The sequence below is a fragment of the Lactuca sativa genome, chromosome 5, assembly GCF_002870075.4.
Source record: "Lactuca sativa cultivar Salinas chromosome 5, Lsat_Salinas_v11, whole genome shotgun sequence".
NCBI classification, from domain to species: Eukaryota; Viridiplantae; Streptophyta; class Magnoliopsida; order Asterales; family Asteraceae; genus Lactuca; species Lactuca sativa.
In genome coordinates, this window is record NC_056627.2 from 351728985 (window position 1) to 351801073 (window position 72089).

The window sequence follows — 72089 nt, forward strand, 5'->3', positions numbered from 1 at the left end:
GACTGGTCGATATTTATTCTCTTGGAATGACTGGTCGATATTGGGACTCTTGGAACGACTGGTCGATATTTGTTCTTGAAATGATTGGTCGATATTGGGACTCTTGGAACGACTGGTCGATATTTGTTCAAAGATCAATCTGGTACTTGATAAGTAGTAAAAAGTTAATTTTCATGTAAAATGGGTTGTTTACAAAACAATGCAAAGTACACGAGTCATGTATTTGTATACGGGTATAGGGTGTTTTGAGGAGATTTGATGAGGTTGGAGTGGGTATTTGGAGGGTGTTAGGAGGTGGAATAAGGTTGTAATTTTGGTGGTGTAAGGCAGAAAAGATGGTGAAGTTGAAGGAGCTTTGGGTGGTGATGGATGTAGATTTTCGGAGTAAATCTCTCTGGATAGCCAATTCTCTCTCGCGTCTCTTTGGGGTTTCCCGTGGTCAAAATCGTCCACGAAAATTTCTATATGTAGGTAAGGTTCTGAAAAATTGATGGTGAAAATCTCCCTAGTAGTATTTTGTCTGTGTTGTGCTCGGCTTTTTGTTTTCTAACATGAAGATTCTGAACTCGAAAACAGAAATCTCTCTAGATAGCCAATTCTCTCGCGCGTCTCTTTGGGGTTTACCGTGGTCAAAATCGTCCACGAAAATTTCTAGATGTAGGTAATGTCCTGAAAAATTGATGGTGAAAATCTCCCTAGTCTTTTTGTGCTTGTAACGAGCCCAGTTTTCTTCGTTTTTGACTTGAAGATTCTGATGTTGAAAAACAGCAAGGTGGTGATGGTTGTGGTGATTTGAAAGGGTTTTTGGAGGAGGTTTAAGGAGGGTATTTGGGGGGTGTTTGGAGATTATTTTGAGGTTGGAAGGAGGTTAATATAAAAGAGGTTTTTGGTGGTAAATGGTGTGATGAACAAAGATAGTGAAGATGAAAAACCTTTAGTTTCAATGAAGAAGATGAAGATGGTTGATGGTGTTCTTCATTTCATTGTTGATGATCTTGGTGTTCTTCACTTAGCTTCTTGTTTGATCTTGGTGTTCTTCATTTAGCTCCAGGGATTTGTCTTTGTTCTTGAAGAAGATGAAGATTGGTGATGTTCTTGGGAGTGTTTGTAGTTTGTAGGAAGTGTTACAATATTACAAATGAACACACACCCTTACACACACAAACTCATGTATACATATATGCATGAAACAAATATCTTTTAGTGCACTTGAGTATATGGAGAGTTGGATGCAAGTTGATGTAGAGTAGGAGGAAAAAACGTGGGGTATTCATTTGCAACTTCATTTCCTTGACTTATTGACTCTTCTTTGTTGACTTTTCCAATTGTTTGACTTTTCCATATACAACATATATATAATACATATATACATATATAATACATAAATATACATATAATACATATATATATATATATATATATATATATATATATATATATATATATATATATATATTGTTGAAACTGTTTAGTCACACAACTAATTTTCTCGTCTATGCGTTTTCGGTCATTCGCGTGTTTTCGTATTTTCCGTTTGATCACGCATTCATGCAACCTGAAATAACTAATAATATTTGTTAGATTGTATAAAAATAGTTCATCTTATTTCAGTGATGGTCACATACAAGGTTACATAAGAACATTTTTCAACACCTACGATGTGTGCTGGTTGGAGGAGAACGAAACGGATGCTCGAGTGGGTCCGAATTGGTTATTTGATTACACATCGCTTTTCAAGTCCATAAATGTGTCTTCGGATAGCTCATCTGGTTCTTTCTCTGGTTCGAAGAATGTTTCTAAAGATGAAGACATAGAAGTTGTCTATAGACCCCTAACGGTATCCACTTCACCATCTGAGGGGGAGTCCTCTGCTTCGCCTAAGGGGGAGTCATATATACCACCTGATAGTCCAAAATCTCTAGTTCAGAATGATACTCCTGATGCTGGGGCTACACCACTCACTCCTGTTGAGAGAGATTTCATGTCTAGAGATGCTTCCGCTGTCACTTCAACTTTTATGGAACTACTCTTTCCTGAAGACATTTCTAATGAGTTTGTAGCAGATTCATCTGGTGTGGAACAATTAGCAAATGAAGGAGGTGTCAATATTCATAATCTTCCTGTCTCGCTTAATGATATCAGCCAGGAGATACCCTCTAGAATTCGACGTGATCATCTGATAGAGAACATCATTGGTCTGCTGGACGATGGAGTTAAAACCAGAAGTCAGAGTGGAGATGTCAATACATGTCTCTACTCTTGCTTTATCTCTCAAATAGAGCCCAAGAATGTTGAAATGGTTCTGAATGAGCCCAGCTGGGTAGATGCTTTGCATGAAGAGTTGAATCAGTTTGAAAAACTCGGGGTTTGGAAATTGGTTAAGTTACCAAAGGGCAAAAAGTCTCTTGACACACGTTGGGTCTATCAAAACAAGCAGGATGACTCAGGGTTTATAGTGCGAAATAAAGCTAGATTTGTGGTTCGCGGGTTTCGACAAGTCGAGGGTCTTGATTATACTGAGGTTTATGCTCCAGTAGCTCACTTGGAGGCTATTCGCATCTTCCTTGCATATGCCTCTTACATGAACTTCACGGTTTATCAAATGGACGTCAAGACAACCTTCCTGTATGGCAAGGTGAGGGAAGAAATCTATGTTGATCAGCCCCCTGGGTTTGTTAACTCGAAGTTTCCTAATCATGTCTACAAGTTGGATAAGGCATTGTATGGGTTACATCAAGCTCCTTGAGCGTGGTATGCGACTCTTACAAAGCACTTGCTCGAGCATGGATACTCTCGTGGCACTATCGATCAAATTTTGTTTATCAAGCATGTTGGTAATGATCAGATTTTGGTACAAATCTATCTTGACGAAATTATCTTCGGGTCTACCAGTCCGCAGCTATGTAAGGGGTTTGAAGGCGTTATGAAAAAGCGCTTCGAGATGAGTTCGTTGGGATAAATGATCATGTTTTTGGGGCTTCAGGTCAAACAAAATTCAACCGGAATCCTGCTACATCAAGCCAAGTATGTGGAGGATATTCTTGAGAAGTTCGGGTTTCAAGACGCTAAACCTACATCGACGCCGTTGGCTGAAAGACCTCTTCTGACTCCAGATACTGATAGCGAATCCGTAGATCAGACACACTACAGATCGATGATCGGATCGTTGATGTATCTTACTACAAGCCGACCAGACATCATGTTTGCAGTTTGTCAATGCCCACGTTATCAGGCTAATCCTAAATTTTCACATCTTATTGTTGTCAAAAGAATTTTTAGGTATATTAAAGGCAGCCCAAAATTGGGTCTTTGGTATCCGAAAAATTCTGAATTTGATTTATATGTTTTTGCTGACAGTAATTATGGAGGCTGTGAGCTTGACATGTAATCTACTTCAGGAGGGTGTCAATATCTTGGAGATCGGCTGGTGTCATGGCTGTGCAAGAAGCAACACACTGTCTCAACTTCAACAGCTGAAGCGGAATACGTTGCTGCATCTGCCTGTTGCTCTCAAGTTATATGGATCCAACATTAACTGTTGGATTACGGTTTGAATTATCTAGAAACCCCTATCTACTATGATAATGAGGCTGCTATTCAAATTGCTAAAATTCCCGTCCAACACTCAAAAACCAAGCACATTGATATTAAAATTTATTTATTAGAGACTGTTTTGAACGTTCACTCATCCGGCTGGAACAGGTTCCCACTACTAATAATGTGGCGGGTCTATTCACCAAGCCTTTTAACAAAGCTCGATTTGATGTGCTTGTGGAATTTTTGAAAATGATTCGTTTTGAGGATTAATTTTATTTTTCTATTTTTTTTCTTATTTTAAGTTATTTTTTAATTTTATTTTTCTTAATTCTCATTTTCAATTTTATCTTTGGTTAGCTTAGTTTAAATTTGCGCATTTTTGTGATTTCATTCTCACCCATGCACAAATTTAGGTGGAGAAATAAAAAGAAACTAAATAAAAATTTAAAAATTCAAAAATCCAAAAACAATAAAAATCAAAAAATCAAAAAATCAAAAAAATGTTGCTGATTATCTTGCTTGTAGGTGATGTGTTGGGAAGTGATATTATCAAGTGATAACGAGCAATTTGAATCTGCGTAATGTACCAAAATTAAATTGTCTACACTCTGTGCTGGATGCGCTGGTAGGCACGAAAGATTATAAATGGACTTGACTAGGAAGATTTGAACTTAAGGAATTCAAGGATTTGACAAATATTGAACTAGTTAGATCCGTTTAGCCTGACAATACGACGCTCAGATAGGTTGAACAGGGAGATATACATGAGAATCTACTGGTCACATTAAAAGAACCCATATCCAGAACTGTGGATTAACTTTTCCTCGATGTGTGGATTTTGTCCTTAATTCTGGTATTGACGTGGTGACTGGGGAATTCCAATAAATTAGGTATGTAGAAGGTTATTTTCTTTCTTTCTGTCTGTTAGTCATATGTTGCCTCCTCTGCGTGATCGAGATATCCAACCTGGACTGTAACATATGCAATTCTATCTCTCTGCATCTTTTTTCTGTGCAATTCATTCTATCTGTTAGCCATATATTGTCTCCTCTGCGTGACTCACAATCCGACTTGGTACACAGTATGTGCATCATTCTTTTTCTCAATCCCTCTAAAACTTCAGTTAGTCATATGTTTCATCATCTGCGTAATTGGAAGAGATCTGACATGGGTGTATAGCATATGCATTCTGAATCTATCTTCTTAATAATTGTCTGATCACCCGATGTAAGGAGTATTCTGGAAATTCTTCATTACTGGAGCATATCAGGAAGCGGGAAACATGTTCTAGTACAATTAAAATTAAACACTTACAAATTGTCTGTAGATCTCGTTGCTTAATTTAGGTGGACAACAATATCCCTGGTCGTCGCCAGATAGATGGTCTCTAGGAAATTTATTTAAGAATATAGAATAAAAAGGATCTTGTCCTTATTAGTTTGTCCAAATTTCATCACAATATTTCGTGTTTAAGTGGACCACAATACCGGCGATCGATCAGACATAGACATGAAGGTAAAGTTACCGATAAGTAGACCAAGGTTGTCTAACAACTTTGATCCCTAAGTCACAAAAATTATGTTCACTGTTTGTTTAGATAAAGTTTAGTCTATTTTATTTTAAAATTTTATTTTATTTTATTTTGTAATTATCAAAATTTAAAATTTTAAATTTTTGGAAATTATTTTGTTTTGTTTTATTTTATTTTTATTTTTATCGTTAATTCTATTTTTGTGTAAGCGAATTTTAATTTCTATTACATTGTCAAAAATTATCAAAGTTTTTTTTATTGTTAAAATTTTAGAAATGTTTAATTTTTATTTTTATTTTTATTTTTGTTTTTATTTTTATTTGTTATTTAATTTTTATTTTTATTCTTTTTATTTTATTTTATTTTTAGTCTTATTTTAATTTTTTAAATCCTCAAAAGTTTTGTTTTTGAGAATTTTTGAAAATATTGGACTGTGCCTTACACAGTGTGGACAGCAGGTAAAAGTTCAAGGGTATATAAAGGGTTTACAGCCAAAAACCCTCTCACTTTTCTGATTCCGACCGCAAACTCCCTTTGATTCTCTCTCTTCTTCGGAAAAAAAAATTCTTTTTTCTTGAAATTGCTCCGATCACTTCAAAGGTATTGTGTTTTCGTCCACAGATATGTATTCACTTCTTGAAATCGACGAGTTTTGAGCCTGAAATCGACGAAAAAGGATTCGTCGGAGCTTACGGCCCAAGCTTACGGTCCAAGCTTACGACCAGGAGTTACGGCCGTAAACTCCGTTTGCGGCCCTAGGCTTACGGTCACGAGTTTACGGCCGTAAACTCCAAATTAACCGTAAACTCCTGGTTGACTTTGAACTTAATTGTTGGGCAAAATAATTCATTTTTTGGGCTCAATTTAAATCATTTAAAATATTATTTGCTCAAATATCTTTCTTCTCTTACTCGGTATGTTTTAGTGCAGATCAAATGGCAGGCTTAAAGTTCGCAGACATGCACAATCTGGAAATTGTACTGGCAGATCCTCCGGTGGCATATGGAGAATTCAAGTCAATGATTTATGGACTGAAAGAATTTTGTTTGGCCTCCGCCATCACCATGAACACTGTTGTTTATCAGAAAATTATAAGAGAGTTTTGACAGACTGCCAAAATGAGAAGAGACGATGATGGAGCAGTGACTATAGATGCAATCGTTAAAGGATGCAAAATTGTGATCGATGAGCAGTTCATTAGAGAGACATTGCTGATCAATGACCTACCGAGTTTTCCCATTGAAATTGGAATTGAAGATGCTCAGAAAATTTTGAAGAAGATGGGGTATGAAGGCGATTCTCCTCCTACAGTGAAAAAGCTTCTACCACCCTATTGGAGATTCCTAGCCCATGTGTTTGTGAGCTGCATCTCCGGCAGGAGGTTTGGTGCGGATGAAATATCCCTGAGAAACACTGGAGCTATTGTTTCCCTTGCTGCAGGGATTGGCTTCAACTTTTCAAGGTTTATCCTGGACGACTTTGTGGTCAACATCAATGCCATCACACGGGATACCTTCTTGATGTATCCTAGATTCATTCAGCTCTTCATCAACAAACAATTTCCTGCCATGGTAAAGGAGGGAGAAACACTTGATATGAAGTCCTTGGGCCCTCACACTATTGGTCTCATTAAACAAAATCACAAGGGAAAAGTTATCTTTCAAGGACTATATCCATTGGTTAAATTCGGACGATTTGCAGAGCCGAATGAGGCGTCCGAGTCCCACGGATCTTCTGATAAGATATCTTCGGAGCCTACTTCATCAGAAAGGGTGATCTCAGAAGGATATGTGATCACGGTATCAGATCAGGAAGGGGAAGAGACAGTTACTCCTAATGTGTCTGTGGCTGAGGAGCATGACCTGCGATCAGTCCAAGTCGAAAGTGACTACAATGAAGGGTCTTCCAAGAATGCAACTGAGACTGATCAGTATGAAGACCTTGACCTTACAGGTTTTGATAGAGATGAGATTCCAACCAACTTTGGAAGCAATGATGATTTTTTATCGAATGTCAACCTCAACACATTGCTTGATAATATCAGTGATGTTGCTCACCCAGCAACGGAGATAAGGGACTCTGAAGATTTTCTCGAGTCAACACCCGTTACTACAGATCAAGTGGTTGATTCTACAGCTCCAATGGTGACAGTGTCGGGGATTCCTCCCCTTGACATTGCCTCACCTACAATTGAACCACTTCAGGGTGATGATACAACAGACCAGACCTTACAGCCTCCATCTAAGAGAAGAAGATGTGATCTTAGATTTGGGCCTCTGGATTTTGACTTGTGTCATGGCATGCCGATTACACCAACAACTACTCCTGCCATCGTATCAACAGAACCTTTTTGTGGAGGTCCTGGCACCACCTTTGAGGTTGGTGGCTCCTCTGCTCCACCAGGATTCTCTCCTCCTAGGGCAAATCTTGATGATGCCTCTGTGCGGTTAGCTATGCATCTTGCCAAGGAACAAACAGTTGTACCTTCTTCTAAAACTAAAGGAGTTGCTCTTAGAGAAGGTAATTCAGGAGAAGATGACTATCTGGTTGATGAGCTTCAAAAGAGAGTCAATGTGCTTAACCAGAAGAATATAGACCTCAACATTCAAGTCGAAGATCTTTTGAGCGAGAATGCAAATCTAAAAATTCAAGTTTCTAATCTTCAAGAAGATAAAGATTTGACTAAGCATATCTCTAACTTACAGAATCATTTTAATCTTCTTAATTCAAGTTAATTTGAATTGAAGAAGAAGTTAGAGGAGCAACTTGGTGACAAGTTCAAAACATCTGCTGCTGAGTCGAGGATTAATCTTCACATCCAGGCTCATCCCATTGTGACATCCGCTCTGACATCTCGCGTTGATAATAGGTTTGAAGAGGAGCCAGCTCAAGCTCCAAATGTTGTAGCCCTAAAACGTGCCCAACTGGCCAAATCTGTTGAAAAGGGCCAATACTTGTTCAAGAGGAACTCAGACCAGAATGCTCCTGCAGATCAGCCTACTATCACCTTCATAGAGCTTGAAGAAAATCATTTTACAGATATATATGGTGATAGGTCAGGGATCGTTTCTTGGGGATTTCACGATACTTTGAATATGTGGATCGTGAAACGGAAAAGTGGTAAAATTGAGCTGTATAAAGATGCTCATGATTTCAATTCCTGGACTAGGGTTGATCTCTCAGAGCTATCAAAGGCCCCTTTTTCAAATGTCTCTAAAAATGCCTAGGCTATGCAGTTCAAGCTTTTCCTGGAAGATCAAGTGCATAAGGGTTTTCCCTCCATGAAGACTGCAGAGTCAATCATTAAGATATACCTGAGTGTAATTGATCCGAAGACCAACCAACCTTTTAGAGTTGTGATGTGGCCAACTACTAAGCAAGTAAAGCAAATTCCTATTCTTTAAGATCATCCAGACGGATCTCTGTGAACCATGGAGTACTGGGTGTTTGATGAAACCACAACATCCGCTGTCATCAAGCTTGAGAAGGGATGTATCCGCCTGTATGACAAACGAGACTTGCTTCAGTTTGGCAGGTGGGATATACATCAGTTGAGCCATCATCAGATTAAGGTTGCAGAAGATATCTTTTAGCCAGCTGCCAAAGAGTTTACAGCTATGGTTGTGGAGATTATCGACAAGCGAATGTGGAACGGAGCGATGGGAATGTCGGATGTGTTGGTGGTCAACAAAGATTGAGCTCAAGCTAGCACCAAACCAATGGGGAGATTGAAGGGTCTAATTAATGGTTTGGTCTAGGCTTTCACTGTGATAGGTTCTTTTGAGTATGTATGTGTTTTTGTTAGTTTGGTGTGTGTTTACGACCATGATGTGAGTACGTAAACCCAGAGTCGTACCAAGTCCACTATATATAGAGGTTATGTAGGTCATTTAATGGTCGTTGATGCCATAGAGTTCACGGTTGTTGTAAACAAGTTGTACTAGATGTTTTTTGTTAATAGAAGTGTGTGCAAGCTTGTTCTTAATTCTATTTCTACTTCATTCTTATTATAATCGATTGTTTTGTTTGCTTGATCACTGGTAAGATCTGTTTCAGGACCTTACAATTGATGACTCCTGGTGTTCGAAAATAAAGTTTTCAGGAAAAACCCTGAGGCCGCGGCGCGGGTGGGAAGATACTCTGGCGCGGACACGTCACTTAAGTTATGGCACAATAACCGCCACAGCCCAAAATTCTAGGTCTCATGCCTTGATCCCTATTTTATGGTGCTAACTTCTAGTGTTTCATCTCATTCTCTAGCCTCAACCTGTAAAAACCTCAAACAATGAAACCCTAGACTCCTTTGCCTCTTTCCTTGTGTTTTGGTGCATTGAAGTGAGATTTGAAGAAGTTGGTTGCTATTTTGTGTAGGAGAAGCAAGCTCCAAAGATTTTCTAACTTCTTGCGGCCTCCTCAAGCTTTGTAAGTGATTAAGTTTCAAGCTTTATGTATGTTTGTTGTTAGATCTAGCATTTTAGTGGTTATTGTTGGATTAGTGTCTAAGTCCATAACTATTTTGGTATGTACTTGACCCGATGGTGCATGGTCCTTTTGGGTTGCCTTCACCAAAGCAACTTGATAGGATGAATTATGGAGAAAAAGGATTAAATATGATTTATTAATGTATTATGAGAATAATATATTAAAGGAAAAATCATACTGTTTAATTAATATTAGTCAAGAATTAATTAGTAATTAGTTTTGTGACTAAAAGAAATTAATTGAACTTAAGGGACTAGAACTGTCAATTGTATGATAGTTGAATATTGAGCTAATGGACTCCATATTAAAAGAGTGGACAAATTCTATGGAAAACCCATTAGAAATCGTCCAAGGCCTTTAAGGAAGGAGCACATGGGTTGCTTAAGGCTTAAGCATCCAAATTAGGGTTTCCTTGTTAGATAACCCTAATAGCCTCACTATTTAAGGAACCCTTATGCCCCAAAAACGTGGACAAGACTTCTTCTAGGGTTTCCACACGTTTTGGGCAACCTCCTTCTCTTCTCCTCTTCATCCTCTTGCTCTTGGTGTTTGTGAGCAATTAGAGGAGTGACATTTGTGACTCTAAGCTTTCTAAAGTCAATACAAGAAGGAATTGAGATTGTTATTACTATATAAAAATCAAGGTATGATCTAAACCCTTATTCATATGTTATATTGATTAAATTTGGTGTTTATAGTCTTGGATAACTTGCATGTACAATAGAGAAACCTAGATCCAAGCTTTAGGGTTTGCATGAGCACATAGGATGTCTTTTGGCTAAAACCCATCAGTGGTATTAGAGACTTGATTGGTTTCTATTGTATTGATGCATATTTGATCGAAATCAGCACTGAAAATCGATTTTTTGAGCTTCTGAGTGTTTGACTCGCCGAGTCACTTGGTGAACTCGCCGAGTCAGTTGTACTCGACGAGTCCAGGTCCAGACTCGACGAGTCAAGGGGTCTGACAGCTCAGATTCGCGATTTTCTTCCTGTTTTGGCTTTGGATAATTACCATAAACATGTTTTTGTTATAAAATCCGAATTTTATCAATATTTGGTGATTATCCTTACCTAAATACAAGATAATTGTCAAAATTTAGATAATCACTTGTTTTATTAGATAAAGTTTGATTATTTGTAATTTAGATTTGAATTATCTTGTATGAAAAGTTTCAATTTTCCCCTTCAGATTTTATAGTTTAAATTTGAACTTAAAAGTTTTGTTTTGAAATTTAAATAGTTGAAACCCTAATGTTTTGAAAAGGTTTCAAAACCTGCCCTCAAGTTTTGGAATTTAAATTTTGATTAAAAGTTTAATTTTGATGTATATTAAAATTCTAAACCCTAATGTTTTGAAATGTTTCAAAACTTGCCCTCAAGTTTTGGAATTTAAAACTTGATTAAAAGTTTAATTTAGGAATGTTAAATTCTAAAACCCTAGTGATGTTTTTTGAAAAGTTCATATCACACCCTTATGGTTTTATTAATTAATTAAGGTGTATAATTAAAAGAGGTTTAATAAATCCATAAAGTTTTGGTTTACAATTTAATTAAATTAAAATTATAATTGTTAAATTTGACCACATAATATTTTAAAAGTGTAAAATACACCCTATACTATATATAACATTGAAAGTATAACATTATATATATGTATGAGTAAAAGTCAGTCTTACCATTAGTAGGCCTCATTCACGAAGCTGGTCTATAAGGGGTGTTTAAGGAAATTGCCTATAAAATGGCGATTGAATGGGTATCCAATCTTACCCACCGCACTCTTGACTAGTGGGGGGTCGTTAGCCGAACGAGTAGGATAGGACAGAAACCTTCCATTATAAGTATAATGAAGTACAAAAGTAACTAAATGTTTTACAAATTCCCAATCTTAGTTACTTAGGCAAAAGTGAATTGATGCAATTCCATGAAATTACACTTTGTGCCCTTGCGAAGACGTTAGTGGAGCGTGTGTGGTTAACCGACACACAAAATGTTTCTAAGAAAAGGTAGCAAAGGGTGACTCAATGTTTGTCATAGTTCGGTGGAACGTGTGTGGTTTACCGGCACATCGAATAGGTGACTGTAACATGTGGGGGAACCATGTAAGTTTGCATGGTTATTCACACCCGCTTTGTGATCCTCGGCATCCCAGTCACAAACTAGAGGGGCATATCGAGATTTAAACATGTCGTTGAAATGTTCAATGAATCTCAAAGTATCTAGGAGTTTTCATAGATTTAAAACTTAAATTTCTTTTTCGTTTTTCGTTGGTGGAAATTATTGAATCGTCATTTACTTACCTTCAAATGTTCTGCAATTTGGGTTACGGCATCCCTCTCCCGAGTTGTGGAATATTGTTTTGGGTCCTAGCCTTAATATCTAATTTGGGTGATTTATTAAGGACTCAATCAATCAACTAACTTGAATTTATTTTTCTCCCGTTTTGTAGATGTCAAAGTTCGACAACTATGGTCTTCCTAAATCCCGTGGAACAAACATTCCACACGAAGATGATATTCCACGATTCGATCGAGGAACAAGAGATCATGCTTCACTTCCTCCTCCTCCTCCGATTATTCTCTCTAACCCACAAGATCGAAGAATTGAAAGGTTCAATGTCACTAAAGCCCTATTGTAAATGAGACATGAAGATGGTAAACCCGTGCGTGCCCACGTTCTAGGAATGAAATCACACATCGATAGGTTGATAATGTTGGGTGCATCATTCCCTGATAAGTTGGCTGTGAACTGGGTTCTGCAGTCACTTCCTGAATCATATAATGAGTTCAAAAGAAAGTATTATATGATGGATCATTACTAAAACCTCATTGACCTAACTTACATGCTCATTGCTACTGAATCAGAAATGATTTGGCAAAGCAATGGAGCATATTTGTTGGGAAAGTCAACCAACCATGCTTCCGAGGACGTTCTAGGAGAATCGACCTGCGTTTGCTACCAAGAGAAAGGGCGTTGGATATGAGTCTGCCCTAAGAGCCTGAAGAGTCCAGAAGATGGGAGAGTCAAAGAGTATGGTTGTGCTTCAGGTAAAATCCACTATCTAACTCCATTAAGTTCCTATTCGTTGATTCTTAATACATGATGTAATAATATTACATTTGAATGTTTTGTAGGATCAATGAAAAGAGAGGAAGCTTGATGGAAGAGCAAGATGAATCTAATCACAAGAAATGGATCTCGATCGCATGGACTTGAAGATTAGATTTTGAGCTTGGAAAGTTATGATAGAATTGTTAGGAATATTTGACTACATAGTTTTTTCAGTTGATTTTCCATTGTAAGGACAAATGTTTTCTGCTGCTTTTATGACTAAAATAAAATTTTGATTTGACTTATTTATTTATTTATTTCCTTGCAAAAGAAATCGTTATAAAAAAATTGATGTTTGTATATTTCTACAGCGAGTGGATGTGATTCTTAATTATGATAATTGTGGAAATGTCGAGAATTTATCAAATAAGGAAAGTTTCTCATCACCCAAGTTTCAATTGGCCAGAAACTTGGAATCATGCAACTTGGTTGCACGATGAATGAGAAATTTCATATTTGAAAATTAGACTAATTCGTTGACAAAGTGTCAAGTGAAGGACTAGGAGATCGATTACACAAAGTTGTGTGTTGATCAAGTCCACCACAAGGTTAACAAAGATATTCATCATGATTTACTAAAGGAACAGTAAATATGATTAAGTGTAATTCTGAATTGATTGTAAAGGCTTAAATCAATGGCAGAACGAATAAGAAGAATCAAGTAGGCAGAAAGATAAAAGTTTCTCTATTCTAAGAAGAAGGGAGAGTACCTTTTATGCTTTATGATATGTCTTAATGATTAAGAACCATATCTCAATTGATCCTCTAAGTATATCTTAGTACAATTGTATGTCTAAGAAAAGGAATTAAGAATTGAAGAAATGGTTAAACCAAGAAGACAATCATACTTCATTCCAAAACAAGTCTTAGAGTTAAGATTGTAATATTAAGTGACAAGTCTTAAGAAGGTTTATAACATTCATGTAGAATTTTGAAAAAGGTTTTCCTATTCTCGCACATTTGAAATTTGAAAGTTGTGATGTCTTGGATAAGACAAAGACCAACTAGGACCAATTTTATGAAATGTTTTGTCTTGATAAAGGCTACACTAACTCTTGAATATTTGTTTGTCAAGAAATGTTTATTGACAAGAGAATATTATATGTTAAGGAGTCAGTGGGAGTCTTAATGGTCTTGAAAGGTTTCAAGAACAAATCAAGAATAAACCTTATCGATCATTACTAGCACACGAGTAGAGGTTTACAACCTATCGTGTTGACATTATCTTGTTTCCGTGCCGTTCCAATTGAATTAATTATGCATGTGAGTACTATGAGTTCTCATTTAAATGCATAAATGGCAAGGACCTTGATCAATGAAAAGTACATTGATAGGAAAGGGTGTACTACTTAACTATTTGGAAGACGTGGTGGGCAGCTGTGCTACCATAAGGCAAGAAATCAAGAACAAGAAAGTTCGGTCCATATGAGTTTGAATTTGTCGTAAACTTTGGTTTTGACAAATTCACATGGATAGGAACACATACACCATTAAAATCTAAGTGTCATAAGATTCCCTCCTTCATGGAAATGACTGTGAGGAAATGCTTTCACTAATAGAGATTTTAAGAAGATAGTGATTGTGAAATTGTATTCTCGAATTCGATTATGGTTACGGTATCCCTTTCCATGATTCGAATTGTGAGATTTGGAAATTAGTCTGTATTGTTTAGACACACATATAATCTATCTATGGCAAAGGTGTATAAGTTTAAGAAGCCTTGATAAAAGATTATCAAAGCATTGGGTATTAGAAACATGAACTTAAGAAATTCAATAATTATTGTTTTTCTGGAAGTTAAGCTGGTTTCTGAATACATGTCGAAGCTAGTGGGAGCATAAGTGTTATGTTTATAATAATCATCTTGATAGTGGGAGCATAAATGTTATGATCGCATGATTATTAAGGCAAGTATTGCAAGTTAGCAATATTAATTAGAGAAAACAAGAGTTATACTTTGCAAAGTTGTAAGGGTTGAATAGTTGTTTTGCTATAATTAAGGGAGAGAATATTATGCTTCATTTCAAATCTAAAGGCTTAGGTTGTGGAATGTTAATAAATTAGTCAATGATACATAGTGCGTTCTAAAATTTCGATTATGATTACGACATTCCTCTTCATAGTTCGAATTGCGAGAGCGTAGCACATAAAATATTATGACAGAAGATTGATAAAGTATCAAATCTTCATGTAAGACATTATGCATCGTGTCCCATATGCTTCGGGTATAGGATCGATTGCAAATTCTATAATATTTGACCATTCTAAAATTTTCCAAATATCTAGTGCATTTAGAGGGAAAAGGACAAGAATCGGTTTTGACTAAAATAATTAGACAACTATCAAAGGACAATCCAAAGTTCGCCGAGGATTGGTCGCTTGTGAGTAGTTGAAAGTATAGTATTGGATGGACCATATCAACATTATTATGAATAGGTAAGATTCTATTAAGAATGAGTTATCATATGGAAAATATGGAAATGTTTCCATATTGGGAGTTGGAAATTGAGAATCAATGTCTAGATTAGAAACTTTTATGCAAAAGGATGTTCAAAGGAATGTACCTTGAGTGAGAGACATCACATCTATGGAATTGTCTTGTAACAATCTCCGATAGAGGACTTTGTAATTTCATTAGAAATAATCATTGTGATTTTGTGCTATCACATTACGAAAGGATCATTGCATAAAATGTTAGAATCTAGCATATTCTATAAGTGGCAAGAATTTGATATTCTTTCACTTGTGGAGAGGATTAGGAGTTGTGAAATGAGTATGATTGGAAATGTGTTCATTTGATCTATTTCACAAAGAAAGAACCATAGGTAAACATTGTGTGCATGCTAAGAGCATGGGACAAGTGTTGTAATTCAAGTAAGAAGTTGATTACCCGAAACAAGAAATAATGAGTAATCAATATGGTGATAAATAAAAGGTGTTTTATTTATACTCAGAGGTTTGAGGCCATATGGGATTAGTATTATTCTTGTGTTTCACTTTGCATGTTTTGACTTCCTGAATAATTTAATTGGTTTAGAACAGTCAAATTATTCAAACGGGCCACAGTCGTTCATATGTTGGAAGTAGATATGAATGAAGACTGTCGTGAATTGGTGTGTGGATTGTCTAAATAGCATTAGACATAAGCAAATGGTTGATGCAACGTTCATGAGTGCTTATGAATATGATTTGAGCATTGGATTAAACCCATGCTCACTTGGATCACTTCATGGATTGTTATCATAAGTGATTAGAGAGACGATAACATCTTATATTCTTGAAACCGAGATGTGTGAGTTGTATCTTGCGAGTTAGTTACACATTGATAATATGTAAACGCACCAGTAACTTGGTGTTATAAAACATATTCTTGTGTGTGATTCGGTGAGTGAGTACAAGCGAGCATTGAGTCAAAGTTTATCCGTTCCTTTTATTCAAAGTAGGATAAAAGCGATATTTGTGGGCCCCTCGATGATTTAGTGATGGCACCTAAGTGCTTGGCCAAGCCGAGACTAAATTGATGTGTTCAATTGTAGTCTGTTGTCAGTCGTCATAAATCTAAATTCGGGAAATAGCACATAGACAGAGAGAATGATTTAGATCCATGTCTTAGTCTATACGATATCTAGAATGGAGGAATATATGATCCCTTATCTAAAGGACACGCGTATCTGATAAGATCAGAGTTGAAAGCGGCTTTGGAAAGCTATGATTGCAGATCAGGATCTGAAGTAATACGCGGAATAGTTATTAGACTTATCCAAGTGGGAGGCTGTTGGATTAGTGTCTAAGTCCATAACTATTTTGGTATGTACTTGACCCGATGGTGCATGGTCCTTTTGGGTTGCCTTCACCAAAGCAACTTGATAGGATGAATTATGAAGAAAAAGGATTAAATATGATTTATTAATGTATTATGAGAATAATATATTAAAGGAAAAATCATACTGTTTAATTAATATTAGTCAAGAATTAATTAGTAATTAGTTTTGTGACTAAAAGAAATTAATTGAACTTAAGGGACTAGAACTGTCAATTGTGTGATAGTTGAATATTGAGCTAATGGACTCCATATTAAAGGAGTGGACGAATTCTATGGAAAACCCATTAGAAATTGTCCAAGGCCTTTAAGGAAGGAGCACATGGGTTACTTAAGGCTTAAGCATCCAAATTAGGGTTTCCTTGTTAGATAACCCTAATAGCCTCACTATTTAAGGAACCCTTATGCCCTAAAAATGTGGACAAGACTTCTTCTAGGGTTTCCACACGTTTTGGGCAGCCTCCTTCTCTTCTCCTCTTCATCCTCTTGCTCTTGGTATTTGTGAGCCATTAGAGGAGTGACATTTGTGACTCTAAGCTTTCTAAAGTCAATACAAGAAGGAATTGAGATTGTTATTACTACATAAAAATCAAGGTATGATCTAAACCCTTATTCATATGTTATATTGATTAAATTTGGGGTTTATAGTCTTGGATAACTTGCATGTACAATAGAGAAACCTAGATCCAAGCTTTAGGGTTTGCATGAGCACATAGGATGTCTTTTGGCTAAAACCACCAGTTATTGATCCCTTTTGTATTGAGTTCTTTGGAGTTTGGAAAACTCCAGGTTCAAAGGTGGTTTTGGTTGATTTTGTAGACCCATTGTGATGTGTTGAATATATTGGATTAGGTGTCTAAGGTCTTAACTAAATTGTTATAATCTTGAGGAATAAAAGCAAGTCCTTTTGGGGTTTCTCTCAATAACTATACATAACTAGAATGATTTTAGGAGAGTGAGGATTTGAAATATTAAGTTTATTATATGATCAATAAATTAATAATGGCTAAATATTAATTTAGAATTAATCTAAATTAATTGGAAATTGATTTCGGATTAATTATAATTATTTAAGAGTGCAATCGTTGAATTCCAATTGTTTAATTGTTAAGCAAAGAAGGCATTCTAGAACCCTCCATGATATGGACGGTTTTAGAGTTCCTGGAAGCCTCTTATTAATGATAAGGAAACTAATTTGAATAGGTTTAAAATATTATTATTTTATTATTTAAATCAAGGTGTCTAGTTGGTTTAAATATGGAACCTCATTAGCTAAATTCGAACCCTAGCATTTCACAAGCAAGAAGTCTAAATTACTCTCTCCCTCCTCTATCCTACTTTGTTCCTATGGTTTTTAGGATATTTGGTGTGAACTATTAGAGGCAGCCATACTTTTGGTGCCAACTTTCACAGGAAAACTTGAAGTTCAAGAGTTTAGTATATTTGAATATACTAAAAGATATGTTTCCATTCCATGTGATTTTTTATTATGCCTAGTTTGTTTGATTGTTTCATAATTATGTTATAATGAGAAAAAAAACCATAGATCTCTAGGTTGCATGTTCCTATGAGTAGTTTTTATGTGAATTATGTTGTGCAACTATTTATTAATGTAACCTAAGAACCCATTAGTGATATCAGAATGTAGGTTTTTCTTATTGGAACATGAATAAGCGATCCTTATGCAATCCGAAATGAAGATTTCCAAAGTGAAGATCGTTCCGAAGTGAAGACAAGTCCGAGATAGAGTGTTTATTTAGAAACATTTTGTGTCTGAATCGCATTTACTGTTGCAAGTACTATTTTGTAATGTTCTTATTGTTTTTTTAGTATCATACAAGAGACAAGATCAACAACGACGACTGTGTCAGTCTATTGATCTTCAGAAGTCTCTCAGTCCATGCATAGTTTATCAGATTTGTATTTTCTTCCCTCCTTAGCTATTTAAGGAGGTGTCTTTATTGTATCAAAAAGAGGTGTGCACCTTTTTCACTCTAATCAAGAATCATTCAGTCAGTCATCCTTTCTTGAATTCTTCTTGCTCTTAAATTACTTTACATTGTTCATACTTATTACTTTTCCATATTTGAGCACTTTGTTGATTATCTCTACTCGGAGACAAGACTGGTTTACCAGACTTGACTAAATCTTCATTACACACAGACATTGATCTTAAGTTAATTCAAGGTTTGAGTTCTCAAACCTCTTCTACACAAATCCACGCATTCACAATTGATATCAGAGCCTAAGTGGTTGTCCTTTGAATCCATAAGAACATATTATAGTTGATTGTTGATTACCTTGGTATCTCAATCATTTATGTATTCATAATAAAAGTTCTTCTATATACCACTTCAGTTATAATATATTAACTTCAATGGATACGTCTAATCATTATCAATGAATGTAATCAAAGCAAATAGAAAATAGTGTGGGTTGCCCATCACGTTCCCCGTTGCTAGTTGTTGAAGAGTATGATCACTGGAAAGTTAGAATGAAGATATTTTTGCTTGGTAAAGAAAAAGATGAAGAAATATGGAGGTTTGTAAAAGAAGGTCCTCATGTTCAAGTTAGAGAATTGGTTAGAGATGTTGTTTCCATGCTCATGGGTTAAGAAGAAGCTCAACCAACACCACTAATTACAATCGACATTGAGAAACTCCATGAAAATCAATTCGCCTTCTCTAAAATGGTGTTTGGTGTTCCTCTTTCTCTTTTTGAGCACATTAAGTTGTGCAAATATGCTAAAGAGATATGGGATACACTTCAAGACTTTTTCGAAGGGTCAGAGAACATGAAGGATATGCTTTTGACCTCGACGGTAAATGGATTTGACACCTTCACTACAACTCCTGGTGAATCTGTTACTTCTGCATCAAACCGGTATAGGATCGTGGTGAACAACATTACATCACATGGAGTAGTCCCAACTTCTCTCGAGTACAATCTCAAGTCCATTAATAGTTTAAGAAAAGGTTGGGGTAATGTTAAGTCCTATCGTCAAAGTAGGGATATCTGAAGAAACTGAAGCTTTACCAGTTGTTTGACGAACTACAAGGTCGTGAATCCAACGTTGCTCAAATGTTAAGAGAACTCTTAGTAAGTCATCTCGCTTTGGTAAGTTCTGTCAACCTACCACTTTCGAATCCAGCTGCATCAGATCCTTTTGGAATCATCCCACCTGTTCAACTTTTTCAACCTACACGACCCACTCCACCTATTGTACCTGCTCCTCTAGTTCCGAGTTACCCATATGAAGAAAGTTTTGATACAAAAGAAGATGATTTCAAAATTCGTTTTCACCAAGAATTGGTACTTCTGTTCATGAAGTATACATAACCTTGGAATCCCAATCAAAAACCTGATGGGTTTTGAGCATTCTAACACTTCCTAAGTGTACATGCAACCCTAATAACCTTGGATCTATGTTTGTCTAATTTGTCATGCAAAGTTGAATTCCAAGGTTATATCCTATCTAGCATACATGGGGAACAATTTTAACATAAAGTATAGATAGAATAACTTACCTTGTTGTTGCTTGTGTTCCTTGAAACCTTGTGAGCCTAGCACCTCAAGTGGTGATGCCTCAAATGCTTCACACAACACCAAATGCTTTTGGAAGAACTTATGAGAGAATACACACTCTTCAAAATCGGCCAAGCCCCCTTATTCCTTAGTGTGTTCTTTGTGTAGCCAATTTTGGTGGAGAATATGATCCTTATATAGTGTTGACACATCTAGGGTTACACCATGTAAACCCTAATGTGTCATGACTCTTCATTTCCATGACCCATGGGTTTGTAACTCCCATGGAGCATCCATGGAGCATCCTATGGGTAGAACCCAACTTGATAATCCATGGAGCCTCTTAGCCCACTATACAAGATATGGATGATTTACATAATCAACCCATATATTTAATTAGTTATCCTTTGATCACTTAATTAATTCCAAATTAATTCTTTGATCAACTAATCAAATAATATTATTAATATATTAGGACTTATAATATATTAATAATCTCCAAGCGTTATTTCTCTCATTTAGTTTATCCATTTGCATGGTGCCATGCAACCCAAATGGACCATGCCGGGTCGGGTCAAGTACATACCAGAAATAGTTATGGACTTAGACATCTTATCCAACAGTCTCCCACTTGGATAAGTCTAGTAACTATTACTGCAAGTATGACTTCAGGAACCGATCGGCAACCGTAGCTCTTTACAAGGTTTCTCGAAACTTGAGAAGACGATGGTATGCCATTTAAGATAAGTGATCATATAATCCTCCGTTCTAGATATCAGCCGGACAAATACATGGAACAATGTCTTACTTATTGTCCAGCAGTTTGTTTCCCGATTTCCGATTTGTTTGACATAGAACTTAATTGAACACATCAACTTAGTTCTGACCGGGCCCGGTACATAGGTCAAAACAAAATCATCGAGGGGCCCAGATATCAGCTTCTAATCCAAGAAGGAACAGATAAACTTCGACTCATATGTTTGTTCTACTACTCATTGAATTACACATAAGAGCACGATTTTATAACATCGAGTTACCAATGCGTTTTTTGTACAATTAATGCATAACCAACTCGTAAGTAACAAATCCTATCTCTAGGTTTAAAGACTTATATGATATTACCGTCTCACGATCACTCGAGATAGAATTCCATGAAGTGATTCCAGTGAGCGTGGGTTGAGTCCAATGCTCAGAACTTATGAGCACTCATGATTGTCGTAGCCTTGTCCCAGACCTCTACAACCAAACATGACAGTCTTGATTCATACCTACTTCCGACATATGACCGACTGTGGAGGTTTGAATAATATGTTATACCAAACAAAATTATTCTGGAAGTCAAAACATGCAAAAGAAATATAGTAAGCGATCGACAAGAGATAGCAACACTTTACTCATAAATAAAACTCCTTTTATTCATCATCTAATGTCAATTACACTTTACAAATTTCTGGGTTATCTAACTACTAAATCTAATATCATCCTTCAGCCCTATGCTCCGAGCATGCTGAAGATGCTTAACCCGAGTCAGTCCCTTCGTGAGGGGATCTGCTGGGTTCTCATCCGATGATACCCTCTTTGCCACGAGGAGTCCTTCTTCGATCCGATGTCTGATGAAATGGTATTTTCTGTCGATGTGTCTGGATCTCCCGTGATCCCTTGGTTCCTTAGCTAAGGCAACAACACTTTCACTATCACAGAAAATTTCCATCGGCTCTTTAATAGCTGGTACAACTCCAAGGTCTCCAATGAAGTTCCTCAGCCATAACGCCTCCTTTGCTGCTTCGCTAGCTGCAATATACTCTGATTCACAAGTAGAATCTGCCACTGTCTCTTGTTTGGAACTCTTCCAAGAAATTGCTCCTCCATTTAGGGTAAAGACCCAGCCCGACTGAGAGCGGAAATTATCCCTATCAGTCTGAAAGCTAGCATCACTATACCCTACAACTCTCAAGTCATCCCTTCCACCAAGGGTAAGGACCCAGTCCTTAGTCCTTCGCAGGTACTTGAGAATATTCTTTACCGCAATCCAGTGTGCCTTGCCAGGGTTCCCCTGAAACCTGCTAACCATGCTCAAGGCAAAGGCTACATCAGGTCGAGTACACGTCATAGCATACATGATCGAACCTACAGCCGAAGCATAAGGTAATCGACTCATTTCTGCTATCTCAGCCTCAGTGCTAGGGCTTTGTGTCTTACTCAGCTTGGTGCTACTCTGGATGGGCAACTCTCCTTTCTTGGAGTTTTGCATTCTGAATCTCTTCAGAATCTTCTCCAAGTAGGTACTTTGACTAAGTCCAATTAATCTTTTACTCCGATCTCTCAAGATCCTTATCCCCAAAATATAGGCAGCTTCACCAAGGTCCTTCATAGCGAAACACTTTCCAAGCCAGGACTTTACTTCCTGCAAGGTTGGAATGTCGTTTCCTATGAGTAGTATGTCATCCACATACAATACCAAAAAGCTAACTATACTCCCACTAGCCTTGACATATACACAAGATTCATCTTCACTCCTAGAAAAGCCAAATTCCTTGACCTTTTCATCAAAGCAAAGATTCCATCTGCGAGGTGCTTGCTTTAATCCATAAATGGATTTCTCAAGCTTACACACTCTATTAGGGTACTCGTTACTGACAAAACCCTCTGGCTGACTCATGTAAACATCTTCAGCCAACTTTCCATTAAGAAAAGCGGTTTTGACATCCATTTGCCAAATTTCATAGTGATGAAATGCGGCTATAGCTAACAGAACCCGAATAGACTTAATCTTGGCTACCGGAGAAAAGGTCTCATCATAGTCCACTCCAGGAATTTGAGAGAAGCCCTTTGCAACCAGCCTAGCCTTATAAGTGTGTACTTTACCATCCATGTCGGTCTTCTTTTTGAAGACCCATTTGCACCCTACAGTCTTTCGACCTGGTACATTCTCAACCAAGTTCCAAACTTGATTGTCATACATGGATTGTATCTCGCTATCCATAGCCTCTTTCCATTTAGCAGACTCGGGGCCTGCCATGGCTTCCTCGTAGCTGTTAGGGTCATCTTGACTTACTAGTGTCTCATCACTAATAAGTGTCTCACCTTCTGCAGTAATATGGAATCCATAGTAATGCTCAGGTGCACTCCTAACTCTCGTGGAACGCCTCAGAGGTACAGATTCGTCAATTGGCTCAACAGGAGTTTCCTCCTCAAGTTGAGGGCTAGAGTTTGAAGTTCCTTCACCACTTGACTCTTGAATTTCTTCAAGATCAACTTGCCTCCCACTGTCTCCTTGGCTTATAAACTCTCTCTCTCGAAAGACTCCTCTTCTTGCTACAAAGACCACATTGTCACTAGGTCTGTAGAAGAGGTAACCAAAGGAATGCTGTGGGTAGCCGATGAAAATACTCCTCTCGCTTCGGGGTTCGAGCTTATCATGAGTCTCGCGTCTCACGAAAGCCTCGCAGCCCCAAATCTTGATGTGGTCTAGTTTAGGTACTTTACCAGTCCACATCTCGTGAGGAGTTTTGGCAACTTTCTTTGTAGGGACTAGATTGAGGATATGGGCGGCAGTCTCTAAGGCATACCCCCAGAATGAGATTGGTAGCGAAGCTCGACTCATCATGGAACGAACCATATCTAACAAGGTTCGATTACGCCTCTCAGCCACACCATTCAACTGTGGTGTCCTGGGAGGTGTCAATTGTGAGACTATCCCACATTCCCTTAGATAGTCGAGGAACTCTGAACTAAGATACTCACCACCACGATCGGATCGAAGCATCTTAATGTTCCTGCCCAATTGATTCTCGACTTCCTGTTTAAATTCCTTAAACTTCTCGAAAGTCTCTGACTTACGCTTGATCAAGTAGACATATCCATATCTACTATAATCATCAGTAAAAGTCAAATAATAACGATTAGCATCCCTTGTGGCATGTTTGAATGGTCCACACACATCCGTGTGTATAAGGTCCAACAAACCTTCACCCCTCTCACACGAACCTGTGAAGGGTGACTTTGTCATTTTTCCAAGTAAGCATGATTCGCAACTATCATCTGACTTTAGGTCAAACGACTCCAAGACTCCATCCTTTTGGAGTTGGCCTATGCGTTTCTTGCTTATATGTCCAAGACGACAATGCCATAAAGATGCTTTATCCAAGTTATTATTAGTAGAATCAATACACAAAACATTATTTCCCAAGTTATCTACAACAGATACAGCTTCATACACACCATCACAAGGTAATGCTTTAAAATAAAAGACATTATTATAGAAAACATCTATAGAACCAACTTCATTATTAAATGAAAAGGTAAACCCTTGTTTGTACAAAGCATGAAAGGAAATAATATTTCTTGCCATTCCTGGCGAATAACAACACTTATTCAAATCTAAACTAAACCCACTACTTAGCGATAAAGTATAAACTCCAATCTTGGTAACAGGTATAGCTTTCCTATTCCCCATGATCAAGTTTATCCTTCCTTGCTCCACATCCTCACTTCTTCTTAGTCCCTGCAAGTCACAACAAATGTGAATACCACACCCGGTATCAAGGACCCAAGAATTAGAATGGGGTGAGTTATTAGAAATGATAGTGTAAATACCTGCATGGTTGGGTTTAACTTTCCCATCCTTCACATCTTGCTGGTATTTTGGGCAGTTCCGCTTCCAATGAGCTTTTTCATGGCAATAGAAGCATTCAGCCTCTTTTGGGTCAGAAGAAGGAGTAACGAAACCTTTCTTGGTTCCACTTGAAGAAGAGCCATCAAGGGTCCGAACCTTGGTACCCTTAGAAGAGCTCTTTCTCTTCCTCCCTCGACTTTTCCCGATTGCCAAAACCGGAGTAGAGTTTTGATTAGGAGTAATAGCAACCGACTTCCCCTTAAGACCTGTTTCTGCGGTCTTGAGAAGTCCCTGAAGTTTGCTGAGGGTGACTTCTTCCTTGTTCATGTGATATGTCATGCGGAATTGATCATAGCACGATGGTAAGGAATGCAAAATAATATCTATTGCAAGATCCTCCGGGAAGTTCACATTAAGCTTCAGCAAACGATCCACATACCTTTGCATTTTCTGCATGTGGCTCGTGACGGATTCCCCGTCCTTCATCATGGTTGTTATCATGGAGCAGATGATTTCATACCTCTCTTGTCTTGCACTTTGATGGTATCTTTCCATCAAATCTTGGTGCATTTCATAAGGGTAGAAATCCTCATAAGACTTTTGGAGTTCTGCTGTCATCGTGGCCATCATGATACAAGCCACTTTCGTAGCATCCCTTTCATGTGCCCGAAATTCAGCGATCTCCTGAGGAGTTGCAGTGGACTCATCAATCTCCTTAAGCTCCTTGTCAAGGACATATTCTTTGTCCTCGTAGCGGGTAATCATCCTGATGTTTCTGATCCACTCATTGAAGTTGGATCCATCAAAGGTGACTTTCCCACACAAGTTCATAAGGGAAAAGGAGCCATTAGGATTAGAGCCAGAAGCATTGTTGAAAGACATCTGAAGGAAAGAGGACAAGATTAGTTTAGATATAAGAGAGTCCTTAATAAAACACCCAAATGTAATATTAAGGCTAGGATCCAATCACAATATAATATAACTTAGAAGAGGTATGCCGTAATCTAAGCTATATCATATTTGAAAGGTAGGTGAATGACGATTCACCAATTTCCACCACGAAAACCGCAATATTTTACTATTAGGTTTTTTTTTTTGAATGGTTCTTAGAAATTCCTAGATTCTTTGAGATTCAATGAACTTTTCAAAGGCATGTTTCAATCTCGAGTGTGCCCTCCAAGTTTTGTGACTGGGATACCGAGGATCACAAAACGAGGTGTGAAGTAACCATGCAAATCACTTGGTACCCTTAAAGTTTATTACTCAATCGATGTGCCGGTTAACCACACACGCTCCACCGATACTATAATAAACCCTAAGTCACCCTTTACCTACCTTGTTAAGTCCAAGTTAGTGTGCCGGTTAACCACACACGCTCCACCAACGACTTAATCAAAGTGTAAAGTGTAATTTCATGGAATAGCACCTTATTCACATTTTTCCTAAAGTAACTAAGATTGGGAATTTAATAAAACATTTAGTTACTTTATAATATTCATCATACTTTGAATGAGAATTAATAAGTCCTTGTCTTACCCGTTCGGCTAACGACCCTCCACCGATCAAGCAAGCGGTGGGTGAGAGTGGACACCCATTAAGTCACCATTTTATAGTCAACAACCTTATACCCACCTTATAGACCGGCTTCGTGAATGAGGCGTACTAGCGGTAAGACGACTTTGTTCTTATACATATATATATATAATTATTAAATCATAATAATATAAGTATAAGGATTGAATTTTAACTTTTAAAATTCTAGGGGTTGGAACTAAAGTTTTAACTTAACTTTACTTGTTCCAAAACTTGAGGGCAAGTTTTGTAATCTTTCAAAACTTTTCATTTCTTGTAACTTATGAGTTTAATAGAGTAATAAAATGAGGACTTTTCATTTTTCTAACTCTTGTGTTCTTTTAATGGTTTTTTTTAATCCAAGGGACTTTTGGTTTTCCATAACTTGAGGACAAGTTATGGACTCCATTAAAACACATTATGATCATGAATTAATTCTACCACATAGGTTACAAATAATTCCTATGATCATCTAAACATCATAAGAACAAGAATATGAATATGAACACTTTCATAAATCAAAATCACATTTAATCTTTGTAATTTTGATAATTTGTTGTTGTAAATGAGTTAGAAAAGACATTACACCTTCTAAAATAAGTTTTCAAGTACCAAAACATTTTAGGGTAATGATTCTAATCCATTTCCAGCAACACAAGTCGAAATTCTGCACTCTGTCGACCCTACTCGCCGAGTGCATAAACCTACTCGCCGAGTAGGTTGAAGATACACATGAACTCGTCGAGTCCTCCCCATGGACTCGCCGAGTCCATCAGTCAGACAGCAAGATTTTCGACTTTCTTCAACTTTTAAGCACAAATAACAACAAACAAGCCTAGGCTCTGATACCACTGATGGGTTTTGAGCATTCTAACACTTCCTAAGTGTACATGCAACCCTAATAACCTTGGATCTATGTTTGTCTAATTTGTCATGCAAAGTTGAATTCCAAGGTTATATCCTATCTAGCATACATGGGGAACAATTTTAACATAAAGTATAGATAGAATAACTTACCTTGTTGTTGCTTGTGTTCCTTGAAACCTTGTGAGCCTAGCACCTCAAGTGGTGATGCCTCAAATGCTTCACACAACACCAAATGCTTTTGGAAGAACTTATGAGAGAATACACACTCTTCAAAATCGGCCAAGCCCCCTTATTCCTTAGTGTGTTCTTTGTGTAGCCAATTTTGGTGGAGAATATGATCCTTATATAGTGTTGACACATCTAGGGTTACACCATGTAAACCCTAATGTGTCATGACTCTTCATTTCCATGACCCATGGGTTTGTAACTCCCATGGAGCATCCATGGAGCATCCTATGGGTAGAACCCAACTTGATAATCCATGGAGCCTCTTAGCCCACTATACAAGATATGGATGATTTACATAATCAACCCATATATTTAATTAGTTATCCTTTGATCACTTAATTAATTCCAAATTAATTCTTTGATCAACTAATCAAATAATATTATTAATATATTAGGACTTATAATATATTAATAATCTCCAAGCGTTATTTCTCTCATTTAGTTTATCCATTTGCATGGTGCCATGCAACCCAAATGGACCATGCCGGGTCGGGTCAAGTACATACCAGAAATAGTTATGGACTTAGACATCTTATCCAACAAAACCATCTTAGAACCAATTTCAAGCTCTACATCAAATTCATCCTCAACCCTATCCGAAACCAATTGAAAATCCACCAATGTATCGACCCAACATTCCTAATCGCTCCTCGGAACTTCAAGAAGTTCTGAACTCCACCAAACCCAAGATAGTTTGTCACAAATGTGGTCTTAGAAACCACTACGCTAGGGACTGTTTATTTAATGTTCCTCAAAAACCGAAGGTGAAAGACTCTTCCTACTATGCTCGTAGAGCACAAGAACTTGATGAAAATGAAAAGGCTTTTGTCACTATGATTGCATGAAATGTTGATGGTTATTAGTCATCTGGTGATGAGGGTGAAGGATAATCTGGAAGAAACTTGTGTCTTATGCATAGATAGTCAATTGAGTGTGATAAAGCAATCAGATATGACACTTATTTATAAGGCCTAAAGTGTCTGTCATAGAAGTGAGTGAGAAGATGGATAATGAGTTGACCCGTCTTAGATTACAATTTGAAGTCCTCAAGCTTAATATAGATTCATTAGAGAAAGAACTTGTAACAGCTAAAGATTATTGTATCATTCTAAATGAAAAATGTGAAATTTCAATTAGTGAAAGAAATATTTTGGTAACTGATAAAAAATGTCTTAATGTGAAAATTGATGCTTTGCATATTTCAATTGATGTTCTTGAAGCTAATGAAAGGATGACAGATAATTTTTGTCACCCTTGGTCCAATGCACCTGGTCTTGGAAGCGAGTTTCCGAAACCTATTGCTCGTCCCTTGAAGGAACTTCAAAACTTAACGTTCATGGGAGATATTTTGAATCATAATTATTCGGATACACCTGTCTCACCATTGTCGTTCCTTCATGAGACTTTGGACAAATATCAATCATTAATCCCTGAGTTCAAACCGATCACTATTACATGTCAAATTCCATGCAACGTCCGCCTCTGATATCCCTGGACTTGAATCTGTCTTCAGAACCTTTACATTCCACAAGTGGTATTGGATTTTGTTTTCCTCACTCTAGTCCTCTGAACAATTGTGTTATTGAGGAAGTCGTTCTTGAGACAAATAGTGTGACATCCCCAAATTTCACGGCCATAAAAGACCGATTTGTTTATGCTTTGTTTTTAAAATCAGAGTAATCTTTTAAAGAAAACAGTTGCGGAATTTATTCCCAAAACGAGATATGATAATAACTTATCAAAACATTTGAAACATCCCAAAAATACAGTCTGAAAATTTCGTTTTAAAATAGTAATAAAACCATGTTCATCAATCGTCATATAAGAATCATAAAGAATGTATCTTAAAATATCTTAACAATTGTCGAATATATCAGAGTATAAACATCCCAGGCTGAACAAATGGTGTGTGCACTGTAATCTTCTCCGAGCTCATCTTTTGAAAACTGAGTACCTGAAACCAAAACTGAAAACCGTAAGCACGAAGCTTAGTGAGCTTCCCCAAACTACCACATACCATACAATAACATATCAAGCACATACTGGGGCCTTGCCCCCTCCATCGAACCGAAGTCCGAAGCTGACTGACGGGGACCTTGTCCCCTACATCGGACCGAAGTCTGAAGCTAACTGATTGGGGCCTTGCCCCCTCCATCGGACCGAAGTCCGAAGCTGACTGACTGGGACCTTGTCCCCTCCGTCGGACCGAAGTCCGAAGCTAGCTGTTTGGGACCTTGTCCCCTCCATCGGACCGAAGTCCGAAGCTAACTGACTGGGGACTTGCCCCTCCATCGGACCGAAGTCTGATGCTGACTGACTGGGACCTTGTCCCCTCCATCGGACCGAAGTCCGAAGCTAGCTGTTTGGGACCTTGTCCCCTCCATCGGACCGAAGTCCGAAGCTAACTGACTGGGGCCTTGCCCCTCCATCGGACCAAAGTCCGAAGCTAACTGACTGGGGCCTTGCCCCTCCATCGGACCGAAGTCCGAAGCTAACTGAACACAGCATATCATAACATATCAACTGACATAAACTCACATATACTGCATACTACATCGGGCCGTAGCCCGGAACACATAACACATAAATCCTGTCTGAGCCACGAAGGCATCAAACATACTAACTACTGTATCAGATCAACATCCGGAAACTACTGCTAGCTAAACGGGCCGGCATTGTGGCCTTAGACCCATTCCTACTGGAAGGAAACTCACCTCACACTGCTGAAGTCCCGTAGACACAATCCCACACTGCTGAAGTCCCGCAGACTCCACCCCAGCTGCTGGTTGACAGATTCCCAAACTGTCAACACCAAATAACACCCAATTAATAATTGGGTTCTAACACATAACTATAAATACATGCTTTGGATAATTACTACATTACCCCTAGCTTGGCTTACCCAAGCCCAAGGCCCAATCCATAGGCCCAAAGTTAACTAGGGATCAAAGCCCAACATATGGCCCAATTTTCCAAATTGGGCCCAACCCTCTACATGGACTTCCCTTAAGGCCCAAATGTCCAGTCTAGTCCAACATGTCCCATTCTAAGGGCCCAATATCATACAATCCTCTCGGCCCCAACTATGGCCCATCTATGGCCCAATTTTCCAAATTGGGCCCAATCCTTCATATGGGCCTTACCTTAAAGCCCAACTAATTACTCTAGTCCATTTGATTATTCTCGGATGGCCCAACACAAAGCCCAAGTGAAATTAGGGTTTCACATCAAATGATAACTAGGGTTAAGTGTTGCTTACTTAACCCACTAAGGACTTAACACACTAGGGACTTAATCCATTAAGTCCATTATTGCTTAGATTAATTTCTGCCAATGATTATTATTTAATATTCACTTATTAAATAATTCTCGTGTGCGTGCTGATAATCTCTCAAATATTAGTATTTCTCAATTAGCCCATTAAGGACTTAGTCCATTAAGTCCTTTAATCTACTATATAAATGAGATGGAATAATTTGGGCTTAATTCACAATCTAATCCTAATGGCCCAACAGTGGGTCCAATAGGTCTAAGGCCCAATACCCATAATTAGGGCTTTCTAAACCCTAATTAGGGTTCCTCATCCAAACATTGCCCAATAGGCCCAAAATAACTCTCTAAGCCCATTAGGGTTTTGCTTGTGGGACACCACCCACTACCACCTCGGGTAGTGGTGGTCCATGGCGGCTCACGGCGGCGGCCACCACCCTAAGGTGGTGGTTTTCCATTTCTTTTTATTATTCAATTTGGAAATTACAATTACAATGCTTTATACACACACATTAACTACTAACACACACACAACCACCCTAGTGGCGGCCGACGGTGGTACAAGGCGGCAGCCACCACCTCACGGTGGTGGCGGTGGCTTTTCCATGAACCTCGGCTAAACAAAACACACATACAATCTCCTAACAACGGGAAACAATAACAACACATGGATACACACCCATAAATACACCCACAGCCACCTCTCACGGTGGCTAGTGGCGGTGGAATAAGGCAGGAATGGTAGCCACGGCGGCGGCAGCGAGATAGCGATCACACACACACACCCTTCTCTAGATTCGGAGGCAGCCACCCACCTGGTGGCACTCATCGAACGACAGCAACGTGGCTAATGATCGACGGTAGCGACGGCGCAACAACGGGATAAGATGGAAATCGGGAAGGCAGCAACGACTCGGAGGGGAAGAGGAACAGCGCTACGACAGTTCTTACGAGTGTTGGAGCATCGACACGACATAGCAGTCCTTCGAGATGGGAAATCGCTGACTGGAGCAATGAAAATGAGTCCTCCGGCGATGACAACGACAATGTAACAGTAGCGGCAGCAGGAAGCTCGTCGGCACAACAAAAGATGGTCTCGGAAGAGGGAAACACCACGGTAACCTCGACACCGGACTCAGGCCCGTCATCGGAGTTGCATGCAGTCGTCGGCGATCCTACTATGGCCTCACGGAGGCAGTTGTTGGGACGAGGGGGAATAAGGGAGGGTGGCGGCTGCATAGATGGTCTGTAGGGTTTGGGTTTGGCCAGATGTCACACTTTATACCCGACTCCACATACATCTTTCCCATATTTACAGTTCTAGTCCCTCCCCTTAGAATCTTTTTAAATCTAATCCAATAATTACCCTTTTTACCCCGGCTTCTAAAATTCTTTTCATAATAAGGCCCAAAATTACTAAACAGCCCCTCCTCCATAATTTATTCTCAATTTGAATCTTTAATTCACCAATGAACCCTTAAGCCTTCACTTATTTTCAATTTAAGTCGCGGATTTTCATATTAAACCCCTGACTTTTAAAATTCTTCACAATTTAGTCCGGGACTTTCATTTGTTATTTTATTTAAATAAACGGGGCGTTACAACATTTCGCAAAAAGAATGTATTTTCATTTAATAATAAAACCTCGGGATGTCATGTTTCGATACAGACACATAAGCATAAACAGAACTTAGTTTATTTACACTAAAGATTTTACATCTCCTTTAATCTCTCCGTGAAATATATCTTCTTATCGATACCTGTGATACAAAGAAAACTGAGTGGGTCAGGCTTGGGAGCCTGGTGAGCATATAGGGTTTTCAACCCACAATAATATAATTATTATATTCAACCATCAAACAATATACCCAATTACTCATCCCTATTATCTTCTTTATTTCTTAGGATTTTACCCTAAGAATTCAACTACCCGTCATTCATTCATTCCTAAGGATTGACCTAAGGAATTAGCACAAAATCTATTGCTACATAAGGCGCATCTACCAACATAATATTTTAAGCGCCTCTGCCAGGATTACGTCATACACTATGAGGCACGACTGCCAGGTTTATGACATTCTCTTTTAGGCGCATCTGCCGACATTATCCTATAAGCGCATCTGCCACGATTATCCTATAAGCGCATCTGCCAGGATTACGACATTCACTACTTGGTGCATCTACCGATATTATTCTTAAGCGCATATGCTAGTATTATGACATTCTCTAATTGGTGCATCTGCCAATATCATTCTTAATCATCTTTCATACCTCATCATATTATCACATACCATCTATCTCATCTACCCATGTTCTACCCAACATATTTGTAGATATAAAATACATATACAGTTTAACTCATTTAAAAACTATATAAAACATTCATTCCACACTCATCTCAAATAAACAACAATATATAAACACATAGCACGTATTTTATAATAAATACTTCATATTTATGTGTTAGAAGAAAGTAACCATACACTCACCCAGACATATACTTACTACATTCAAACAATACTTGTATTATACCCGTGTTTATGAAAGGGACTATACACCCACACATATAAACAAATTTATATTATACACATAGCACATATTTCATAGCAAATACTTAATATTTATGTGTTAGAAGAAAGTAACTACACACTCACTTGATTATAAGATGATCGGACAGCACTACAACTGGTAGAAGTAGTATTCTTCGGTAGATTTGGAAGATCTTCACAAAAAATTAGCTTCTCGCGGGCAAAGCTTCGGCTCGGGAATCGCACTTCTCGGGATCTTCGGGGCTTTGGGACTTGCTTCGGGGATCGGGAATGATACCCGGGCTTCGGGGTATAAGTTGCACGCAAAACGAGGTAAAAACGCGAGAGGAAGGAAGAATGGAGCAATTGAACTCGGCTGCCCTCGACTTGCTTTTATTGGGGGCTGGAAACCGAATTACGCTGGGAGTAATTTTAAGTTACGCTGGGCATAATGAGGATAGGGTCGCTGACTCCCCCCTTTGGATAATATCAAAATTTATATTTAAATTTAATATTTTAATTATTTAATAAAGTTCAAAAATTCATATCTTCCTCATACGAACTCCGTTTTCAATGTTCTTTATATCCACGCGTAGGTGAGACTACGCTCTACAACTTTCCTTTAGACTCTGTCGGCTAATTTTGAATTTATTTTTATTATTTATTTTTAGTAGGCCGGGACAAGAAAACTTCGTTATAAATTCATAACTTCTTCATCCGACGTCCGTTTTCGCCTGTATTTTTATCGTTTTACTACAATTAATGAGATCTTCTATTCTCATTTAGATTGTTTCGGCTAAAAACCACTCGGTCTCAAATCGAGTATTCGGGCTGCATACCGCTAAGTCGAAACTTCGAAAAATCATAACTTCCTCATACGAAGTCAGATTTGGGCGTTCTTTTTATGCACGCTCACGGTTTAACGAACTCTACGAATTTCATTTAGATCGCTAAGGCTAAATATCACTCTAACGTAAATTCACCTTTTTACGTCGCGCTGTGTCGTGCCGGTTCTGCATACGGAATCCTTGTAAGATATACTAGACGCTTATCGTCTCTAAATTGACTAGCCCTGATCTACGGGCGTTACAAATAGACATGACACAGGCAAACTTAATGCACCACAAATTCATTTTGGGCATCCTTTGATAGTGATGTAGATGAAAAAATAGGTGTGATGATGACACTTCGTCAGATTCTTATGTATCTAACTCGAAAATTGTTTCTAAGTCGACCCTGGTTCCAATTAAGCCTTGTTTCAACAATCCATCTATTGGACAATCTTCAAAGTCATCATCTGACTCTCAGAAGAAGCCTTGGTTAAACAAAAAGGACATTGTTCATAAAAAGATCGAATATAGGAAAGCTCTAAAGAAAGAAACTAGATCTAGGCAATGATCTAGGTTCCTTGAGAGATCCACGAAGAAAGTTCCTCAAACAGTCAGCCAACTACAAGGAATCATAATAATTTCATGTCTGTTAAGATTCTTAAGAGAGCATCTATTCCTGTTAGCTCGGACATTCGTAATACATCTGTCAAAAGTTGTGTGAAAATTATTACTGCTAAGACCTCATATAAGAAAATTGACTCTCCTGGGAAAGTATCCTCTTCTGTGTTTATTGCTACTTCGGATGGCACAATATTTAAACCGAAACAATTTCCAAAATCAAATGTGCCTAAAAATGCAGTGAACAAAGGCAAAGATGCTCGAAAGACTCTTGTTCAAAAATCATCTAAAGATTCAAAGCAAAAGTTCGAATGGAAAGTCAAAAAGTATGAAATTTCAATTGAAACACCTCGAAACACAATTCTTCCTGTAACATATCAGAAATTTGTTCCTTCGAGGAAGCCAGTGCCCAAACAACCAATAATTAAGTATGATTTTTGGATCAATGAAAAGACTTTGACATTCTGCATTTTCCCAAAAGAATTTCAGATACCAGCTACTCAAAAATCAAAAGCTAAGTCCAAAGCCCATGCTAAAGTCCCTAAATCTAACTCGGAGCCTAAAGACTCCAAAACTCACTAATTTTGCAGGCTTTCGTGCTTCCAAACTAGATACAATATGGTATATTGATAGTGCTTGTTCCATGCACATGACTGGGCAGAAGGATTTTCGGCGTGATCTGAAGCTTGCTTTAAATGTTGGTTATGGTACTTATGGAAACAATTTAAATTCCTAAATTCGAGGTTATGGCGTCTTGACCAATGACAATTTCTCTATCTCCAATGTGGCTTATGCGGATCTCAAGCGTAATCTGATCAGTGTGGCCCAACTCACTGATGCAAACTGCAAAGTTGAGTTATGTAAGAAGCATAGCTATGTTATGAAAAAATACCAAAAAGAATACCTCATCAAATCAGATCACATGAAAAATATTATCCTCTAGATATCAAAATGATCATTGGGAAGCCTCAACTGTGTCTTTTATTAAAATTTGTTCGTGACGTAAGTTAGTTATGGCATCGAAGGCTCGCTCATCTCAACTTCCGATGCATGAATGATCTGGTGAAATGGTCCTAGGTTTGCCTTTCTTAAAGTTTGAAAATGATCATCTTTGCGCTGCATGTGAATGTAGGAAGAAATCAAAGAAAGGCCATCTAGTGATAATTGAAAAATCTATTTCGGAACTACTCGAACTTCTTCACATTGATCTTTGTGGGCTATCAGCTGTCTAAAGCTTGCATCACAAAAACTACATTCTTGTGATTGTTAATGACTACACAAGATGTACCTGGGTATTATTTTTTAGAATGAATTTGGGAACTGCTTCCGAGCTCATTAATTTAATCAAAGGAAATGAAGTGTTAACCAAGTTGCCTGTCCGAAGAACTCATATTGATAATGGGTCCAAATTCACAAATGCCTCGATTAAAAAGTTTCTTACTGATAAAGGCATTGGACACAAATTTTCTAATCCCTATGCTCCACATCAAAATGTTGTTGTTAAAAGAAGAAACTGAACTCTCATTGAAGCCGCTCGATCGATGTTAAACTTTGCAAACCTTCCACTTTATATTTGGGTTGAAGCCATCTCAACAGCCTACTTCACTCAAAATCGGAGTACTATCAATCTTTGTCTCAACATGACACCATATGAAGTAATGAATGGTTGGAAGCCAAGTATCTTGTTTTGAACATTATTGCTTGTAGATGAGTTATCAAAAACAATAGTGATCAACTCACAACGTTTTAATCGAAATCTGATGAAGCCATCTTTTTGGGATACTCAACCAAATCTAAAGCTTACAGTGTTCTGAATCACAGAACTTGTGTAATTCAAGAAAGATTTGATATCACTTTTGATGATGATTTTATTTCAGAACGCGGTACCTACTCATGTTCCAACACATATCATGGACTCCGATGCTCCACCTCCAGGGTCTCCGAATACTCAAGTTATCTATGAAGTTGATTTCGAAAGCCTATTCAGACCAATAGAAATTTCTCTTGATTCGGAATCTCGATCAAGACCATCCTTAATTGCCACTTTTGTTTCTCATAATGTTTCTGGTCCGACCCCAACCTTTCCTCCATTTGTTTCTGAGATATTTCAACCTTCTTAGGTTGAGGAAGTGATATGTGCATAATTAGTTAATTATTTAGCATACATTTTTATTCATTTTTAACTAATTATGTGTATAATGTGGACAAAAGGTACTTAATATTGTTTAAATTTTGTTTTCAGTCCAAAAGACATGCTTGGGAGTGAAAGGGAACAAGGGGAAGCAATTAGAGACCAAAGAATGAAGATTGAGGGACAAAAGCTTACCTACTCGGCGAGTACACGAGCCTACTCGACGAGTCCATCAGAATATTCCAGAAGATAGCCACGACTCCTGATTTGAGACGGATAACTAAGAACCTACTCGGCGAGTTGGGTCTGCTACTCGCCGAGTACACCCTGTTTTGAGATAGTTATAAAAACCGAGCCTTTATCCAATGGGGATACTTTTCTGGCGTTTTTTGAAGATCCATCTGCGATTGAGAACCCTTGAAGGCGCTGAGGAACTCTAATCTTCAACCTTTTGAAGAATCAAAGCAACTAGGTTAATCATTCCACTTAGCTTTAGGAATTAAGTATGTTTAGCCTACTTAAACTTGTTTTTGTGTTTGTTTTTACTGCAACTATGAGCTAAATACGTTTTTGTTTCTGTTTGGGGAATACCAAGGAAATCCTGTGGTTTAATTCTTAGCTTTTGATTGATTGTTTATTGGTGATTTATTAAATTAAGTTTGTTAAAGAACCTTATGCATTAATCCCAACTATTTTTTGTTAATTGGAAGACAATTAAGTTGCATGAACATCTCTTAGTTGTTAACCTCATATGTCTATGTGAACACTTAACAATATGCTTAGGAATAATGATTATGAAACTAAGATTAACAAGACAATAGGTAGATTAATGTGTGAGCTTGTTTGAGAAACCATCAAACAAGAGGTTAATTGAACCACTAATTTGATTAACCACTACAAATCTTATTTAATCCAAATTATTAATCTAGGGAATTAATTAGTTTAAACACTTGATCACTTCTTGAATTAATTAATTGTTTAAGGGTTAGGAGTAATGAACATGAACCTAACCACTATAATTGGTAGCCAATAACAATTAATCCATCATAAATACAAAATAGCCATAGGAGTGAATTGGTTGAACCTAAATAGAAACATCTTTATCAAATTTGGTGAATTAGTTGTTTGCTTTAGTTACTTAGTTAATTAAGTGTTTGTGTGGCGTGTTTAAGTTTCTAGTCTTGCAAAACTAGAGAAAAACCTTTTACTTTCATTAATTGCCTAGTTAAAATTAGCCATTAGTTTAATTTTCCGTTCCCTGAGTTCGACACCCTATTTATCCAACTATACCGTTAAAAGACGGGTTCACTGCCTTTGTGTGCTAAATTTATTAATAAAAAGTAGGAATAAAACAAGTGCATTTTACACACATCAAGTTTTTGGCGCCGTTGTCGGGGAACGGTTCTAAATAATTAATCTAATCCCTAATTTTTTCGATCCTTTGTGTGAGTTTACTGGCACAAAGTTAATTTATTGCAATTTAGTAGTTAGAAATTAGGTTTTAGCATCTGTTTTAGTTTTAAGATTAAGTTTATAATTTCTTCAAAATTACACTGATACTCGCCGAGTGCAGTCGCACCTACTCGGCGAGTACAAGTGTATTTGGCAGATTAATTTTCGATTTTTTAGTACACTTTTTTGTTCTTTTTACGTTTTTATCTTGTTTATTTCAGGACTTTCATGACCAGAAGATCAAACACCCCGTTGGTACCCCCGTTTGAAGATCCCGAATCCGCATTGAAAAGGAACAAAGGAAAGGACGTGGAGAGCTCGAGTACACCAAAGAAGTCACCTTTGTCCAATTTGAAGACTGTTTCTGGGAAAAATAAGAGCAGCAAATCAGGAGCATCCAGCGCCTCTTTAGTAATCTACGAACCGGTTAAGGAAGATATTGAGTATGAGACCGAGGAAGAAGAGGAGCCTACATACGAGCACGAATCCGATTCCGAGGAAGAGTTAGTTATCACTGTGGCTAACATTGATGAAATCTCCATGGGGGAATGGAAGAAGAGGATGCGCGAAGACACTGGCCCGGGACTTGTGCAACTCGCAACTGCTACTTTCGAGCTCAAGGGTCATATCCTAGCTTTACTTAAAGAAATACCTTTTTTTATGGAAAAGACCACGAAGATTCCTACAAGCATTTGGATGAAGTCAATGATGTAGCTGACTACTTCAATGTTCCAAATGTGCCTCGCGAGACTCAGCTACTTCGCATGCTTCTGGTGACATTCAAAGGTGCTGCAAAAGACTGGCTCAAGTCACTTCCTCCCGGATCAGTCACCACATGGGCCAAAATGAAGGAAGAATTCATTGATCACATTTGCCCACCCTCCAAGATAGCCAAGTTGAAGAAGGCCATTGCTAACTTTGAACAGCAAGCTGGAGAGTCGCTATATGAAGCTTGGGAGAGATACAAGAGCTTACTAAGAAACTGCCCACACCATGACCTAAACAGCCAGCAAGAAGTCTTTATCTTCTATGATGGAGTCAATGTCACAACTAGGCAGTTACTTGACTCGCAAGGCCCGCTCACAAAGAAGCCGCCCCCGGTGATCAAAGAATTGATTGAAGAATTCTCTAAACACTCTAGAGAATACCACAACCCTAGACATGATGTCACTAGGGGAGTCGCATATGCAGCTACTGAAGACCTATCCGTGGTCATGGCTATGCTAAAAACCATGGATAGGAGGATGGATAAAATGGATCAAACGATCCATGCTATTCGGGTGGCTTGTTAAAACTACAATTGACCTCACCTCACTAGAGACTGTGATTTAGATGAGAATGGCAACAAGAAGGTGCAAGTTTGTTACTCAAGTGGAGACCGATATGATGAAGACTGGCGCAAACAAAAGAAAGAGTGGCTCCCGTATGAAGAGTACAAGAAGGCCAAGGAGGAAAGGTTTAGGCAAAAAGGGAGAGGTTTCTACCAAAAGGAGGAGCCGGTACAAGAGAGAAAGCCAAGCTTGGAAGAAATGCTCACAAAATTTGTAGCTGCTTCAGAAAAAAAGACATAGTGATCATGATGCTGCCATTAAAGAAACAAGGACCATGCTAAGGAACCAGCAAGCATCTATACATAATATAGAAACACAGCTGGGGCAACTTGTTCAACAAATCAACCAAAGGTCACCGGGCGAACTTCCTAGCAAAACTGAAAATAACCCACGAGGCGTGGGAAGATAATCACATAAACATAATCACAATAAGAAGTGGGAAGATAATCACTCCCCTGTCACCTATTCAGACTGAGGCATCCAAGGAATCACAGAAGGAGGAGGCAGAAAAGCAAGCAGAAAAGCAAAACTTACAATCTGACAGCCCTACTCGCCGAGTACCACGTATGGACTCGGCGAGTACACCACCAAATCCAAATGAGCACGTCCCTGAAAAGCTTTACCAGCCTCCAATGCCATACCCAGCCCGAGCTAAGAAGGAGAAGCAGGAAGAGGAGTATCAGAAGTTTCTAGATCACATCAAGACTCTTCAAATCAACATACCCTTCATTGAAGCCGTCATGCAAATGCCCAAATATGCAAAGTTCCTTAAGGAAATTCTCACTAATAGAAGGAAGATGGAAGAAGTGAAGAAGGTAGTACTCAATGAAAACTGCTCAGCTGCTATGCTAAATAAGCTACCAAAGAAGAAGGGGGACCCGGGGAGTTTGACTTTACCTTGCCAATTTGGCAACTTGGCTACCATTCATGCCTTAGCCGATTCGGGAGCAAGTGTGAACCTAATGCCATATTCATTCTTTAAGAAGCTAGATCTCCTAGAACCAAGGCCAATTCACATGGAAATTTACTTGGCAAACAAGACAATCACCTTCCCAAGAGGCATATGCGAAGACATGCTAGTCAAGGTGGACAAATTCGTCTTTCCCACTGATTTTATCATTCTAGACATGGAGGCGGATCCACAAGTGCCAATCATCCTTGGAAGGCCCTTCCTCAACACGGCAAATGCTATAGTAGACATGAGGGACTCGAAGCTCACCTTGCGGGTAGGAGAAGATTCAGTTACATTTGGGGTAGACCAAGCTATGAAGTATGCAAGGAACAATGACGACACGACATTCTCAATTGATATGCTTGACGAATTATTGGAGGAATGCATAAGTGAAGATTCCAGCAAGTTCACAACTGATTATGAAGAATTTGATCCAGAAAAAGACTTAATGGAAATTGAAAGGCTGCTGGAAGAAGCTGATTTTGAAGAATTATTAAAGCACACTGACAGCCCTACTCGCCGAGTAGGACCGATCTACTCGCCGAGTTCTTCCTCAGAAAAGGCAGAAATCGTGAATACAGCCACAAACTCGCCGAGTACCTTACCTACACCCGGCGAGTCCAATAGTCAGAACCAAAAATCTGAGCTCAAAACTTTACCAGAACATTTGGAGTATGCTTTCATTGAAAAAGGCAACCAAAAGCCTGTAATCATAGCCTCTGACCTGTCCAATTCTGAAAAAGAAGAGCTAGTATAAGTGTTAAAGAAGCGTAAGCAGGCCATAGCATGGAGCATCACCGACATCAAGGGAATAAGCCCATCTTATTGCTCCCACAAGATCAGTCTGGAACAAGGAGCAAAGCCAGTTGTACAGCACCAAAGAAGGTTAAACCCGAATATGCAAGAGGTAGTCAAGAAGGAAGTGGTTAAACTCTTAGATGCGGGAATTATTTATTCCATTTCTGACAGTCCGTGGGTGAGTCCGGTCCAAGTGGTGCCCAAGAAAGGAGGGATGACAGTCATATCCAACGAAAAGAACGAGCTAATTCCGACACGAACGGTAACCGTTTGGAGAGTGTGCATCGATTATCGAAAGCTAAACGATGTCACTCGTAAAGACCATTTTCCCTTACCTTTTATTGATCAAATGTTAGAAAGACTATCGGGCCATAGCTACTATTGCTTTCTAGATGGATTCTCGGGTTATTTCCAAATACCCATAGACCCAATAGACCAAGAAAAGACCACATTTACTTGCCCAAGTGGGACTTTTGCTTATAGACGCATGCCCTTTGGGCTGTGCAATGCACCCACGACTTTTCAAAGGTGTATGACAGCCATATTCCGCGATATGGTGGGAAAATTCATGGAAGTTTTTATGGACGACTTTTCCGTTTTTGGATCTTCTTTCCATGATTGTCTCACAAATCTTGACTTAATGCTTGCTAGGTGTGAAAAAACCGACTTGGTCCTCAATTGGGAGAAATGTCACTTTATGGTCAAGGAGGGTATAGTTTTGGGCCACAAGGTTTCCAAAATGGGAATTGCAGTGGATCGGGCAAAGATTGACACCATTGCCAAATTAACCCCACCAACTAATGTGAAGGGCATTAGAAGTTTTCTAGGACACGCGGGTTTTTACCGGCGTTTCATAAAAGATTTTTCAAAATAACTAGACCTCTAACACAATTACTACTAAAAGATGCACCATTTACTTTTACTAAAGAATGTTTTGAGGCATTTGAATGTTTAAAGGAAAAATTAACTAATGCCCCGATCATTATTGCACCAAATTGGAACTTACCCTTTGAGATTATGTGTGATGCTAGTGACTTTGCATTAGGAGCCGTCCTTGGTCAAAGGGTTGATAAGCACTTTCGACCCATATATTATGCTAGCAAGACTCTAAATCCAGCCCAAGAGAATTACACCACCACTGAAAAGGAATTATTAGCTGTGGTGTATGCCTTTGACAAATTCCGCCTTTACTTGGTTTTATCCAAAACTACTGTTTTTACTGACCACTCGGCTACCAAGTATTTGTTTGCCAAACAAGATGCCAAGCCAAGACTGATACGATGGGTGCTACTTCTTCAAGAGTTTGACATAGAGATACGAGACAAGAAGGGAATGGAGAATGTAGCAGCTGGCCACTTGTCAAGGCTTGAGAACCCCGCAATTGCAAGAAGATAAAGTTGGAGACGACTTCCCGGACGAGTACATTATGGTGACCGTGGGAGAAGAGCCATGGTTCGCAGATATAGCTAATTATTTAGCTACAAAATACATCCCAAAAGATTTTAGTAGTCAACAAAAGAAGAAATTCTTTTCTGAATTAAAATATTACTTTTGGGACGAGCCATACCTCTTCCGGAGCTGTGCGGATGGGATCATACGAAGATGCGTATTCGGGAAGGAAAGCCGGAAAATATTAGAGCATTGTCATAGCGGGCCCATGGGTGGACATCATGGAGCACACTACACTACAAAGAAGATCTTTGACATTGGGTTCTATTGGCCCACAATTTTTAAAGATGCAACCCAATTTGTCAAAGAATGTGATGCTTGTCAAAGAGTGGGAAACATTTCATCTCGAAATGAAATGCCACAACATAGTATCCAAGTGTGCGAGGTGTTTGATGTGTGGGGAATCGACTTCATGGGACCATTTCCCATGGCTAAAGGAAACAAATACATATTGGCGGCGGTGCATTATGTATCCAAATGGGCGGAGGCACAAGCGTTACCCACAAATGACGGTCGGGTGGTGGTGCGGTTTTTAAAGAAATTATTTTCACGATTTGGAGTCCCGAAAGCCCTTATAAGTGACCGAGGCACACATTTTGCCAATGACCAATTGGAAAAGGTGTTAAAGAAATATGGGGTAACCCATAAGTTTTCCACATCCTACCATCCACAAACTAGTGGACAAACCGAAGTGACAAATCGAGCTTTAAAGCGAATTTTGGAGAAATCGGTGGGGAGCAATCGCAAGGAATGGTTGGATAAGCTAGATGATGCACTTTGGGCTTTTCGAACAGCTTTCAAAACACCTATTGGTACTACACCATATAGGTTAGTTTATGGAAAGCAATGCCATTTACCGGTGGAGCTAGAGCATAAGGCGTTTTGGGCTTTAAAGATGTGCAACTTCAACATGGAGGAACTAAAGAGCAACCGGTTGATGCAAATGAATGCTCTTGAGGAGCTTAGAAAGGATGCATACTCTAGTTCGTTGATTTATAAAGAGAAGACCAAGATGTGGCATGACAAAAGGATAAAAGAAAATAAAGAATTTCATGAAGGCCAAAAAGTGTTGCTCTTTAATTCACGACTAAAGCTTTTCTCGGGAAAACTCAAGTCAAGATGGGATGGTCCTTTTCTGGTGAAGACGATATTTCCACATGGTGCTATAGAGCTATTGTCAAGAGATGGAACACCTTTCAAGGTCAATGGCCATAGGGTCAAAAAGTATGAAGAAGGAGTCCCCCGGAATGAAGGAATAGAAGAGTTGTTGTTGCTGGAAGGGATTGCAACCACGTAGAAGGGGATGAGTCCAACTAATGACTCCTTAAAAAGAAGCGCTTCTCGGGAGGCAACCTGAGTCTCAAGTTTGCATTTTCTTTCCTTTTCTTTAATTTTATTTTTATCTTTTTCATTCGTCTTCTTCTGAGAATATAATTGCTTGAGGGAAAGCAATGCCTAGAGTGTGGGGTGGGTGGCTAAAAGAATGAAAAAAATACATTAAATTTTCAAAACATTATTTTTTTTCAAACTGCAAGGATTACTCGCCGAGTAGGTCGTATACTCGGCGAGTACCTGCCGAGTAACCCAATAAAACGCGTAAAGGCATTTCTACTCGGCGAGTAGAACCTTACTACTCGGCGAGTAGCCAACTTACACAGATGAGATATAAATCTATAAAAAAAGGGGTTTTCACCCATTTAACCCCCATACTCGCCGTGCACATTGTATCCTCAAGCATCCCTGCGATTTCTTCAAATCTCTTCAATTTTCCACTTAATCTTCATCTTTCAAATAAAAAGGTAACATCTTTACACTTAAAACTCATCAAAGGTTCAATCTTTATCATAGATTTGCCCCTATTTTGCTTAATTTCGGATTTAGGGGTTTCCTCAAATTCTAGGGTTTTAATTTAGCCATGAATTAGGTAATGTTAGGAGGAATTTCCTTTGGATTTGTGGTTAGATAACTCATTACAACAAACCCCTGTGAAGAATTTGGAGTTTTGGACAGCCTATATATGACCGGCACCAAACAGTTCCCGATGTTCATCCTACTCGCCGAGTAGGTCATGTACTCGGCGAGTAGATGAATATTCAGACCTTATTTGTTCGTTTTTAATTACTGGGTATTGTTTGTTTGTGTGCTTTTGATGTTTTTATGCAGGTATCATGGCCAGAAGGGGGCAGTCTTCTAGGGGGGAGCCAAAATGATATCCCGTGGCTTTCATTTCAACAAATCACTTCCAAGTCATCCCAAGCTCGGGCCAAAAATAGATTAGAGGCGCTCAAGTAGAAGGAAATCCATTTACCCAACGCTGTTGACTGGGATTGGTTGGGAAATGTGGGATTGGAGGAGGATCTCACACCTTACTTGGTGAAGGAGTGCAGTTTGGGGTATACCACCATCACATGTGATGGTTGGTTACAATTATTCAAGATACAAGAGCCTGTATATGCCGAGTTGTGTTGGGAATTTTTTGCTACCATCTCATTCCGAGGTGGTAGTGAGTATTACAACCCCAACACAATTTCTTTTCCTTTGGGCGGGGAGCTGCGACAATGCAGCATTGCTGAGTTTTCTTGGAGGCTGGGGATTTATGATCAGAGCACAATGATGACTGAAAACTTTGAAGCTTTTCTGGAAAACTGCCATAAGGAACTTCCCGAGGCAGTGGTGGCTTCTACATGGTGGAACACGATTGCCAACCGGGTGTATATTCCTTCCACCGCTCAGGAGGGTCACATTCGCTCACCGATCCATCGCCTTATTCACCGCTTCGTGGCTAGCACCATCAACATGCGGAAGGATTGGGACAAGGTCCCAACCCTTGATATTTTCTATCTTTGGAGTATTATTACTCCCGACGCTTTCTGCAATCTCCCCTATTGCATTGCCAAATTTCTTGCTGAAGGGGCGGTTAAGGAAAAAGTTAACTCCAAAATAAATGGAGGCATGTTTGTTACTAGGCTGCCAAGTCGTTTGGGGTCCTAGATTTGCAACAAGCTAGGGCACTCACAGTCATTCACCATCCACCATTCAACACTACGTTATACAGGAGGGCACGGATCGTTGAGAAGTTTGGTGATTCATTTTCCATTCCACATGTAGATGAACCGACAATCCCCGAGGAGCTGGGAAGGCGGGTACGACAACGTAGCGAGCGGGTACGAGAAGACCCACCGGTTATTCTGGTGGAGAAGGAAAATGATGGGTGGAACCAATTGGAGTACCGGCGCTATTTGGACGACATTGGACGAGGGGTTAATTATAATAATCAATCTTTCGAATACCTCTTTCAACAAATGAACATTGCCCCAAGACCCGGACCCGGCTATCCATACATTATGAGTTGGGACGAAAGAATGAGGGGGAGAAATGAAGAAGGAGGAAGTGGTGCGGGAGGAGCCGATATGGAGGATGATGATTGAAGAAGTTTTTTTTATGTTTTATGTTTTTATGATGTTTTGTTTGGTTTTGAACAATTGTTAAACACTTGGATGATTTTTATTTTTGTTGGGATGGTTATTACTTTCACTTTTAGTTGTTTATTTTTCAGGGATGGAAGATTAGGAAGCATACTAAATTGTTAAGGGTTAGTAAGGAATGAGAGATTTTCAAGAAAAGTATGGAGTCTTGTCCTTAGGATTGAATCTGTGAGAGTCGAGAGAAATGGAGAGTGTTGCTGCTGGATTTAGAGTGAGGGTCAGTGGAATTTCCAATTTCAAAACCTAAGTCGAAAGGAACATCAACTGGATCAGTTTTGGCAATACAACGCCTACTCGTCGAGTGCACAAACTCTACTCAGCGAATACATGGGATATTACACGTTATTGTTCCAAGTCAAGAGATACTCGCCGAGTCCGCACCACTACTCGCTGAGTAGACCTGCAATCTTCGATTTCCAGAACTGCTTTGAGCACTTTCACTGCAGCATTTATCCATTTTTTTGTAAAGAATTGTTACTGGGGATTTTCTAAGAAGCTTGTTCCGTGAAATTTTCGAGTTGTCAACCACACGAGACACGTGACACCCAAGACATGGACGAGCTGTTCCCATGTCTAAAGTCAAGTGAAGATGGAGCTGAAGAAAAGAGTATCAACATATCGACTGCTACCCCAGGGGAGTTTGTTCCAATCCTCTCTATATTTGCATTTTTATTTTTTGCATAATATGCAATGAGGGCATTGCATAAAATAAGTGTGGGGTAAGGGGTTGGTCACATATTAGAAAATTTAGAATCTTAATTTAGGCTAATTTTTTTTAAAAAAAAAATTGTTGCATACCAAAAATATTACTTAGGACTTAATTTAGAAAATTTTGGTAAAAGCAAATTAGGATTTCATGTTAGAATTGTGTTGATAATTGCATGAAAACCCAAATGTTTAGTTGAGCCTATACACATTCTAGTGCATTTGTGGCTTCCTTATTCTAGTGAAATCATGGGACAAAAACACGACCCCGCTCAGCCTGAGGGATGCAATATGTTTAGCAGCCTAAACCTGAAATGTATCCAGGAAAATTGTTATCGTTAGCCAATAAAGGTTGAGGTTGAGCGCCCCTGCTTAAGCATGTAGGTTTTTGAGTGAAAAAAGAGGGGTACATGTAAAAAAAGAGAGAGAGAGAGAGAATTGCAAGAAAAGTTGAAGTATTTTGGAGCAAATAAAGTGAAGATCAAAAGATCAAAATTCCAAGAAATCCAAAAGTTGAAGATACCAAAAAAGTCAAACAATAAAGGTGGTGAATTCAAGAGATCAAAGATCAAATTATCAAGAAAGTGAAGAATTCAAAAGAGCTCCATATTGGTATCATAAATTGTAATTCTAGATTATGTATGCTTGGGTTGCTCAACTAAAAATACCTTGAGGGTAAGAAGTTTTCTGCGGATGGATTCGGAGGGATGCATAAAATGAGCATAGTTCGGGGTGAGTGGGCGAATGTTTATGAGGATTGTGAGTATTTGTAGTATAGGGGTATTTAGGTCAATTTTAGACACAAATACATGCATTGCGGTCTTGGCATAATGGCTGGGTTAGATTGGAGTATTTTGATATGTGCATAATTAGTTAATTATTTAGCATACATTTTTATTCATTTAACTAATTATGTGTATAATGTGGACAAAAGGTACTTAATACTGTTTAAATTTTGTTTTCAATCCAAAAGACATGCTTGGGAGTGAAAGGGAACAAGGGGAAGCAATTAGAGACCAAAGAATGAAGATTGAGGGACAAAAGCTTACCTACTCGGTGAGTACACGAGCCTACTCGGCGAGTCCATCAGAATATTCCAGAAGATAGCCACGACTCCTGATTTGAGACGGATAACTAAGAACCTACTCGACGAGTTGGGTCTGCTACTCGCCGAGTACACCTTGTTTTGAGATAGTTATAAAAACCAAGCCTTTATCCAATGGGGATACTTTTCTGGCATTTTTTGAAGATCCATCTGCGATTCAGAACCCTTGAAGGCGCTGAGGAACTCTAATCTTCAACCTTTTGAAGAATCAAAGCATCTAGGTTAATCATTCCACTTAGCTTTAGGAATTAAGTATGTTTAGCCTAGTTAAATTTGTTTTTGTGTTTGTTTTTACTACAACTATGAGCTAAATACGTTTTTGTTTCTGTTTGGGGAATACCAAGGAACTCCTATGGTTTAATTCTTAGATTTTTTATTGATTGTTTATTGGTGATTTATTAAATTAAGTTTGTTAAAGAGCCTTATGCATTAATCACAACTATTTTCTGTTAATTGGAAGACAATTAAGTTGCATGAACATCTCTTAGTTGTTAACCTCATATGTCTATGTGAACACTTAACCATATGCTTAGGAATAATGATTATGAAACTAAGATTAACAAGACAATAGGTAGATTAATGTGTGAGCTTGTTTGAGAAACCATCAAACAAGAGGTTAATTGAACCACTAATTTGATTAACCACTACAAATCTTATTTAATCCAAATTATTAATCTAGGGAATTAATTAGTTTAAACACTTGATCACTGCTTGAATTAATTAATTGTTTACGGGTTAGGAGTAATGAACATGAACCTAACCACTATAATTGGTAGCCAATAACAATTAATCCATCATAAATACAAAATAACCATAGGAGTGAATTGGTTGAACCTAAATAGAAACATCTTTATCAAATTTGGTGAATTAGTTGTTTGCTTTAGTTACTTAGTTAATTAAGTGTTTGTGTGGCGTGTTTAAGTTTCTAGTCTTGCAAAACTAGAGAAAAACCTTTTACTTTCATTAATTGCCTAGTTAAAATTAGCCATTAGTTTAATTTTCCGTTCCATGAGTTCGACACCCTACTTATCTAACTATACCATTAAAAGACAGGTTCACTGCCTTTGTGTGCTAAATTTATTAATAAAAAGTAGGAATAAAACAAGTGCATTTTACACACATCAGGGAGAGAATAGTAATCCAATCCTCGAATCAAATTTCTATGGATTCTAAGATGCAGCAGATCAATTCATTGAAATTGACCCTATTCTGAACAACAATGACTATGATGTCAACTTCTTTGAATTTCCGAACGATGACGATGTTGACATATCCGGTGCAGAAGTTCAGGGGGAGCATCATCCTCAAACTCAAATTGTTCAGGGAGAGCAACACAACCCCATTGTTGATGTCAGATCATCCCTACACAAGAACTTCCGAGATTGCATATCTAGATAAAGGATCATCCTCCAAATCAAGTAATTGGAAATCTCAACGTGAGAGTTCAAACTCGCTCTGCTACTAACATTCAAAATGAGTGTCACTTCTTGGAATTCATATCAATGGTTGAACCTAAATCCATCAAAGAAGCCTTAGAATATTCTGATTGGATTACAACCATACAAGAAGAGTTAAAAGAATTTGACAAAAATTAAGTGTGGACTCTTGTCCCTCCTCCTCAGGATCACCCTATTGTTGACGGCGTTGGAGTTATAATTTGAAAAAAGGAGAGATTGGTAGCTAAAGGATTTACTCCGATCGAAAGACTTTATTACGATGAGACCTTTGCTCTTGTTGCCCATCTTGAAGCTATCTGAATCTTTCTCACTTATATTGCTCACAAGGGCTTTAAAGTTTACCAAATGGACGTCAAGAGTGATTTTTTCAATGGTGAACTTGATAGTGAAGTATATCTTCAACAACCTCCGGGGTTTGTAAATCTTTTATATCCAAACTACTGCTACAAACTTCAAAAAGTTGTTTATGGCCTCAAGAAAGCTCATCTCGCATGGTATGAGAAACTCATTGATGTTCTGAACTGTTCTAGTTTTCAAATAGGAATTCTTGATCCCACATTATTCAGAAGAACAAATGAGAAGCATCTCATGTAAGTGCAAATCTATGCCGATGATATCATCTTTGGATCAACTGATCTGGCGATGGTTGTTGAGTTTGCTAAATTGATGGTTAGTCGATTCCAAATGAGTATGAATCGTAAGTTAGGTTTCTTCCCTGGACTGCAAGTTAAACAATCCAACAAAGTAATATCCATTCATCAATATAAATACATTTTCAAACTTCTGAATAAATATTCAATTGACACTTGTGCATCTGCAAAGGTTCCAATGGGTTTCGGATACAAGATCTCCTCGGACCCATATGGTGTGTTTCCATCGATCAAAAGAAGTGTATGAGAATGATTGTATCACTAATCTATCTCACCGCAAATCATACCGATATCATGCTCTCTATGTGTACGTGTGCTAGATTTCAGATTAATCCGAAGATGTCTTATATTTTGGCAGTCAAGAAAATCTTCCGATGAAAGTTTCCTACTTCAAGCTTATTTGAACTCAAACTATAGATGACTTCACCTTGATAGAAAAAGCACAATCAGTTGTTGTTAACTTTTGGGTGGAAGATTGGTTAGCTAGTCATCCAAGAAACAATTTTGCATTGCTCTTTCAACAACGAAAGCGAAATACATTGCTTCTGCAAGCTGCATCTCACAAGTTCTATATATGGATGAAATCTTAGCTTTTGGACTATGGTTATTGATTTCAACAAATTCCTATCTATTATGACTTTCACAGTGCTATTACGGTCTCTTATAATCCAATTCAGCACTCCATGACCAAACACATTGATATTCGGTACCATTTTATTAAAGATCATGTGTTGAAAGGTAACATGAAATTGTTGATGTCTTTACTAAGACATTGGACGAAACCAAATTCAATGGTTTTCATAACAAAATGGGAATGATGATGCCTGATTCTCAATTCTTTTAAGAAGTTTGTACTCTCTGATGGAAACATCGGAAAGTCAAAATAATTCTGAACCAAACCTTTTACCTCATAATTATTTCTTCTTGGAAATAAAAGGATCGTTATATGTCTTTTTGTCTAACTTTTCCTGCTAGTCTTAAGTTTTTCAGATTGTCACTTCCTTAAGCTCCATCTAACTCAAGTTTGTCCGACATACTGAGAATGTTTCACCTTGGAATATATTATATTCTGAAATCCTAATGATGAATCGACCTCAGAATTCCAATGCGAACCAGTAATGTGTTCTGACACTTATTTTAGTTTGAGATCAAATCCTTCATCTATCGGAATTTCTCATATATAAGCTTTTTAAGATATGACCTCTAAGATCTTCATCCGTTGATGTCTCTAATATTCATTATGAGTTTGTGCCATCTCTGAACATATATCAAGTATCAATGATGTTTGGAAATCTCTTTGGAAGTATCTTAAGTCATCTCCATCACGGAACTTGAACATTATGAGATTTTCTCAAATCATCAATAAATTAATTTTAAGGTTATCATTTAAATGTTAATTTGAAAAAAGTTTTCTCATGATTATTAACAATAATTTCTTTTATGATGTTTGGAAATCCCTTTAATTCCTTTTATCAAGTATCAATGATGTTTGGAAATCCCTTTAATTCACTATAAACATGATTTTGGCATATATTCCAATAAAATGTTGAGTAATTCTGAACTGAATTGATGGTTTTCAAATTACAACAAACAAACATCCCATCTTTTGGTTTGAAACTTTCACATAGGAAGGCTTTTAGGCCTACACATTTAACGTGTAACGCCCGCGGATCCGGGCTAGTCCATTTAGAGGCAATAGGGGTCGAAAACGACTTTTCGACAAAATAATATTTAGAGTAAATAATATTAAACAAGTTGTAGTATATGTTACACGGTTTCCGTTCATATAAAGAACGCTAAAATCCGAGTTATAACGAAGAAGTTATGGCCCGCCGAAGTTTTACGGCAAAACCAGCACGGCACCAGGAGACGTAAATAGTGAATTTACGATGGAGGACTTTTTAGCCTTAGTGATCTAAACGAAAGTCGTAGAATATGTTAAACTGAGAAATCCATAAAAAGATCGCCGAAATCTGACTTCGTATGAAGAAGTTATGATTTTTCTAAGATTCAGCTTAGCAGTGCACGGCCCGAAACTCGAATTTTAGTTCGAGCGGTTTTTGGCTTACGCGACCTAAATGAGAGTTGAATATATCATTAATAGGAACTCAACGGTAAAAAGATGGACAAAAACGGAGTTCGTATGAAGGAGTTACGAATTCTTCACGGTCATTTAACAGTCTAAACGCCTCCTACTGTTAAATTTGAGATCGGAAGAGAATTAGACGACGGAGTCTAAACGAAAGTTGTAGATCTTGATTTTACCTACGCGTGGATATAAATAACATCGAAAATGGAGCTCGTATGCGAGAGTTATGATTTTTCTAAGTTTGAAGGTTGATACGCGATAGGGGGTGACGTGGCACCACCAGAATTGGACACGTGGCACCACCAGAAGGTTGCCACATGCACCAACTCGGCGAGTAGGTCCTCCTACTCGGCGAGTCCATCAGTCAGCACCACTATAAATAGAGGTGTCGGGTTCCATTCATTCTCACACCTTCAAACCCTTCTTTCTCTCTCTAGAACTTCTCTCTAAGCCCCCCTAACCCCCCTAAAAGCCTAGGTAAACCCCCTAGCACCCGAAGGAAGCTCCGAGGCTCCCGGAGTCCCAAGAAAAGAGCCTTTCGGCTCGGGAACGCTGCTCCAGCGAAGCCCGTTTTTGCGAAAAACCCACTGTAAGTGAGCTGTACCTATCCTATCTTTAGTATAGCTTATGTTACAATAAAGTAATGTTATTAGGACCTTATAAGGAGTATTTGGGCTATTATTATGGTTATATAAGTATTGTTTAACGCTTATATAATAATAATAATAGCTAGACTATTAAATTAGTCTCGTCAAACGTTAGACTAAACTCTAGTGGTAATGATACTAGGTTTCGTCAAGGGATAATTGTTTTAAGAGTAACAAAGTGATGTTCGAGTGCCGACTCACCACCTTCCCAGGTGAGTGCATAGTTACTTTCATCTTACACATAGATATGAAGGATTTTATATAAACTACTTGCTACGTGTGCATATTATCTGAATACTTGCTGTCTATGCTGGATGAACGTTTTATACATGTTTTAAATGATTTAAACTGTATACGTATTTTATATATACGAATATGTTGGGTATGACATGGGTAGATGAATGATGAGAGATAAAAGATGATGTGAGTAAACATAGGCAGCTATAGACTTGGTGCCTAATAAATAACCTCGGCAGCTATGGACTTAGTGCCTATTGGACAAACACTGGTAGCTTTGGATTTAGTACCTGTTAGGAATTGGTAGCTATGGACTTAGTACCTATTGGACAAACACTGGTAGCTATGGATTTAGTACCTGTTAGGAATTGGTAGCTATGGACTTAGTACCTATTAGATAAATGCTGGTAGCTATGGATTTAGTACCTGTTAGGAATTGGTAGCTATGGACTTAGTACCTATTAGATAAACACTGGTAGCTATGGATTTAGTACCCGATGAATAAACTATAGCAGCTATGGAATTAGTGCTTTACGAACGAGCATTGGCAGCTATGGATTTAGTGCCAGTCCTATAACCCTGGAAGCAAGGGACTTTGGAATAAAAGAATGCAGGATAGATGACTCTTAAGATAAATCCTTAAGAGTAAAGAAGATAATGGGGATGGGTAATTGGGTTGATTGTTTGATTGTTTAAACATAATAATTATATTATTGTGGGTTGAAAACCCTATGTACTCACCAGGTTTCCCAACCTGACCCACTCAGTTTATTTATATCACAGGTGTTGATATGAAGTCACATTACACTGAGAGATTAAAGAGATGTAGATCACTAGTATAAATAAATGTAAGTTCCGTTTATGCTTATGTTTCTGTATTGGCGATGACATCCCAAACGTTTTAAAATGAATAAAATACGTTTCTTTGAAAATGTTTTGATAACAAATTTATCGTGTTTTTCTGGGAACAAATTCCGCAACATTTTTATGAAAAGAAGTACTCTGATTTTTACAAAGCATAAACAAAATCGGTCTTTTCTGGCCGTGAAAATGGGGATGTCACATAACGCAACCTGTTTCCATTTTTTCGGATGATATCATTCCATTCTTCGACCTGACCCGAAAACCCCCACATATAAAAGGATTTTGAATCCTAACTGTTCTCACTTTCCACGATTTTGGCTATCGTCTTCATTAGAAGTCTTTAACTGTTCTTTGTGCTCTTCAAGCTTTCCATACCTTCATCAATGGCATCGAAAACTTCCAAACCTACAACCAAGAAAAAATCACTCAAAGGGTCTGCATTATCTTCTTCAACTGAACCCCTCCTAAGGGAAATTACCCAACTTTTCCCCCCAATTCAATGGACTATGATGAGTTCGTCAGAATCATGATTGAGTTCATATCTAGACATCCCATTGTCGTTCCACTCACCAAAATCTCTAACCTTAATTTTCCTCTTAGGCTTCTTCACAAAGCCTTTAAACGTGTCAAATTTGAAGATGGGGTTCTTGAAGTGAAAATAAAAATTGATCGGATTGTGCCAGTACACAAAGCGACATTTCTTCGAGCAATTAGAGATGCAGATTTTTGGGTTTTAGTTCAAAAATAGTTTCATAAACTAGAAAATATGGAAAACGGAAGACTTTAAATTTAGAACATAACATAAACATTTTATACCCACCAAGGATCTTCTTGCACGTTACGGAAAGATTTAAACACCAACCAAAGAAAGGATGAAGAAATAATAACCTTTGTGGTTCTTTGGTTCCTCTTGGGAGGCTTGGAAGTTGATGAAGAATGTGGAACCTTTGAGACACCAAGAATGACTCAATTTGATGAAGATGCTAGTCCATAAACTCTTAAGAACTCTTAAGCTTTAGTTTATATCAAAATATGAACCAAAGAGAGTAAGGAAATGCAATTAAACTTAAAGGCAAGAACAAAAGATGAGAGAGTCTCATCTCTCTCTCTCTCTATCTCTTTATGTTACAGTTTTGGTGTATCAAATCCAAGACAAAATGAAAGCCTCAAGTCTTGTATATATAGTAGAAACCATACCTTACTTTTTAATAAACTAATCAAAGGACCATGACCTTATTTAAATAATCAAAGAGCCATTCTCTCATGTAAATGGTTAAAAAGCCATACACTTATTTAAATATTCAAAGAGCCGTTCTCTCATTTAATTAATCAAAAAGCCAGAATCTTCCTTTTTAACTCTTATTTTATAAAATAATAAAAGGAAGAAGGAAAAATCTTTATATTTTATAAACAAAGTTTGTAAAATATAAACTTTAACTTTTTTGTAAAAGACAAAAGAATTTGTCTAGTCCAAAATATTGTGCATAACTTATTAATTTATAGCATACGAATTGTAACGCCCGTGTTTCTACGCTAGGAATTAATATTGACATAATAGTCTAGGTTAACCTTTGTAACTCATTTTGAAGAAATGAAAAAGAATTATGTGAATATTATGTGAATTATGTGTTTTATGCTTAATTATTAGGATTTAATTAATTAAAAATAAAAATGAGCGTCGAAAATAAATATTAGACAAAGCTGATATCTATTAAGAAAGTGTTAGTAGTCGTGACACAGATTCCGGATATATAAAGAATACAAAAATCCGAGTTATAACGAAGAAGTTATGACCAGTCGAAGTTCCGCGACAAAACCGGCACGGTGCCGAATGACGTAAAAAGTGAGTTTTTGATAAACTACTTTTTAGCTTTAGTAATATAAATGAAAGTCGTAGTGTTCGTTACACCGAGAGTATGTATAAAAAGAACGTCCAAATCTGACTTCGTATGAGGAAGTTATGATTTTTCTAAGTTTCAGCTTAGCAGTAGACAGCTAAATACTCGAATTTTGGATCGAGTGATTTTTAGCCGACACAACCTAAATGAGAATCGAAGGTCTCGTCAATATGATTACAACGGTAATAAGACAGACGAAAACGGACGTCGGATGCAGAAGTTATGAATTTTTAACGGATTTCCTGTCCCGGTCTATTAAAAATAATAATATTAAAAATTAAAGTCAAAATTAGCCGACGAAGTCTAAACGAAAGTTGTAGCGCTTAATTTTACATACGCGTGTATATAAAGAACGTTAAAAACGGAGCCCGAAAGTTATGGATTTTAGTAGTTTTAGCACAAAAATCGAGAAAAAAAATGCTAAAACCGAGGAATTTCGCATGGCTGGTGTTCGGCCACGTCACCTTCGCTCCATGCGCGCCACGTATCCGAAAATGCTGAGCCACCGAGGCCAGATGGCGAGGCGTGTCGCATTCCCTCACATCCAAAGTGCGGTCCAGTAGGAGTCTGACGCGTGCATTCTCCTGATGTGTCCGACCTTCGCATGATGTGCCGCGACTCCGAACCTCGGACCTAGACATCGGTCCAATCAGAACTCACACCTGGAACCTCGCACGTGCGAGCCATGTGCCTTCTCTTCGGATCTACTTCCATGTGGAGTCCTCTCAGTCGTCTGATCAGAAGCCTCGCCCCTATATATAGAAGGGTGCGAGACCTCCCGGGTATATTTTGGAAAAGTGACATTTTACACCCCTAAACCCATATTTCTTTCATTCCAACTTCCCCCAAAGCCCTGGTATTATACCAAACACCCGAAACACGCCCCGAAGTGCCCGAAGACCCGAAAAAAATATCTTTTCGGTTTTGAAGCCCAAACCTCGCAGAACCCGGTTTCTCAATAAAACTCCCGGTTTTATTAGAAACGATCGTTTTAGGAAACGAAGTGCTGCTTGATTATCATTAAATCATGTGAGTGTATAGTTACTTTCATCTTACACATAGATATGAAGTATTCTATATAAAATACGTGCTATGTGAGTATATATTGTTTGTTTATTTGAGGTGGATGTTGAAAGAATGATTTATACAGATTTTTAAATAATTTAAATTGTATATGTATTTTTTTTATCTACAAAATGTCGGGTAAAACATGGGTAGATGAAATAGTTGGTATGTGATGAAAGATGAGTTGGATAAATGAGATGATCGGTGATATATATCATGAGATGAGGGTGAGTGGTGAAATAAGAAACAATCAGTTACCCAAACGTTGGCCCTCGTCATTCAATAGAATATGGATGACAACCATGGACTGTTCTAGATGATCTGTGGAACACTACCAGGCTCGCAACTTGTAAGTGTGTGAACTATATGTTCATCAATTGTACTCTAAAAACCCATTGACATGTATTGCAGGGAGAAACCTGTGAATAATATTGTCGATAAATAAGGGCTATGGACTTAGCACATGTTGTATAAACCCTGGCAGCTATGGATTTAGTACCTGTTGTATAATCCCTGGCGATGATGTGACTTCGTGCCTATTCCTTAGGATGGATCCTTAGGAATGAGTGGTAGTTGATTCTTAGGGTAAATCCTTAAGAAATAAATAAGATAATGGGGTTGGGGTAATTTGGTTGATTGTTTGATGTTTAAGCATAATAAGTTTATTTATTGTGGGTTGAAAACCCTATATGCTCACTAGGCTCCCAAGCCTGACCCACTCAGCTTTTTTATATTACAGATAGTGGACCCCGAGCATAGTCGGATGATGATGAGCGATTTTTGGATTAAAGGCCAGTAGTTGTAAATAACTGTTGTAAGGCTTATATTGTCTTGTTTATCGGAACATGACATCTCGAGGTTTTGATATAAAATGAAAATATATATTTCTTAAAGAAAGGTTTTGATAAATTTTTATCATGTTTTGTTTTGGGAACAAATTTTGCAACATCTTTGAAAAGGATTACTCTGATTTTATTTTAAAAAGCATAAATTAAATCGGTCTTTTCTGGCCGAGAAATTTGGGATGTCACACGAATTATATATAATTTTACTTGCTAATGAAAATTATTATTTCCTAGGATATATATATATATATATATATATATATATATATATATATATATATATATATATATATATATATATATATATATATTCCAATTTATTTATAAGAGTTTATTGAATATTTATTAAACCCAATTTCTAATAAATAATCAATTGTATCAAGTTGTTGTTAGTGTGACCCATTAGTATCATATGTTAATTAGCAATATCACTTCAATATGATTCTTGAGCATACTAGATCTTTCAATCTCCCACTTGTGCAAGATTCATATTATACTGATATAGACAGCAGTGAACATCTACCAACATTTCGCTGCCCCTATCAATATACGATTTTTTGCCATTCTATCAATGCCCAAATCCCCAAAAGCTCAAAGCTACAGTTGGTGTATAAGGCAAGTTTATCATTTATCCCTTTGCTTCAGACATCATGTTGAACATGAGATACAGATCGCGATCAATCTCATTAGTTGTTCAACTTTTGGTAAGGCGCCTTAGATGTCTAACTCTCAACACATAAGAGGAACAAATCACATCTTGACTACATAAGCCTCTTGCATAGTTCATACCATACCTGAAAATGGTTTTTATAACTGCCCGGTTAAGGAACAACATTTGACCATATCAAAGCATAACACTCCCTACACTTAAGTCCCAATATGTATCTCAGGTGTTAAGGATACAAATAGTACCTTTTAATCAAGTATCATTCATGATAGTGATCCATGAGATGATCTTAATGCGGGTCAGTTCAATACTAATTCTTTGACAAGTACCTGTGAAACTTGGTTACAACCACTTGCCTACTTTCATCTAATGAGAGGCAACCAATCCAATTCATATTAGTCTTACTTTATAATTGCTCCCACGATTATAACCGACTATAAACCCTTAGAATAATGACATTATTCATGGATTAAACATGTTAATATAGAACACAACAAGTATTAATGTGATGACTATATCCCAATATATCACAACATTATCTTATAATTGTTTTTATAATGTTCCAATATCCAAATACTAAATCCAAATAAAAAAAACCCATTTCTAGAATAATAAAGTCTTATAGCTGAGGTGTGACCATTCATACTTAGCTCAAAAGAATGACTTTATTAATGGATCTGACTAAATTTAATTTGTGTGAATTCTGTGAATACTATCATCTCCATACTTAACTTTACTCTAAGTATAGTTAAATTTCTTGGATAATATGATTGGTGTTGTTTCGTGACATAGAGTCTCTTAGCTTGATTAAGTATACTCTCGAAGTCACAAAGATTTCTATGTGATCCTTGAATGGTAGAAATCAACATAGTTTTCAATGATCTCATTCATCCAATCATATTTGAATTCAACTTCTAAAGTAGTGTATTCTTATTTTGTAGTAGATTGTGTCACTATGTTTTGCTTGGACCTCATTCCAACAAAGCTTATCCTTTATTTCATAATGAAGTCAAAATCCAATTATAATTCATAATTATTTAAGTCTGTTTATAAATTAACATCTTGTGTAGCTCTTTCCATAAAGATTCTTTCTAAACCGATCGTCTCATATACATTCTCTTAGTTCTTCTAAAGTACTATTAGAATGCTCTCTTAGTCATCCAATGACTTAACCATGTATTTAATTAGTATCCTATGACATTCTTACAACATGATCAAATACCATGCCCTATGTATAATATGGCATAAATGATGAATTCATTTGCCGAGAAAATAGAATATAAATCATTTCATCTAGTTCGAACCTATGAGCTATGCACTTTTGAGGCCAAATCAAAATGGTGCCATATGACAACGCTAAGAATTCTCCAGAAGAATCTTGTGTCTTGATCCCTTTCAAAATATTACCAATATATGTATAAGGACATGAACCTTTTAACATTCGTTTTATCTATCCCTTATAGATTTTACATTCCAAGAATGTATCTTCTCATTCCTAAGTCTTTCATTTTAGAAATACTTTCTGAGTCAAGGTGAAACGACCTTGCTAAGCCAGAATGTAATTTCAAATGATTAAGTATGTCTCATTCATACAAGATTAGGAATTTCACTATGCTGCCACTAGTTCTTAGTAAACACACATGTTCTATTCATTTTGATATAAAAACATACTTTATGGTTTTACATAAAATGATGATTATAACATTTAGATGTTTGGTTTATATCTACAAGTGGATCTCAAACTCTACACATTTTGTTAGGATAACATGGATTAAGAAAACCTCCAGGCTAATCTATATAGATATCTCCAGTAGATGTCTATTAGAAAAAGCGGTCTTTCTTGAAGTCTATTTACTATATTTCATATTAAGAATATGAATTTATAGTAAATAATATCCTGGTTATCTAATCATAGCTACTTGTGAAAAAAAGGTTTGATCACAGTCAATGTCATGAGTATGATGAGGACCATAGTCAATGACATGAGTATGAGAAAATATGTTTACTACAAGTCTTGCTTTAAATGTGTATCGTTATCCATGTAATTTATTCTTTCTAGAAGAATTGATTACTCCTTCTAACCTTGCTATAGGGAGAAATTTTAATCAAGCCCGTACTTGACTCTCATACATGGATTACATCTCATGTTCATGACTCTAAGTCATTTATCATATTCGAGATCTGACATAGCATCTTGGTACTTGGTGGATTTTCCTGAAACCATAAATAAAAGTCGGTCAATGAGAGATTCCATATTTATCACGTTATATATGAATTCTACCATTAATGCAAACAATTTTTGTTTGTGAGTAGCTATTATTCAATTTTAACAATCCTTGTTAAAAGTAGTGTCAGCTATTACTAAATAAGGTTATGGTTCTTGAGCTTCTTCAAGTTCCATGTACCTCTCACTTGCTTTGTCATTAGAAGCTTGATTTCTACTAACTTAGATTTCATAAGAATAAAAGTACTTATTATTGGTGGGTTTGCATATGATAATCTAAGCCACATTTAGAGTATTATACAAATATGTATTTAGTAGATTTTGGGTTTAGATGATTTAGTCCAACATCGGCCTCAAATCCATAAAACATTAAGTAAGATTAGGATGAAGCCTTTTCATACTAAATCTTATAAAGTGTCTAATCTACTTATTAGTTGGTATTTGTATTCAAGATACAATTAATAGTGATTGAAGTATTATCCCAAATAGATTAAAGGAGGATATTTCTATCGATTATAAAGTAAATCATATCAAGTAAGATTTAATTCATCCTTTATTATCGGCCTTAGATGGTTCTTACCGGTTTGTATCTCAACTTTTGAAACCTTCAACAAATATTTCACAATTATGATTTACTACGTAAAATATAATTAAAACTACTATAGTTCTTCATAAAATTGATTTGGTATCTTGTGCTTAATCTCAGACATTCATTAGAAAGTAATTCATACACCAAAGTGTATAGTTCCTTAATTATTTTCTCTAAACTTTAGTAAAAATATCATTAGGAATCGTTTACATATAAATAAGGTTCACATATGTCAAATAAACTACATTATTTGCCTTCAAAGATCCCTTTCTAGAAGTTGGAATATGTGAATGCCATTTATATAATAAATATAACAATGTCAAAAATTAGTTTGATTTAAAACAAGTTTAAGTCAAAAAAATTTACATATAGAACTTAATTTTATTTAGAAAATGTTGATATTTACTTTACAATTCTATTAAGAGATCTAGTATCATAAATAGAAGTTAATCATTTCAAAATGTGAATATTATTGTTATGAAAAACGATTAAGTAAATTATCAAACATTTGAATAAAATAACCGAGACATAAATTTGGACATGTTAAATTAAAACATACATTGTTCCAAAACAAATATTGTTTTACATTACAATTGATTTATGTTCTAAGCATAAATAATAAACTAAAATCCAAGAGTGTAGTTCCAACTTGATTGTGCTCAGCTGGTACTCTTCAGTAAATATTTGCAAACCATTTTAAAATATTAGATTAACATTTAAATACCAAGTACCTAAGTATTATATGAAAAGTATGAGTTCTATATAGTAGATACAAGAAGTACTAGTCTCTTCCAGACTTTCTTTCCAAATAAGAGGAGTAAATCCTCTTCCAGCGTTCAGTTTCTTCACAAAAGAAACAAGATCCATCTATATGAGCTTTAGTAGATTTCTTGGGCTTAAAGTTGTTCAGTCCATAAAACATGGACCTCCTGGATCACACAAGGTAATTCTTTTAGTCTTGCATTATTCCAATGTTTAAACTAGCTTTAAATAAAATATCATTGTATTTATTAGAATATTGCTTGACCTATTATATCATCAGATATATGTTCAAATTATCCAAGACTTCCTATAAGTCATGAATAATTATTCCTAGCTTGATGTTAGAAGCATCTTTAGCATCAAAGTGATTCCTTTACTAGGTATCGTGTTCAGGTTTATTGCTCAAAGCAAGTAGTTTAGGACTAGGACCTTTAATTGTACATAGTTTCATATCTCTCACGAGATTGTCTCTTAACACATGAACCCATTCATTGAAGTTATATCTATTGAATGTTATTGTTTCATAAGTCATTAAAGAAAATGACAATTTATGATAATGAGAATGAATTATTTAACTACAAAATTTTAACAAAATTCATTTAGTGTTTTCAATATTTAATCTTCAATAATTAATACCCTTTAATTTTCCAAAAACATTAATTATCAAAGTCTAGGATCCAAGTTGCAAAACAAATAAATTGTTAGGTATCCTTTATCCCATCCATTTGAATTCAAATCGGTAGATATTGATTATCAATTATATATTGTTATATAATTCCTAGATTTATGGGATCTCTAATACTAAAATTTAATTTTATATGTTTGATCCCATCTATGCCTCAAATTTCTTTTGCTTAGGTATCCTTTATCACAAAAGATTTATGATGCAATCATCTAGTTGGAAAAACTTGTGTAATCGGCCTATAACTTGGTTATAGAAATCGCGAAGACGCCCTGGCCATCAAAAGACAACACTAAGTGGTTAGGTATCTTTTATCCCACTAGTGCAAACAAGAGATATGCGAGTGTTCTTCAAAAGGATTGCATATATTTGAGGTTTGTAAAGAAATTGTCTTTATATGTTTTATAATTCTAGTTTAAAAACATATGATGTCATGGTATAACATGCAAATAATAAACCATGATATCGATTTTCAAAAGAAAATCACTTTTAAAGGTTCTATATAAAAAAAAAGTTTTTATATAATTTGACACAATTCAATTTTAATAATAATCGGTATTAATTTTGAGTGCATTTGAACCTTTTATATATTTAATAGAACTTCATTTTATTACTTATAAATTTGGAGTTTGTATAAGTTACAAAAATCAACATTTTAAAACTTATAATGGAGTATTTCAAAATTTTCCATTATTAATGATTTTATCAAATCGGGTTTTATAATAACTTGTTACATCTTATGTCCAATTTTTAAAACCCAAACTCCATGTGATGTTTATTTTGTCCAAAATAAATTTTGCATGTGAAAAACTAATTTATCATCCACACATAATGACATAAAATAAACAACACAAACATGCATAAAAAGATATGTGTGTAAACATAACCATCTAATGATATTTTTTTGTGAGCCGACAAAAAAAATGCCAAGTCCAATACTAAATGGACATTTAAGGGGACCAAAAAACTTCTTGTAATGTTGTTGTAGAAACTCCCACTTGAGTAAACACCCATTGCTTGCAAAAGATTGGAAAAACTTCTTGAAAGCTAAAATTCAGCAATTGTCGCTAAAAGTCCAACAACCCTTTGTAAACAACATTAGTGACACTTTTCAGAAAATGTCACTGAAAATCTTGCACACCTTTTAGACTCAAAAATTGCTCTTTTGTCTTCAAAAAATGGTTCCAACTTCATCTCTTGTTACCTTTTGTACAAATAAATTAATTCTAAAAACTAATCTATTACTTACAAAAATAAACCAAGAATACTAATCTATTTAATTTATTACATACCATATGAATAAATAAATTATTACAACCATTTTTATAAAACAACCAACATAACAAACACAATGGTCCTTGGCTAGTTTATGCACATCATATACATAAACATACACATAAAACAACCTTTGTTTTTCTAAGACAACTTTAAATGACAAAATATGCATGAAACTTTTGTCACATAAAATAACAAATATAAAGTTGTCATAGAAAATATGCATGAACTTATTTTTATACAAAAACAAGTTATCCATATTCTCCAAAAACTAAGATTTCCAAAATAAAAAAAATCTAACCAAACTTGCAAGGTGGCTCTGATACCAATTGTTGGGTTTTTAGTTCAAAAATAGTTTCATAACCTAGAAAATATGGCAAACGGAAGACTTTAAATTTAGAACATAACATAAACATTTTATACACACCAAGAATCTTATTGCAAGTTATAGAAAGATTTAAACACCAACCAAAGAAAGGATGAAGAAATAACAACCTTTGTAGTTCTTTGGGTCCTCTTGGGTGGCTTGGAAGTTGATTAAGAGTATGGAACCTTTGAGACACCAACAATGACTTAACTTGATGAAGATGCTAGTCCATAAACTCTTAATAACTCTTAAGATTTAGTTCATATTAAAATATGAACCAAAGAGAGTAAGGAAATACAAGTAAACTTCAAGGCAAGAACAAAAGATGAGAGAGTCTCATCTCTCTCTCTCTCTCTCTCTATATATATATATATATATATATATATATATATATATATATATATATATATTATGGTTTTGGTGTATCAAATCCAAGACAAAATGAAAGCCTTACGTCTTGTATATATAGTAGAAACAATACCCTTCTTTTTGAATAAACTAATCAAAAGCCCATGACCCTATTTAAATAATCAAAAATCCATTCTCTCATTTAAATAGTTAAAAAGCCACACTCTTATTTAAATATTCAAAGAGCCATTCTCTCATTTAAATAATCAAAAAGCCATAATTTTCCTTTTTGACTCTTATTTTATAAAATAATAAAAGGAAGAAGGCAAAAGCTTTATAGTTTATAAACCAAGTTTATAAAATATAAACTTTAACTTTTTGGTAAAAGAAAAAAAATTGTCTACTCCAAAATGTTGTGCATGACTTATTATTTCATACAATATGAATTATATATAATGTTGTCCATGACTTATTAGTTCATACAATATAACAACTGGTCTAATATCAAAATATCTTGATAATTCATCCAACTTATGCTCTCGCGCCACTACCTGTAATACAACAAAATTGAGTGGGTCGGGCTTGGGAGCCTGGTGAGCATATAGGGTTTTCAACCCACAATAAATAATTATATATAATATCACCAACCAACAATAACCTGATTACCCATTCCCGTTATCCTCATTTTACGTCCCTTAAACAACATCTATTATAAGGGACCTAATCTAGGAATTTCATCGGGATGGACTTTACCGCGAGGGGTTTCCTCAGCAATAAAAGTCCTAAGGCAACCATGAGGGGATAGAGTACACCGGTGAACACATCGTTCACAACACCTATAGGTTATGAACCTGCCAGCATTCCACTGGACTGTTTAGAAAGAGTATGTGGTCGTCATCCATACTTCGCTAGATGACTAGATCAACAACAACATCGAGACCCCTCATCTGTTTATCACACATCAACTATCTACCTATGTTTTACCCAACATATTAGTAGATAAAAAATATATTTTTTTATTCATAGTTTAAAACCTGTATAGCATTCTCATACAATACATACTCCAAACAACAGATGGGACACATACACATAACACGTATCTCATAGAGAATAAATCATATCTATGAGATAGAAGAAAGTGAATATACATTCACACATATAACAACAAAATATACACATAACACGTATTTCATATAAAATACTTCATAATTATGCGTTAGAAGAAAGTAACCACACACTCACCTGATCAGAAGATGATCGGACAACGCTACGACTTGTAGAAGTTGTAACACCGTAAATTTTCAAAATAATTTTTCTTTTTCAAAATCATATAATGTATCACATCACAAATCAAAATCCATAATCAATATTGTTTTCAAAAACAAATCCCAAGATCTCTACACATAATAAACTCCATCGGTGTGTGTGTGTGTACGTGTTAAGTCGTCGCCTTCCCACGGTCCTCGCTAGTACCTGAAACATCAAACACAACAACTGTAAGCATAAATGCTTAGTGAGTTCCCCAAAATACCACATACCACAATATGCCACTCGAGGCTAACCCAACCCTCTGGTCAAGATGTCTCAGCGGGACCCTCCAGTCCCGCAGCTCGTCGGACCCTCTGGTCCAGTCATAGCTCATTGGGCCCTCTGGCCCGTTCTGAATCGTTGGACCCTACGGTCCGGTCTATATAGTCATACAGCATACAAATAACACATAGCATACAACCTCATAAATAGCACATAAGACCCTCTGGCCAAACCAGAATACCACTCAAGGTAACATATAGTGAGAAAACTCACCTCGCGTGTCTCGGCAACTCGTAAATCTCTTAACCACTAGTGCCCGATCTCCCGAGCTATCGTCCTCCTACAACGCAAGCGTATTTCTACTTAATACTACTTGACTCTGACTGACTAGTACCACGAAGTCAAACCAGTCAACGGTCAACGGTCAACCCGACTCGCCGAGTCTGGCGTGGACTCGCCGAGTTCCTACGCGAACCCGATCCCTCTGAATCTCTTCCGACTCACCAAGTCACTCACCCGACTCGGTTACTCAACCCCTGGTTCGTAATCGACGAACAACTCCAAGATCAATAATGGCTCCTTCCCTCACTTGGATCACTCAATTGCTCTAGGGTTTCACTCTGGGGTCTAATGAGTGCAAATGACGGCCATAAGGCCCTTTAAATACGCCTCAACCCCGAGAAATTAGGGTTTCATTAAACAGCGTGGACTCGCCGAGTCCACTCTTGGACTCGTCGAGTCCAGACGCGAACCCACGTCCAAATCCGCGATCATACTCGGCGAGTCTAGGCTCCAACTCGCTGAGTCCCCTCACAAATTACCAAAATAAATAAATAAATAATACTTGGGAATCCGGGCTGTTACAATTCTCCCCCACTAGAACTAGACTTCGCCCTCGAAGTCTCGCTCTGCAAATAACTCCGGATGCTGCTCACGCATCTCATGCTCCGGTTCCCGAGTCATCTCGGACCCCTTCCGATGTTTCCACTAAACCAAAACCAAGGGCACCTCCTTGTTCCGCAGAACCTTGATCTTTCGATCCACAATCACAACTGGTCTCTCCGCGTAGTTTAGGCTCGCATCCACCTGAATGTCCTCTAACGGCACTACCGCCGACTCGTCGGCTATACACTTCCTCAACTGAGACACATGGAAGGTATTATGAATCTGCTCTAATTCCGCGGGTAGCTCCAAGTGATATGCTACCCTGCCCACCCTCTCGATCACCCGAAACGGTCCAATATACCGGGGTCCTAGCTTGCCCCTCTTCCTGAATCGGATCACTCCTTTCCAAGGAGATACCTTCAGGAGAACATAATCACCGACCTGGAACTCGAGCTCGGTTCGACGTCTATCTGCATAACTCTTCTGGCGACTCTGAGCGGTCAACAACCTCTGCCTGACCTGTTGGATCTGCTCAGTCGTCTGAAGCACTATCTCCGTACTACCCATCACGCGTTGCCCTACCTCACCCCAGCAAATAGGGGTACGACATCTCCTCCCATACAACAGCTCAAAAGGTGGCATACCGATGCTCGAATGATGGCTGTTGTTGTACGAAAACTCTGCCAAGGGTAGATAGGTGTCCCAACTCCCTCCAAAATCCAAAACTCATGCTCGGAGCATATCCTCAAGTGTCTGAATCGTCCGCTCGCTCTATCCATCCGTCTGCGGGTGGTATGCAGTACTGAAATGCAGCCTCGTACCTAACTCCTCGTGCAACTTCTTCCAAAATCTGGAAGTAAATCGCACGTCTCGATCCGAAACGATCGACAACGGAACCCCATGTCGTGATACCACCTCCCTCACATACAACTCTACCAACCTCTCAGCAGAAGAGCTCTCACTGATAGCAAGAAAATGAGCGCTCTTCGTCAACCTGTCCACAATCACCCAAATTGCATCGACTCCTCTCGCAGTCCTTGGCAATTTGGTGATGAAATCCATGGTAATCTGTTCCCACTTCCACTCGAGAATCTCCAACGGCTGCAGCTTACCATGCGGACGCTGGTGCTCAGCCTTAACTTGGCGACAAGTTAGGCACCTCTCGACGAACCAAGCAACATCCCTCTTCATATAGGGCCACCAATACTCCTTCTTTAAGTCCAAATACATCTTGGTAGCCCCGAGATGGATCGAGAACTTCGATCGATGCGCCTCATCCATCAGAATGGTACGCGTCCCTCCCACAAACGGTACCCAAATCCGTCCTTGGAAGGTCATAAGCCCACGGCTATAGGTAACAAACTCCGACACCTGCCCGATAACTCGCTCTCTCTTACGGTTCTCCGGTCTCACCGCCTCGGCCTGGGCCCCTCGGATTGTATCCAATACTGGATTCATCACCATCAACCTCATACAGATATCTCATATCGGGGCACCCTCTGCCCTACGACTCAGGGCGTCAGCTACCACATTAGCCTTGCCCGGGTGGTACAGGATCTCGCAATCACAATCCTTTACCACGTCCAGCCATCTCCTCTGCCGCATGTTCAGGTTGGGCTGATCCATCAAGTACTTCAAACTCTTGTGGTCCGTGTATATCGTACACCGAACCCCATACAGATAGTGACGCCAGATCTTGAGGGCGAACACCACAGCCCCCAACTCCAGATCGTGGGTGGGATATCTCGTCTCATGAGGCTTCAACTGCCTCGATGCATACACGATCACATGCCCTCTCTGCATCAACACCGCTCCCAACCCCGATATCGATGCGTCACAGTACACCATGAAATCCTCCATCCCTTCCGGTAGTGCGAGTACAAGGGTTTCGCACAATCTCTGGCGAAGGGTCTCAAACAAGGTCTGCTGCTCTGGACCCCATGAGAAAGTAACACCCTTCCGGGTCAACTTGGTAAGTGGCACGGCGATCTTGGAGAAATCTCTGATAAATCTCCGATAGTAGCCTACCAACCCTAAGAAGCTCCTGATCTCCGTAGGTGACCTCAACACCTCCCAACTCATCACAGCCTCGATCTTGGCCAGGTCAACCAAAATTCCATCCTGGTTAACGAGATGCCCTAAGAACTGGACCTCCCGTAACCAAAAATCGCACTTGGAGAATTTGGCGAAAAGCCTTTCCGCTCTCAGAACTCCGAGGAGCTCCCTTAAATGTTCCTCATGCTGCTCTCTGGTCCTCGAATACACCAGGATGTCATCAATGAATACAATGACTGAACGATCCAACATCGGCCTACACACCCTGTTCATGAGATCCGTGAATGCCGTTGGTGCATTGGTGAGCCCGAATGGCATCACCACGAACTCGTAATGCCCGTAACGAGTCCTAAACGTCGTCTTCGGGATATCCTCATCCCGAACTCTCATCTGGTGATATCCCGATCTCAAGTCAATCTTGGAGAACCAAGACGCCCCCTGCAACTGATCGAATAGATCGTCGATCCTCGGTAACGGATAAATGTTCTTGACCGTCAACTTGTTCAACTCCCGGTAATCAATGCACATCCGGTGTGAACCATCCTTTTTCTTGACAAAAAGGATCGGCGCTCCCCAGGGAGAGCTACTGGGACGAATGAACCCTTTCCCCAACAGCTCTTGCAGCTGTGAGGATAACTCCTGCATCTCTGGCGGTGCTAGCCGATACGGCGCCTTGGCGATAGGCGCAGCCCCGGGAACCAAATCGATACGAAACTCCACCTGCCTCTCGGGAGGCACACCCGGCAACTCCTCGGGAAACACGTCCGGGAACTCACGCACTATCGGCACCTCATCCACTGAACTTAGCCTCCCAGCGGCCTCTCGCACATCTGTCATATAGGCTACGAACCCCTTGCAACCCTGCTGCAAACTCCTCCTCGCTCTAGCGGCCGAACAGAAAACCGAACCACCACGAGTCCCCTCGCCGTAAACCGTCAGCGCTCCCCCACTAGGATCTCGGATCGTCACCAATTGACGTTCGCAATCTATGACAGCCCCAAAATGGCTCAACCAATCCATTCCTACTATGACACAAACATCCCCCATAGCGATCAAAATCAAATCGATCGGGAACTCCACCCCGAATATCTCCAGCATGCATCCACGTATCACCTCGGTAGCACATATCTCACGCTCATCTGCTATGGAAACCCGCAGAGGTCGACTCAACGCCTCCCTCGGAATACTAATGTGCCGACTAAAAGCCAAAGATATGAAAGACCGACTCGCACCCGAGTCGAATAAAACCAATGCAGGTACAGAACTCACAAGAAAAGTATCTACGCATAACATATAGCAATTACAATAGCATAAACTCAACATAAAATAGATAAAGATTACATACCCGCCACGACGTCAGGTGCTGCGCGGACCTCCTCCGCAGTCAGCTGGAAGGCTCTCCCCCTAGCCTTCGGTGCTTCGGCCTTCACTGCCCGGGTCTCAGCAGCTCGAACCACAGGTGCAGATCCCTGCGCTGACCTCTGAAGCTGGGGGCACTCGGCCTTCTGATGGCCGGTCTGGTTGCAATGGAAGCAAACCGAGAACCCCTTCGGACAGTCCCTCGCAAAATGTCCTTCCTTCCCACATGTGTGTAAAACCAACTAGTTTTAATCCTACTAACTTAGACACAAAATAAACACACGAAAGGCAGTGTACCTATCGATTAGTAATATAGTTCAAGCAAGTAGGGTATCGAACACAGGTAACGGTAAACAATTAAAATAAATGCTAATATTATCTAAATAAAACAAATAACAAAAAGGGGTTTTCTCTAGTTTTACAAGACTAGAAACTTAATTAGAATAACCAACACACAAATTAACTAACTAGCAACTAAAACAATTAATTACCAACTAAATTCAATAGTAAAGAGGACTTCTGTTTAGGTACGACTCATTTGTTCCCATGGATGATTTTAATGTATCAGATTAATTCTTCATTGGCTACCGATTAAGATAATTAGGTTCACGTTCGCTATTCCTAATTCTTAGAAAACAAATTAACTCAAGCAATGGCCAGTTGTCTAAATTAACGGGTTTCCTAGATTATTGATTCGGGTTAAGTAAGACTTGTAGTGGTTAACTAAATTGGCCCTTCAATTAACCTCTTGCTGATGTTCATCAAACAAGCTCACACATTAACTTACCTATCTTCTAGTTAATTCTAGTTTCACATTCGTTATTCCTAGACATACAACTATGTGGTCACAATAAATCATATGAAATTAATAACTAAGAGATGTTCATACAACTTAATTACTGATTTATTAACAGAAGAATAGTTATTGTCAACACATAAGGTTCTTTAACAAGCTTAACAAAACATACTTACCAATTCAAATTAATCCTACTCAAATAATCAATCCATGTTCACAAAATTGTCTACCCTAACAGAAGAATAAGTTTTTAGCTCATGATTGCAGTAAACATAAACTCAAAAACGAAATCAAAGTATGTAAACATGATTCAAATCAAAAAGTTACTAAGAATAAACCAAAATTGTCTTGATTCTCTTCACAATTGAATGTAGGGTTGATTCTTTAGTTCCCCACGACCTAGCAGCACTTCCAATCGTTTCTCAGCCTCCTAGGGTTTCTCTCTATCCTATGATATCGATCTAAAAGTCTCTTTATATAGATTTTCACAAAACAGAGGCTACTCGGCGAGTCCAGTGACCTACTCCGCGAGTACATCACTTAAAACCCGTGTACGGCAAGTCAGCGCGTCCCGAATCGTGAAAGTTCGATACAACTCGCCGAGTAATCGACCCTACTCGCCGAGTACGTTTCGAATCAGCATTTTCTCAAAACACTAAAGTCGTCCGAAATTGTGTCTACTTTTCATAACATTTTGAATCTCGTCAATCGGAGTTACGGTTCATGAGATATAGCCAAAACACTGAGGAGGGGTCAAGCTGTCCAGCAACATCCTTCTTTCTTCAAAATCCAAGATCCAAGCTTCCAATTGCTAGTTCCACTTCCTTTTCCATCCGAGCATGTAATTGTTACTGAA

General features: G+C 37.9%; 2 protein-coding genes and 1 non-coding gene across 3 annotated transcripts; 2 read left to right on the forward strand and 1 right to left on the reverse strand.

The window, feature by feature from the left end:
* The first annotated feature begins 19170 nt into the window (after positions 1-19170).
* LOC128126153 (uncharacterized) lies at positions 19171-41157 on the forward strand. The gene is made up of 3 exons (XM_052763915.1): positions 19171-19364; positions 38339-38620; positions 40239-41157. Exons 1-3 carry the CDS (start codon positions 19171-19173, stop codon positions 41155-41157), a joined length of 1395 nt encoding a protein of 464 aa, XP_052619875.1.
* LOC111891596 (small nucleolar RNA R71) lies at positions 39011-39117 on the reverse strand. The gene has a single exon (XR_002850255.1). It is a non-coding gene; the product is annotated as a small nucleolar RNA R71 (small nucleolar RNA).
* A 1845-nt stretch (positions 41158-43002) lies between the features above and the next one.
* LOC111911545 (uncharacterized) lies at positions 43003-43944 on the forward strand. The gene is made up of 2 exons (XM_052763916.1): positions 43003-43400; positions 43476-43944. Exons 1-2 carry the CDS (start codon positions 43003-43005, stop codon positions 43942-43944), a joined length of 867 nt encoding a protein of 288 aa, XP_052619876.1.
* The last annotated feature ends 28145 nt before the right edge of the window (positions 43945-72089 follow it).

What these genes read in the sequence shown, in the direction of transcription:
- LOC128126153 (XM_052763915.1), top strand. Translation starts at nt 19,171, where the DNA reads ATGGTGTTTGGTGTTCCTCTTTCTCTTTTTGAGCACATTAAGTTGTGC. An exon ending in GTTACTTCTGCATCAAACCG is followed by an intron (nt 19,365 to 38,338) that starts GTATAGGATCGT and finishes TGTTTATTTCAG; the next exon opens with GACTTTCATGACCAGAAGAT. An exon ending in GAATCCGATTCCGAGGAAGA is followed by an intron (nt 38,621 to 40,238) that starts GTTAGTTATCAC and finishes TCTCACTAATAG; the next exon opens with AAGGAAGATGGAAGAAGTGA.
- LOC111911545 (XM_052763916.1), top strand. Translation starts at nt 43,003, where the DNA reads ATGCCACAACATAGTATCCAAGTGTGCGAGGTGTTTGATGTGTGGGGA. An exon ending in GGGAGCAATCGCAAGGAATG is followed by an intron (nt 43,401 to 43,475) that starts GTTGGATAAGCT and finishes TACACCATATAG; the next exon opens with GTTAGTTTATGGAAAGCAAT.